The following is a 70,404-nucleotide window of genomic DNA, read 5'->3' on the forward strand; positions in this document are numbered from 1 at the left end:
GCTTCAACTTGCCCTTGCGTGCAACTCTGAACTTACCTTAAATTGCATCTGTAGCAACCAGTCTGACCAATTTTGAGTTATGCTCTAGAAATGAGTCTGCACTGTAGTTCAGTTTAACTTCTGTCTCCTGTGGTTAGCATTTATCAACACAAGTGTATCACTGTGAAAAAGTATTTAAGAGATAAGAATGTGTTCAGAGCTCTGACCAAAAAAAGCTTGTTGTACTGAGTGAAATTGTTTATTGTTTATTTATTTATTTATTTATTTATTTATTTATTTATTTATTTATTTATTTTATCAAAACTGTGATGGAGAATTGGATGATATGAGAATAGCTGTAATTTATTATTCTAGAGTCAATAAAAAGGGGCAAAGCAAGCTTACATGGTTTGTTGACTATTTAAAGTTCTTTGATCCTTTAAGCCAAATAGAGGAATCGGCCCCCACATAGAGTATACATTGTGTAATACATGTTATGTAGGGTTGGTTCCAGCTACATACCAGTCCTTGAGTAAATACACCATTCAGAGAAAACTAATAAAGAATTTACAAGGAGGAGTTTTATATGCTAAGCCATGCTGCATACAACTCTGATCAGTGTCAGTTTAATCAAAGCTATCCGGTAGCTTCACGTGTAGCTTCCTGCACCTGCAAGCCAATAATCTAATGCTAGAAAATCATTTAAGATTCTCACGCTAATGTTATGTGTATTCTGTGAGCTCTAGGCTATGTTCTGAGAATGGCTATGTAGAAGGTCGAACTGATCCACTTCCCCACTTAATTGAAGTCCAGAGTGTTCCCTTGGAAACCATCTGATGGGGTAAAATGTACTGTAAAAAGACATGATTCAGAGAAAAATATGAGGGAAAACATAAAAATAAAATCAATCACAAGCAATAAATTTGTGCATCAGAACCTCAGATGTTATAAGGAAAAAAAGTGAGATTGTTCCTGTGTGGCTGTACTTATGTGGCTTTATATTAAAGTACTAGGGATAATAGGGGATAACACAGGGGTAATAAGTGTTTGCAAATGAAATTGTCTGTTTATCTACAGTTTGCGGTGTTTTAAATGCGCTAAAAGATTTAGAATCAAAAGATTTAGAATCATCTTAACCTTTTTCGTGGTCTATCTGTTTTGCTAGTGTTACCCTTTTCTCTCTTTTCTGTCATCATTATTTCAGTTACTGACCCTCAATCACAGATGGAAAAATAAAAAACAAGGATAAATCACTGGGCAAGTGTGAAGATGAAGGTGCTCTGCTTGTCTTTCTGCTCTTCGCTGTGGTAAACTCTTGCAATACAACTCTTACAATAACGATTTAGAAAGACTCACCCATCGGAGCTGATGCACTCAAAAATACCCCTCATCAGAGACAATTTGGATGACAAAGGAGAAACTGAGAATTTTTGAGGATGATTTTGGAGTCCCTAACCAACCTTAATGAGAAGTGTGAGTTTGAAAACGGGTTTGTGTTTGTACAACAAGCATGCCCCTATATCTCCAGTTGGTACCCCAGCCTTAGTCAATGCCACAAGTCTTGCAGAGCTTGAAACTGAGAATCAACCCAGACAGTGTGATGCAATAAAAAAAAAGTTGTGACTAAAGATAAGAGAGAAAGAGCTGAACTCGAAGAGCCTGGATAAGAACTCACTGCTGGTGAGTGAAAGGCATGAATTCATCTTAGCAACAGTAGCAGAGTTATGCATTGCACGTAGCGGCAATGCTGATACAAAGCCATGAATATTTCACAGTATCTGTTTAGGAGTCTTCAGTGTTCCTATTTCTGTGGATGGACAGCTGCAGAGCAGTCAAAGCAGTCAGAGCAGTGGGTGGTAGTAGCTTTAAAGCTTCAGCAGAGTGTGACTAGAATGTTATTAGGCAAACTGAAGGAAATTGAAGTGATTAGAAGTGATAAATGCAGCAGTAGTTTTGTTCTGCCTACTGATGCTGTCTGCTGTGTACTTTTACATTATGCATTGTTGGCTGTCAATTTCACGTAATGATGTGTAAATGCAATGTAGCTGTGAAAAAGTCCAGAGGAACAAAAGCATCAAACTAAATATATCCACTCACAACAGCACTGGACACACAAATGCATTTCATTTCAGTGTTTACACTGTATTTCTTTAACCCTCTCAAGGCAGGCGTTGCCGATTTGCAACAGTTAAAAACTAACAACCTGATTACCCCACATACATATTGTATGAGTTTTTTTTACTCAGAAGTACCACTGCAGGACTTGGTTGTGCATTAGCAACAAAAAGTTTAATTTGAGCCTGAGAGGGTTAAATAGATTTTATTTTTAATCATGGATTAGAATATTTTAGCTTTACTAGTTTATTTTATGTTTAAAATGCTGAACCTTAAACCATACAGCACTCCTACCTACAGCATCTTCTGTCATGAGTCACATACCTAGTGAACAGGGTCATTTACATGTCTCAGAGGACTGCAGGCGTTTTAGGGGAGATCAAGTGTAACGTTCAAAGCAAGACCTTTTACCTTTAAACACTATCTTTAACTACAGGTTAATTGTAGTCATTACTGAATAGCTCATCATTAAACCAATCAATATACAAATCTGACCTCAGGATACCAATCTGATTGGTCTCTGAATACCAGCTGTTATTATATTAATATTATATTAATAGGCTATAGTTTTGGTAAAAATCCAACCACATCAGTAAAACTGTCACTGCAATTATAGCGAGGACTGCTATAATTGCTCTGGCTTTCTCCCACAGTCCGAAGACCTACATTTAGTGGGGTTAGGTTAACTGGTGATTCTAAATTGCCCTTATGTTGAATGTGAAGGTGAATAGTTGTCTGTCTCTCTGTGTTATTAATCCTGGCAACCTATAATGGTGTTCCCTGCATCTCACTCTAATGGCAGCTGGTATAGGCTCCATACGCTCCTCAGTCAGTCAGTTAGTCAGACAGACAGACAGACAGACGGACAGTGGTACAATGAGTGTTCACACTATCAAACTAACTGACAGGTCCTTAAACGATTGCACTGCAAGCAACCACTGGACACACTTCCTTTGATCAAAGCCCTTCAGATGTTCCATGTGAAAACACCACAGCATAATATCTTCCATTGTTGCTGAAGGAGAACAAAGCAAGCTTTGAGAAACTGTCTGAAATATGTATTATTGATCCACAGATGAATACAAGACGAAAAGAAAAGAACGGTGGACATTAAGCTTTGATGTGTCTTTTTCACTGAACACGGCTTTTAAAAACCTTGGTACTGATTTATGTTATGGTTTAAGGTTCATCACAAATGACGACCCGATTGCAAACACAATAGAGGCAGACAAGCAGCTATAGCAAAAACAAAGGTGAGTTTTAATAGAAAGCTGTTTAAAACTCTCGAGTTACCATGAAAACATTCAACTCTGCGGTTATGAAGAGTAAAGTCTAAAAAAATAACACAGTGGTGAAGAACTCGGGCAGCCAAACAGGCAGATGAAGGACTGAGGAAAGAGGTAAAAAAAAATTAGACTGAAACAGACAATCAGAGGGGTGGGAGAAATAATTGAAACAACACAACCAAAAACAGACATCAAGATTTTGTTTCTTTTTTGTAGTTTTTCAGTTCAGAGCATTTCCCTCATTCAGTGTAAAACAAATCTATAAAAATGCAAATTACTCCTTAACACCTCCACCATTTGCCTGCAGACTCAGGGCCCACCCTCTGTAACTGGAGGCATCAGTCACTCTGTAGGATCTCTTGGTATGTGCTGGGGGAAAACAATGGCACGTTAATACTTGGGAAGTGTGTCTTTGTTAATCAGGACACTAAAACCCAGTGTACAGTCTGTAAATGAGCAAACTATGCACTCAGTTTTGAACCAAACAAAACTGAATGTTTCTTCTTTACTTACCTGTTTTGCACCTGTTTTGTCCCTATTACATTAAATCATTAGTAAATGAATTAAACTCTGGTCCTCTCCCATGTGTGTCTTGTCTTATCTGCTCTGCTCCCTTAAGTTTCCCCTCACTGTCTCTCATGGCAGATGGCTGCCCCTCCCTGAGCCTGGTTCTGCAAGATGTTTCTTCCCATTAAAAGGGATTTTTTTCCCTTCCCACTGTCGCCAAGTACATGCTCATAGTGTGTCCTCTGATTGTTGGGGTTTCTCTCTAATATTATAGGGTCTTAACCCTACAATATAAAATGGTTTGAGGTGACTGTTGTTGTTATTTAGTGCTATATAAATAGAAGTGAATTTAACTTTGAAATGAATTGAAAGTGCTGGGTTGTTGGAAATGAGAAAATACTTCAAACCCTGGGCCTGCACTGGCATAAAATTTTCAACAGAGTAAAGCAGACTGAGAACACTAATGGCACCAAGGTTTTAATATATATGCATTTGTGATCATTCTGGTGATTGTAATTTTCATAATGTGAACAATTCATTTTGGTGGACCACGAGGGCACGAAAGCTTACATAAACTGGTTGAAGTGCATCTGCTTAAGAGGTACTTCATAAATTAAAGTAATGTGGGACTAATGAAGAAGGTTGCCTGATTTATTTAAAGATGAAAAGAAGGATTTACATGAGGTTGCGTTTCGGGGTTTTAATAAACATTTTTTAACTCACTAAGTAACATCCTAACATTTTGAAATTTTCTTTGGTACAATTAGGTTCTGAATCATTAATCACGGTGGCTCTGTTCACAGTCTTTCAGCAGTTCAACAACCCTTAATTAAACTAAAATGGATGCAAGTCGGATCGTGTATCCCATCAGTAGTCCCAGTGGGTGGGAGATTAATAAACTTGGCTAACATTTTTCATAAAACTTATCTTGGACTTTATCAATAATGGGTCAAAACAGATGAGAGCCATTTCTGAGTACTAAGACATGATGTTGAAGTACAGCAAAGATACTGGCTGATCAAATTACACTGGTGCATATATATATATATATATATATATATATATATATATATATATATATATATATATATATATATATATATATATATCTGTTATCTGTTATATAATTTGTCCACCGTTACCTTCACCCTCCACATCCTCTCGAGCTCTTCTCTGAGCCCTTGGTATTTCTCCAGCTTCTCGTGTTCCTTCTTCCTGATATTGCTGTCATTCGGAACCGCTACATCGATCACTACGGCCGTCTTCTTCTGTTTGTCTACCACCACTATGTCCGGTTGGTTAGCCACCACCATTTTGTCCGTCTGTATCTGGAAGTCCCACAGGATCTTAGCTCGGTCATTCTCCACCACCCTTGGGGGCATCTCCCATTTTGACCTCGGGACTTCCAGGTTATACTCGGCACAGATGTTCCTGTACACTATGCCGGCCACTTGGTTATGGCGTTCCATGTATGCCTTGCCTGCTAGCATCTTGCACCCTGCTGTTATGTGCTGGATTGTCTCTGGGGCATCTTTACACAGCCTGCACCTGGGGTCTTGCCTGGTGTGATAGACCCCAGCCTCTATGGATCTTGTGCTCAGAGCTTGTTCTTGTGCTGCCATGATTAGTGCCTCTGTGCTGTCTTTCAGTCCAGCTTTGTCCAGCCACTGGTAGGATTTCTGGATATCAGCCACCTCCTCTATCTGCCGGTGGTACATACCGTACAGGCCCCTGCACGGTATGTACCACCGGTACATACCGTGCATATATATATATATATAGATATAGATATAGATATAGATATAGATAGATATAGATGCAGCATATTTTATCTGTTCTGCCTGTTTTAAACTTTGAAATTGGCATCACAGTTTGATTTGGACTATTTCCAATGAACGCCTTTAATGATTTTCTTTTGAGAAAAATCAATCAATTCAATTCTTGAATAACTTTTAAAACACTGTACTGCAATGTGGGCATGCCAAAGTACATAATTGTGAAGCATATTGAAAATTGGCACTTTGGTATAATTACTGAGCGAAAAGACAAGAACAAATCAGGGAACTGAATAAAATTAATATCTAGCCAGCATAATTAAATTCTACATTGTAATAACAGCTTATTTTAGTTCCTCGTGTTTGTGAGCCCACACACTGACCCCTAATGAATCATTCCAGATGAGCATTAACATGTAATTACCTTTTGTCTCATTAGACAAATTTTGTCCTATTCCAAAATGTTATGATGGATCATTATAGTATTACCAGGCTATTTAGCTGCGTTGGGCTTACATTGTAAATCTACTTCGTACTTTATTCAATTCATAACACCGTAAATTATTATTCTCCTCCAAACCATCAATTATACTTTATATAATGACTCTGGTTTGTCACGTTTAGGCTAAGGGAAATGTGCACCCGTTTTGCAGTATCTATCTAAATACACAACTTTGGTTTAAAATAAATACATAAATTAATTTATCCAAACGGTCAATCCTACTGGATCGACGTACACAGAAGAATTTCAGTCGGCAGTGTTGTACGTGTCTTCAGTACATTTAGTCAACCTACTGCAAATGCCTTGGCATGGGTTCGAGGACACGAGCATCTTGCAGCGTAATCTCTTTATCTCCGGGAGTAAGTGAGACACTAGTACAGAGACTGTTGGGTAAGGGTGATGCGCACTGAGAAGCTCCCCAAAAGGCTGTTGCTTCGCTTACTGGACTCACACGAGGATGGATAGTTTTTGCGTAACGGTAACGCGGTGAATTTTTGTACTCTTTTTCCAAATTTTGGTCGCTTTGTAATTACGTTATTAACGGAAATAACGTTCAAGGAGTTGTTCGGGGGATTCCCCAAATGTCCAGCCTTTGAATTTATTTTCAACAACAGTAGAAAGATCTAACATTCCTGGAGATTGCCTGTTTGCAAACGTTTTGGATACTATAGCGTCTCACTCATATGGCGTTCTGACTGGATTGATTTGATTTGTCTTCTACTGTTATATCACGAAAAAAAAAATTAGGTTGAAATGTCCGACTTCCACAACCGGAGCCAAACAAGCGCACGTCGCAGTGACTACGTGTGGCAGTATGAATATTATGAGGACGAAGAGCCCGTGTCGTTCGAGGGACTCAAAGCGCACAGATGTAAGCCAAACACATTACTAAGACGTTTCCCATTGTTTCTGATCTCCTTCTAAATTGTGCAGTGTTTATGTCTATGGCTGTGTTATGTGTAGCCTATGTGTATGCCTTCCAGCGCACTTTTAATTAAATGATTCATCACCCTTTGGTCCCCCTTACTCCTTGCATTATTGCTTTAGCTGAACGCTGTCTGTTTCTCAGCAACATTGTGTAGCAGATTTAGTTCGTGGAGCACCTGTAGTGCCGTTTTATACTCCAGTGGAAGCCTAATAGTCAAGCCAATTAATGAGACCAAATTGTAATGCCAAACAATTCGGTTACTTTAATCAAATGTTAGACGAACGAAATTTCACTCTTTACAACACAATTAAGAATTCTGTCCTCAGAGTGAGGCTTCCAGTTGAGAATAAAAGTCACACACAGAAAATGAGAAGAGCAGAGATTAATGTAGTCATTAATTGTACTAATAAGATTCTTCCTTCTCTGACCTTTCAGACTCCATCGTCATCGGCTTTTGGGTTGGACTTGCTGTGTTCGTGATTTTCATGTTCTTTGTTCTCACTCTGCTCACAAAGACAGGAGCGCCACATCAAGAGTGGGTATAATAGCAGGCTGGAGCCCATGTTTATTTCCACTTTCACATTTCCCCCTACAAGGACATTTAAAGCACCGTGGAGAGCTCAAGGAAATAAGCACTTAGCACTTCTCATCTAGGTGGCTGTTTAAGAGTGAGCTGATGAGTTTCAGGGATGCTGTTCTGACAGTAGACTGTGCAAAAGTCTTGAGCTACCCCCACATTATTTATTAGTTTTCTAGAAAAACTGGAAATAGTGTAAACATTTTTGAAACATGTGCGAAATAAATACAGTTTGTAATGCAGAAACAGTGTCTGTACAATTCTAATGAGCTTGAAAGTCATTTTGTTGGTATGTCCACCTTAATTCTTCACCACAGCCTGAACTCTCTTAAGCAAGCTTTGTGGTCATTTATTTAAGCAGTCTGCAGGAATAGCTCTCTGGGCTCCTTGAAGGGCATCCCAAAGCCTTTCTTTGGATGCTTGGTGCCTTTTGCACCATTCTTTCTCAAGATGATCCTACACTGTTTTAATAACATTGAAGTCCAGCAGTCCATAAGACTTGTTGCCATTTATTTTCAGCCCAGTTCATGTGTAATTTGGAATACTTTAGCATTTCCTCCTTGTTTCCCAATGAAAGGGTGGCTTCTCGACAGCCACCCTTCCACAGAGACCATGTCAAATGAGGCTTCAATTAATAGTAAATGGATCAGGTTAGATGTATCACTCGGCCCCTGTCTCAGTTCTTTGCCAGATTTCTTTCCTATTTTTTAAGACTATGACCATCAGATAGTGTTCATCTGCTGTAAATTGTTTTTTAGGCTTCCCACTTCTTCTTTTGTCCTCCACTTGTCCAGTTTCTTCTCCATGTTTTAGGGTCACACTGCAAACCATGCTAAGACATGCCTAGTTTTCTGCTAACAGCTCATTTGGATTGACCTTATTGGTGAAAAAGCCTTTATCTTTGGCATTTTTGAAAATGTAACTAAAGAAATGGGAACACATGTTGTGTGTTTGTGACAGGCTGCTAATAACAATTTGCCTAAAGGTACAATTTAAAATAGATTCTTTGCTAAACTGTATGTCAACACTGGCACATGTCTTGATTTAGGTCCTTCTAATGCTTCAATGAATCATAGGTCAGTTTTAAGTAGCTGAACAAAAAAACAGAAATCCTCAGGTACAAGGACCGGCCTGAAAATGACTGGAAAAACAGCTAATATCCAAAGAAATTAAAAAGTGCTCTTGAGCTATAGCGCTCCAGGCTTTCTGAATCAAAGACCTTCAGAAAGCCCAGAGAGCTATAGCTCAAGAGCACTTTAGAAAAATTACAAGAAGGTCTGTCTCTTTCAAAGCAAAATATAAAGAAATGAGAGATTACTGGGCATTTTGCACATTACTGTATGTTGTAAGACATTGTAATATAATTATGTCATGTTGAATACATATATAGATGAGTGACAAATAAAAAAAGGCCAATGTAAATTAACTTAAAGCGATTGGTCACCATCAATTCATCGCTCATTGACAATGATTCCTCTAGTTTTGAGAATGCTGCTGCAGGGATGGCCCACAGCAGATCATCCATCCGTGATGGTGGTGGAGTGTTTTGTTATACACTTTGTTCCAAAATCTCCAAAACGTGTTTAACTACTTTACAATGTGATGACTGGAAAAACCGTAGCATATTATTCACATCACTTTCATACTCATCCGTCACCTCTTGTGTCGTTTGGATGGGAACAGTTAGCCTTAAGAAAAATACAGAATGAATACAAACCATTATGTGAATAAGTCTAGGGTTCATGTTTTGCCTGTAATTTTTCAACTGCCTCTTTACTGATTTTATATTGTGCTTTTTACAAAAGATATTTGAACTGGCGCTGAGCTTCGTATTGTCAAAGGCACATTTTCCATTTCAAAATAATAACCAGAACTGGAAATTGGTGAGAAGTCACTTATATAATGTCAGACTGAATACAGCTCTGTGGTTAAACCAAGGCGGAGTAAGTAGTTACCCCTGCTCAACCCTGTTCCTTTTTCAGCATGGGTGATTTTAAGAATCCATTTCCAGACACAGAAGCAAAAAAGCAATGGAGAACAAAAAAATCCTTAATTTTTTCTATTGAACTAATGTTACATTCAGGACAAAAATGACCAAAAAAAGCGCCTCATATTGTTAAAGCCTTCTCCTGCTGTAATCTCACTCTCATCTTTCTTTGTTTCATAACAGTAACCCAGACTCGGCTGAAAAGCGTCATCGACCGGGAAGCTGTCTGGTAGACATTGATGGTCACCAGGATGAAAACGACAAAGCCTTCTCACGTCCGTTGCTAGCAGGATCCCGTTCATATTTTAATTTCTACATCAATGAGGAAGACAAGGGTCACGGGAAGCAAAAAGTAGAAGAAAAGAGAGCTGGAAAGCACACCGGGGCCCGAGCCGAGCAGGGAACCTTCAACCGGAACAGAGGTGTCAGCTCCTCTGGGATGGACGAGATGGAAGAAGACATTGAGGAGGCTGGGGTCCACCAACAGCTTACTGGACTAATAGAACAGAGCAAGACAGACAGAGAGTGCACCTTTCTTTCTCACTTCAACATCCCTAACTTTGTCAACTTGGATCACAGTTCAACTCTTGGAGAGGATGATCTGCTATATGAGCCCTCAGTCATACTAGAGCGTCAGTCTAAATGTCACGATGCTCACTTTGACATCCACTAAGGCTCGTCCTGCAGATAAGCATGGTTATAGTGATACCGTAACACCATTTGCTTTTTCAAAGGGTCATTTATGAACTGACAATGAGAAATATACTCATCACTAAGCTTCTGTGTATGAAGTTTTGTTGTGTTTTTTTTACAGCCAACAACCAAGAGGGCACAAAACCTAGCTGACAGATCAATATTCAGTGCAACTCAAAGTTATAAGATGATAATTCTTCCTGAAGTTGAAATTGCCTCAGGCGAGATACCTGTTATTTTGAGTATAGGCTCTGGAAATGGACGCAGCTGTGCTGTACCTGGATGAGATGACATTTTCACACAGGAACAGATAAAAATGGAAGAGTGCCAGGTTCACAAGGGAGATTTTTTTTTTGTAGTTCTGTAGAATTCATCATGTTGTTATTGCTGTGTCGTTTTCCTTGTAGAATTTTGAACGCTGGGCATTATCTTTTAAAAACGAAATAAATGCCAGCTGGTCTACCAACAAATTTAAAAACTGTGAATTAATCAAGTTTTGTCCTAAGATTAAGTGTTTAGAAAAGGTGAAGTGTAATTCTGTGTAGCAAAAGGTATAATTAGTAGTACAAAATCAAATATATCAGAATAGGGACTCGCAGGAGAAAATACACTGCGCTTTTGTAGTCGGAAAATCTATTAAACTTACTGAAGGTGAATGTTAACTGTTCTAATAAAACTTAAATGTTTTTGAAATTAACTCGCGTTTGGAGTGGTGCAGTATTTTTCTGAATGTTGTGTTTGGACTGACTCTCGCCTTCATATCTTTCAGGGACTCAAATGTCTACGAGTACAAGAGATGTGACTGCTTTCACCTGCGGTGACAAAGCAAAAGAGGATTATGGCTCTGCGGTTCATCGCATTAACATTTACGTAACGAATACAGAGGATAACTACAGAGCAGTTGGCAGAAACCAGAATCGCCCTAAAAAGTAAAGTTTGATCCGGATCACAGCTGTGAAAAGAAAATCTATACCGTCATTATCCTTGTGTTTGGGGACATTTTAACAGAAGAGCTCATGCATAAAAGCCTAAATGCTGCACCCCTCCTTGTCTTTATTCATGTAGAAATATCTCCCCCAGCTAAATCAAATTAAAATTGTTTTGAACAATATCAGGTGATAATTATGCAAAGGAACATTGCTAGTTATCATTATTACTTAACGGGGACTGCATGAGTTACATACATTTGTCTGATGGAAGGATGTGCTGAGAATGCTCGAGAGTTCATCAGCATTAATGGGACACTGACTTCACTGAAGCAGCCTCTTAGGTTTTGACAAACAGCCCATTAATTCTTACCAGTGAAAATTAATGTAAAAATAAAGACCTCTGACCTCGACTGACATTTCTCATATTTCTTGAAAGGCAGGCGGTCGAGACCAGGCTCACAAAATGTGGTTTGTTTGCCCGGAGCTTGTTGCAAGTAAGGCGTGTAACATTTATCCAATATTATTTTTCTCTGGGCTAAAATCACCAGAGGGAACACTATATTATTTATTTAATTTAAGTGCATTATCACTCTATTTCATAAGAAATCATTAATTATTTTTCCAAATAATAAAACATCAGGGTAGCTTTTATGGGCAATGAATAGTGTTAGTAAGTTAGAAACGTCACGTGGCTTCAAGCAAGCTTTGACAGATTTTTTTTCATATTCCTCTTTTTTTAAAATTACTAAGTGCAAAATATCACATGTACCAAAAATATTCCTGCATCTTTTCCCCTTTCATTGCACTGACAGCAGTGCATGCCAGGTTTGTTAAGCATTAAAATCAGTAAGCCAAAGTGCTGTTCTGTAGATATTAAGAACTCTTTTAGGGAGTTTGTAGCTCAATCAGGAGGCAGTAAACTCTGTAATTAGGAGCAGCTGAGGTCAGACAGTCAAGAACTGTGTAGGTAGAAAGCATGTTCATATTGGTTATGTAATGCAAACTTCAAACTAAGTTAACCTTAACAGGACCTTTTCCTTGCTTTTCCTTAATTTATTTCATCCCTATACAATGGTGGACATTCTTATCCAGCAGAGTTGCACGTATTCTCTGTGAACCAGAAGCTCAGGCTTCACACTGGTTTTGCAACACCCTTTTTTATTCCTAGTGGCTTTTCCTACTCATGGATCCTCATCACAGAAAGCAAATATCCCTGACACTGCGATCTCAGGCACACAGTTCCGTTGGAGTGCAGGGACAGCAAATCAGAAGAAACTTGGCTCCAAGGACGTGGGAACGAGGGGGTTAATATTTCAGAGAGTGAAGAATGAACTCAATATATGCTTTATAAAAACACTATATTGTATTGTGAAAACATCTGTGGCACTTCAGAAATTATATATTCATTGTTTTCATCTCAGTAAACATTTTTGAATGGCAAGACTTCAAGCTTAAAATCACATAGATATCATTGCTGATACGAGAGAATGGCTTGGCAGTAACAGACAGAGCAGCAGTGAATCAGCGTGTTTTTTATCTTATAACTGAGGGGGTGTTCAGTCAGCTGAGCATCCACTAGGCACTCTCAAACACAAGAAGGCCAGCAAACTATCTGCCAGCAAAATCAATCAGATAGAAAAGCAATATGTTCATTTTAACTAATTGCATATATACTTAAAGAGTATGCATGTGAAACCCCTCTAGCTAATTAGTAATTTCATATGATCTGCTACAACCTAAATTATCAAACTTATGTGACTTTAGAATAATGCGTGCAGGATCCACAAGCCTCAGCAGTTAGCCTAGGGCGTGTGTGCAAACTGTATAGACTGTATATCTTTCCTGCAGTCTCTGGGGCTCACCCTGCATGGGTGCAGCTCGCATCAACAACCAGTGGATGGAGCAATGGAGTTACATCAAGTCTGAAATCTGTTATTTTTCCTAAGTACCCCCAAGGCGGTCTCTGTAGGCATGCTGGTTGAAAGTTGGCGGTTTGCAATGTCTGCCCAGCAATGAGTAGCAACGGAGGAATGGCAGGGAGGGACAGGCATGGCTGAAGAAAAGCAAACATTGCTGTGTTTTATTGACACAGAAATTTCTCTGGATTTGGTGGGTGTTGAAAAGAAGTGCCAGTCAAATGCTAATTATACATTTGCGTACGCAAAAACAAGACGTGCAACATATCTCGTGTTTCAATGAGCCAATGAGTAAGGGCAAAGTTTTACAGTCTCTCTTTCACTCTCTGCAATGCAAGGAATGGTTGAGCAGCATTTAGAAAATTCTGGTTAAACCCCATAATTACTATTCCTAAGAAGACCCATCAGAATTAATCGTGTTTCTTTAGCCTACTGTGTGCTTTTAAATAAGCCTCTTATTGTTTGCCAAACATACATTAGAGTTGAGGTGTGTGTCATCTTGACCCCTGAAGTCACTCTAAACAGTTATTCTACATTTAGAGGCCACAAAAAGAAACCAACAAATTGAGACATAAGACATGGGAATGAGTGTAAGAACTGAGTCTTCCATGGTTACATTGAATCTAATACTGTCTTTTTCCTAAACGAAGACTGTCAGCTTGGCTCCAGAAGCTTGACAATTCAAATTCTTTTCCAAAGGAAATGTGGGTGGATACAAAGAATGAGTAACTCTTTCTTTTCCCTCAACAAAGCAGCTTTATGCACGTGCCTGCAGTGGAGCTGCTCACTCCAACAAAAGGAGGCTGTTTGTAGCAAGCGGCTGCTAGGTAAACATGTCTGCAACTGTATGACACAAAGGGCAGGACTGAAACAATTCTTGGCGCACACTGTAAATCTGCTCATTGCTGTTCCTCTGTCTGAAAATGCATAGAATGTCTTGTTAGACCACATAACACTTCTAGCCAAATTGCCAAGTAAAACAGAATGTGTGACTCACCAGGAAAATTCAATCATCCCACCAAGCATTTGTATTGTCACTTTATAACAAGCTCTTAAACTAATCCTCACAATATGGGTCAATTAGAGGAGTCAGCACTACTAAAGAGACATGGAACGGTGGTTTTCTTTTTCTCTTTTTTATGTCATGGCTTCTAAAAGGTTTTCTATTTTTTCCATGTGTTATTTGTTTAATCAGCTCCAGACTGGAAAAACTGGACCTGCACTCCCTTTAGCGTGAATTTTGCTGAGTGGACTTTTTTTCATATTTTGATGCTGAATTGCATAGACAAATGTAGTTTAGTTACCCATCGTCATCCCAATCCTAGTTTGATAAGAAGAGATCACTTGTAAGAATTTGAACACGATTTATTGAGACAGAGAAATTGATGTATTTGTTGATTAGACCCACCATGGCAGAAAGAAATCCCAGCGGTGATGGGAATTAGGATAGGACCCCCTGGAGTCTAGATACTGGTGTTGGTAAAGGTGAAGACTAAGGCTCGAGTGAAGGTCTGACTAAGGTGTCCGTGAGGTGGAGATGGGGAGGAGGTGGGTTGCACATATGAGAGAGAATGACAGATGGCACAGATTTAAACTACACAAAGTGGAGGATGATTGGCCCAAAGGAGGTGAGCAAGAAAATGATTGGATGAGAATAATAATGACAGTATTGAGATCGACAGGGTGGGAAAGCAGTAGTGATGTAGAGAACAGAAAGGCAGACTAGCACCCGGGAAAGCAGGCAGATGAGTGATTCCTCATTGAATTTATGCTTAAGCTTCATATAAAGTACAATTTATATTTAAAGATTCAAAGAGTATACACATATTTCAAATAATCTTAGAATTTTGCACAAATGATAATCAGAAAATACTGATTTAAACATTTTTTAGAACATATAGAATGTTAAAACTTATGCTAATGTTTAATTAGATACAAGTTCAAACTTGCAAAAACATTGGAACAGGGGCAGCAACTGACTGGAAAGGATCCATAATTTTAAAGACACACATACACACAGAGAAACTGCAAATTTCTTCATCTACCGTAATTTCAAAATATTTAATAGGCCACAGAATTCCTGGGACTCTGCCAAAAACCTTATTTGGATGGTCATCTGCCAGTCCTCAAGCAGCACTCCCAGCACTGTTAATCACTGCATGGATTCAGGATCACTGCATTCAGAAATGTGACTTTAAACATTTAAAATGGAAAGAACAAAACAAACATAAACAAGATTCAGATATGCTGCCACATTTATTGGTTCCAAGCTTATTTGAGGGGGACTGAGGCAAAGTGGGAAACAGGTTTCTAGTCTAACAAATCAAAATTTTAAATTCTCTGTAGAACAGATGGATGTCTTCTAGGCTAAAAAGGAGAGAGACTATCCAGCTTGTTATCAGAGGAGTGAGTACAAAAAAACAGCATCTGTAGAGAGTACGGGGGTTCATTAGTACACTGCACACTGTTCACTGACTTGCACATCTGTGAAGGAGTAGCATAAAGCTGCCAGCCACACAGCATTTTCTCAGGGTAGGCCTTCATTATTTGTGCAAGGCAATGCCAAACCACATTCTGCATGTATTACAACATGCAGAATGTCGCTCCATAGTAAGAGGGTTCAGAGACTACGGTGATGTGCCCAGACCTGCTACACATCGAGAGCTTTTTTGTATATTAACAAACTGGAATTTGCAAATTCCAAAACTGTTAAGCAGGTTTCAGCTAAGCATGTGAAAGACCACAGTTTGTCTCACTGCATTCTATTACATTTAAAGTTTCAACTTTTTATTCTTTCTTTTTTCTCTAGATATTGAATTATAATGCACTGGTAAATCATTTACATTGGGCAAGTTCCCCTATTTGTTTTGTTATTGGTAAAAGGAACAAGTAACAAGGTGAGGCTAGGTGTAAATTTTTTATAGGCTGTAGAATGAGGCAGGTTTCAGTTTCTGTGGCCCATGAATAAGTCATGGGAAACAGACAACCCAAGAGGAGGAATGCATTTGCATGTATTTATTAATGCCATGCATGCCTTTTGATGTGTTGTGTGTACACAGAGCTTGTTATGTGTAGATAAAAGGGTCCGGCATGCAAGGACTAGCACTGGTTTTAAAGCTAGGGTCTACAGTAACACAAAGGTTCTGCAAAAGAAAGGGAAAGAATAAGGTAGTGCAAACCACCTAGTGGATGTGAACATGCTGGTATTTCCTAAAGCAGATAAAACCCCACAGACTGGGTCTTTTAGGGGAGCCTATCTCACAGCATGCAGCCTAATACACAGCCGTTACACAACGCAGTGATATAGCTGTTGTGGCATGGTGCTCAAAGCCTCGGGGTGTTACCTAGCTGGGGCAGATTCCAGCTGCGTCCTTCCCCTTCTTACCATGGGAAAAAAATAACACTTCAAAAGTTGCAGACTCAATTGCATCTGGCGTACTGCAAAAGTTAGCCTTGAAATTCTTTTCTGTTAAGCTTGCACTGAATATTTATTAGTTAGTCCGCTGCAGAGTGGCATGTCTGAGGAGGTTAGAGTTACCTGAGAGAAGCGGCACAGCACGCTGAAAGACTTCATTTATGAGGGCTATTCCAGGGGGCTACCTTTGACCGGTTTGTTCCCCATAGAGCCACGAGAAGCACTGTAATCATGGTAAGATCTCGCTCTGTCTGTGGCGGCGTGCTTGTAAAGAAATTAAGTTGCGGTTTGTGGGCTTTTCAGTAGAGACGGTTTGAAAGTTTAAGTAACACTCTAAAGCCTCTAGGCCACATTTGCTTTAATCTTATGAACTGTAGTTCTGGTAGACTTCGTTATGGTAATTAAAAGTAGTGAAAACAACGTTTAAGGTGGTTTAATGATAGCGTGGTGACGGTTGATGCTTTACTTTTCGTGTTTGTCTGACCACCATTGTAAGGGGTATACCCGTTATGATAATACTATAGTAAAAACAAAATGGGACATTAAATGTGAACGCATAAATTAATCCCATGTGCAGTGTTTAAACCAGTGATTCGCGGCCAGTCCCCCCGGGCAGGGTGGATTATGTATTAGAAGTAGAGAAAATCGAGCTTTCTTTAAAATTCATCATGCTACAACGTGGCTTCTAGTTGCTCTGCTTCATTATTATTATTATTTTTAAAAAATCAAAACAATCCTGAGTTACCCAGACAGGAGTGGTTTAATGGTTAAGTTCCCCGACTGAGCAGCATGGAAAGAATGACTTGAACTTCTCGCCAAATAAAAGAAGAGAAATTTGGGAAAAAAAGAAAAAACGACTTTCAGCAGACTCTGAAACCCACATGAGCGGTGCGTCATTTCCGCTGAAAAACTTTGTTTGGGCAAGGCCTCGTGCTGCATTCAGGTGTTAAGAAAAATGTCGGAATGTTGAACTGCACACACATCAGCTAATTAATGATTACAGAACAGCTGTCACTTCCTCAAAACAGAATCTAATTTCAGTCTGAAATGCTCATATCTGTCAAATATAACCTATTTGAAATATAACAGATCTAATTTTGGTCTAGGTGTAAGAGTTTGGAAAGGAAACACTCATCCAGATTATCAATTTACTGCTTTTGCTCTTTGAAATATGACATTTTAACCTCACTAAAATTTTGTAAATTTTGTAAAATCACAAAGCAATCTACACTCATTTATCAACAAGCCTCTCTTATATTACATAATGAGATTTCTTTCTTTCTTGTGCATTGTCACCATTTAGGTATCCTATACATACTTGCTACTTAGTGCTTATATGTTATGGTGTTTTGTAATTTTATTTCAGTGTTCTTCATGTTGAGTTCTTTCAGTGGAAATAAGCTCATTCAGTGAATGGAATGAGTGCGTATACTTATTTTTCATTCTCCTGCGGCAGTGCAGCAAACTTGTGGATGTACTGCATTGTTTCTTTAGAACAGCAACAAATAGCCCACAGTAAAATGTATACTGAGACACTGATACACTGCATCAATAGATGAGACAATTGCTCTTTTTTTTCTTCTGCTTCTTTAGATCAGTACATGTTAAACAATGAGACACGTGGCTACTGCGTATTTCCAATCCTATCCTGAACTTGGACAGCAAAGGAGTGCCTGAATAAACAAATGAGTGAATGGGTTTTTTTTATCAGCTGATGAGTTGTTACAGTGTAACAACTGTTCCTGAAAGTGCAAAAAGTCAAGAAGAAATTAGAAAAATATAAACTTATGACCATCACAGGACAAAAAAAAGCATAAAAAAACAGAGAGTAGTCAACTAGGAAATGATTTTAAAAAAGTATTTTCAAAAACTCCAAGTATTATAAGTAATGTCATTTTATTCCTGTGCAACAATATACATAATGGAATTAAAAGCAACATTCATTGAATAACTACTTAAAATATTGCTTTTTAAGTTTTACCCTTAGAAATATTCAGCACATTTATGCCACAAGTTCCAAAATTTGTTTTGCTTAACGTTTGGGTGAAAGTATGTCGAGTTCAAGGATGAGATAAGTCAAGTTAAGAGATGGCTCTGGGATAAAAACTGTTCACTATGCTGCGATTTTTTCCTAAGCATTTACGGTGATATTACAAATATGTGAAATATGAGTCATGACATGGTCGATAACAGGCAAACAGTCAAACTTATGCGAAGGCCGTCAACAGAAGACGTGACTGCTTTATATATACACTGGGGAAATCATGTAAATAATACATCATTTTTTGTTCCAGTGATCATTATGAAATAAAAAAGATAGGCTAATTAAATCTGGCAGCACAGTGGCACAGTGGTTAGCACTATTACCTCACAGCAATAAGGTCCTGAGTTCAATTTCGCCAGCAGGTCAGGGTCTTTCTGTGTGGAGTTTGCATTCCTCCCACAGTCCAAAGACATGCAGTAAGTGGGCATAGGTTATTTGGAAACTCTGTGAATGTGAGTGCGAATGGTTGTCTGTATCTATGTGTAAGCCCTACGACAGACTGGCGACCTGTCCAGGGTATACCCTGCCTCTTGCCCTAAGACAGCTGGGATAGGCTCCAGTCCCCCGCGACCCTAAAAAAGGATAAGGGGAAGTGAATGGCTAATTATATCTATCTTTAGCATTTCTTGCCCCCACAAACCGCTTCTCTTAACTTAACAAGTTGAAAAAATAACACGTTTAATTTAAAACAAACAAACTGATTTTGTTTGACTTGGAGGGAGTTACTAAGCCTATTATAACTAAAGGTATTCCAGTAAGTGTTAGTTAAAGCTTTAAACTGCTAATAGCAGCCAGTCATATAGCCAATCATTTCAACGTATATCTGATGCTATAAGTTGGCCTTAAGCCAAACTAAATACCAGCAAAATGAAACTGTGGTTGAGCTGCTGACGTGGGAAAAAAACAGCTGTTGACAAACCGGCTTCATCGGGCCGCTCATGTTTGCATGTTGGAAGATGTGTACGAGCAGCACTTGAAAGCATCGCTTTTAGCTCTGGGCTGCGCGCGTTCTGATGGAGGGGCTGGAACTTCAAAATATCACGCACATCTCCAAAGCCACACTCTGCCGCGCTCTTATTACAGTTGTGGATGCTTTACTGCAAGCAACGGGGACTAAACGCAGCTTCTCCATCAGCTAGACAAACATCTTAGAGAAGATTTTTAAGCAGCGGTTTACATTTTGAAGTCGAGATCAAAGTTTTTCTTCCATGTGAAGTTCAGGGTAAGTCGATTTTGAAATGACGGCCAAGAGTGTCTGGTTCAAATGAGAGAGTTATGTATGGATCTGTCAAAGTGATTGATCCATGTGATGTTTTTTCTGCTCTTTCACACTGCTATTGTTTGTCCTGGTGGAATGATTTTGTTTGTGTTTTATGCTCTGTAGGAGTTTTTGTTCTAAACCAAAATCATGTTCACAGCCTACATAAAGGGTCTGAATGATATGGTATTTTCTACGGTAAGCTTACAGGTTATAAGCACCCTTGCATGTCTTTGCTATGCTGAGAGATGCATGGCTGTACTAAAAAATAAATAAATCTCAATGAACAGGAAACCCTCACTTATATTTTCTTCGGATCTCCAGCTTGCACTCCTTTGCTTTGTCCATTTAGACAGTTTGTATTACTGTCATGTTATCTAAATTCTGCGCATATTCACCGGAAATATGCATGTTTGCAAATTGCAGCTACGTTTTGAAGCTGACATTTATTTGAGTTATTTCTGTGCTTTGCTTTAGTCTGAGAGCCCCGAAGACCAGCCAAGTACTGGAGTCTTGGGTCGTATTGGCACTTGGCTCTCTCCGTGGAGGGGAAAGGCTCCGAAGACTCCTACTGAAAATGCCCCCTCAACTGGCGATCACACTCTTAAGTCAGAGGGAGAAGTGGAAAGTGAGGAGACTGTGAGACCCTGGGCTGGAGAACAGCAGCAAGAGGAGGAGAATCCCCATCTTCAGGATTTCTTCAGAGGCGTTTTCCCTTGTGACGAGGAGAACGCCACGCAGTCTGCCCACAGAGACGGCCCTGTTGTGTGCAGCACTGAGACGGGAGTAGGAGGTCCAAAAAAGGAGGAGCTTTGGGAGTGCAGTAGGCAGACAACAGGACAGGACAGGGAGGAGAGCAACAAACGTACTTCAGCAAGTGGGAATCCTGAAAGGAATGACAGCCATCTGACACATCTCTATTCATCTACTAAACAGGGAGTGGCATGGTACTCTGACCAGGCCCACACCCAGCCTCAGGCCCAGAGAAAAGCACAGGCCCAGACAGGCAAGAAGCTCCATGTGTACCTGGAGGAAACGAGTGTGATTCAGTGTGGTGAGAACAGTTGTGCTGGGCAGGAAGTTGTCCGCACCAAACTCACAAAAAGCCTTCAAGTCCTCCCTAAGGCAAAGTCATCACCAAGTTTTCATTTAGCAATTAGCTCAAGTGCAGAGAACAAAGAAACACATGCGAGGCCTGCTGCTGGGGCACAGGATTATTACGGCACACTAGTAGGAGTGCCACTAAAATCCCACAAAGACTCACAGTTAGAGCCTGAACCAGATCAAGAACAAATAGAAGAAGACATCATGGGGCGTAAAAACTCAGCCAGAAGAAGAAGGAAAAACTCTCAGAGCGATGGAGGGAAAGCTCCTGCGGAAACAATCCCTCCAACTGCACAACCTGCCTCAGAGGGATTCCCTAAGTCAGATAACTTAGTGAGTAGTCTAAAGAGCAAAAGTGAGGCACCTAAAGACTCCTCCTCCTCCGAGCAAAACCCCACCTCACAGGCCTCACCTGAAGGAGGGGAAAGAAAGACTTCCTGCCCCGCCACGGTCAAGCAGTTGGACAACCTCCAAGACTTGAACTGTGTGGCGGATGAAGGTGCAGACATGGAGGGCGATGACGATTTTTATAGAGTAGAAAGGAAGACAGAGACACCAGAGTCCAAACGCAGGAGCATTAAGGTTTCTCAGAGTGAGGTGAAGCTTTTTACAAAACATGTTCGTCTGAATCCAAAGAAAAGTCCAGCTGAAGATAACAAGGATTGGAATGCAGCATTAAAGAATACCAAAGGTGACGAAAAGGATACACCCAAAACAGAGAATGACGGCAGGTAAGTTGAATTTAGGAGTGAAAGTGTTTGATTTACATAGATAGAACACTGGCTAATCACCACATGCATCTATCAGTCTTTCAGTAACGCTCACTAAAATAAGTAAAGTAAGTGTAACTAAATAAGTAAACCTCACTTAAAATGCTATCTTTTGTTTGTTTGTTTTTGAGGGTCAAGGCTGAATATTTAACTCATCGATATCCCCTTATTAGCAGATACTTATGCTAGCTCCAGCTTTGGTAAAAGAGCAGGCTACAGCTTTAGATGAAAAGCAGCATTGCTTCACTGTATCCACAGTGAAACAACGCCATGATTCATAATGCAAAGATCAGTGCTGTGCTCTAAGGACTGATTTCATAACATATAGAGGACGTGAAAAATGGATCAGGTTATTCTTATCTCTTAAGTGATTAACAAATAGAAATCTCTATGGCAGGTGTGGTGGGTCATAAATGGATTATGACTTTAAATTCAGAAGTTCTTTGATATATTTACCTCTTGTTTGCACAGAGTACACACCCCAAAGAAGGCTGATGAAGAGCGTAAGCCAACGACTGCCAGGATTGCGGATAAAATCAGCCTTTTTGAGAAGCAGCAGCAACAACCTACGGGTGGCCACAAGCAGCCCTTCAGAATCCCGAGGAGTGCTGATGTGTCTCCAAATAGACAACCCACCGAGCGGTTGAAAGTGGATTTTCTTGCGTCTGATCAGAGGTCAAGATCAGCTGAACGCTACAGCACGGAACAGCCACCTGTCATGGAAAAGCTGATGACCATCAGGGAGCGAGTGCAGAAATTAACAGACGCGTCTGTGTCGGTGGATAAACCTGTGCAGCCTCAAACACCGGCCGTGAAAGGAATGTCTCACAAATCCACCTCGTCTGTGGCAGACATTACGTCAAAGTCTCCAGAACTGGACAGTCAAGGTAAACTGGATACAAAAGAGCTGATACAGACAAAAGCAGTGTCAAAGATAGCACTAAAACCAGAAGGACGAGATACGACTCCTTTAGGGGAGCACACGTCCATTCCCACAGTACAACAAACAGACTGGAAAACAAAGGAAACGGTGGTCTCAGAAGCAATAGATCAAGGTACGAAACCCAACAGCGCTGAAACAGATCCTCCAGCTGAAGAACTAGGCGATTCCAAAGAAGTGACCAATAACAGTAGCCCATCTCCCAAAGGCCCTAGCAGAACAGGCTCCCGCTCTAAAAGACGGAAAAATAGAGACCCAACCAGTCCCATCAGTCCAAGCATTCAAAACAAACCAGAGTGCTCTGCAAGTAAGTCAAAGGTCACCGCTACAAAGCCAGATAAGAGTGATGAAATAAATGAGACTGCCTCTTCTCCCAAAAAGCTTTCAGGAAAAGAGCCATCTCAAGTTCAAAGAAGAAAATCTGACGAACAGCCACTGAGCGATAGCCAGCAGAAGGAATTTAAAAAGGAAGTGGAGGTATCCGATAAACAGGAGAAGCAGTTAGATGCTTCATTTAAAAAGGTGAATATTCACCAGTCAGTAAACACACCAGCAGGATTACCTCAACCATCTGTCAGCAAAGATGAACCTGATACTGCTGCTTGTAGCAGCACAACAAAGGTGCCCGCTAACAAGGACTCCATTGATTTACCCCAAAAAGAGGAAGAAGCAGAGAGACAAAGTCTGACATTTAAAATGGAAAGAAAAAAGGCTTCTGTGGAAGTCACAGAACCTTTCGTTTCCCCCCAATCACCTTTGGTTGAACCAACTATTGAGAAGCCTTCTGCAGCGGAGGAGGAGTCACCTGTTAAACTTCCCAAATTAGATAAAGAATTTTCAGTGCAACTTGAGTCAAAAGATAAAGAAAAAAGGAAGAAGCCTAGTAAAAAAGAAACACAGCAACCTCAAAACAAGGACACAGAACTAATAACTCAAGCTGAACCTGCAGATGTGGTGAGATTAGAGAAGGTGGTGAGTGAGAAAACAAATCAGACTGAGGAGAAAGTTAAAGAAAAACCACAGCAGCGCCTGCCTCTAGATGAAAGTGCCGCAAAGCCCAAGGTTTCACACAGTGTGCAGGCGATCACAGGGAAAGAGGAAAGTGTTGCAAGGGATGATGAAAGAAAAAATCCTGAAAAAAATGAGGAGACACAACTGGTTAAAGACATAATAAGACCAGAAACTAAAGAACCAGAACCAGCTTTTCAGTCAGAAAAGAGCAGCGGCTCATCAGATCTCCCTGCTCAAACACAACATCTCAGTCAGTCGGTGACTGCACCTTCAGAAAAAGCTGCTGTTTGTACCATCACCCACGCTAATGAGGCTGTGAGTGGCGCCAAGAGTGATAAAGAGCTTGGGAAGGTAGAGACGCTTATAAATGGGCCTTCTGAGTTGCAGACTCATTCTGCAGAAAGCCCCAGAACAGAAGGAGAGCCAGTGGTGATTGCACAGCCTAATTCTGCATCTGTGGAAAAAGCAGAGAATTCACGGGATGACTCATGTACACATGGAGCTAATGATTCAGAGTTCTCCAGCACAAATCCTATTACCAAAGCAGCTACGGCCAGTGAGGAAGTGAAGGCAAAAGTCTCTAATGACACTCTATTTTCACTCACTGACATGACACATGGGCAAAACAAAGAATCATATGTGGAAGAGCCTTCTTCTACTTCTGTTTGCAAATCTGCAAACACAGAGAGAGGTGGGCAGGAAGATCAGGAAAAAAGCTCAACTGTCAAATCAGTGACCTCAGAAGTCAGTACCTCTGGAGATATGACAAAACCAGCCTCCAGCCACACACTGTCTGATGAATCAAAAAATATAGAGAATGGCAGCGATATTACACCACTCAGGGATGCTGAATACATAACAAAGAGCCGCCCTGATAGCACTGCTGCAAGCCACGCAGTGAATGTGACTGAGAATTCAGCTGTGATGGGATTGCATTTGCCAGTGAATGAAGTTTCATCTCATATCAATCGTGACATTTCCACACATTTAGAAGTCAAGCCAGTTAAAAAGGAGCCTGTTGATAACAATCTGAGACGGTCTTCAAAAGCACCCACTTCCCCAGAGTCTAACAGGCTGATCCCAGGCTCAATACAGCATTCATCCATGAAGAAGTTCCAATTGCCACAGGGTCTAGGCACAGATGACTCCTCGAAACAGCAAGATGCCCCCTCTAGCTGGCTGGATGTGGACTTCCCCAAATGGAAACATAAAGTCCAGGAGCAAAAGCTGACTTCTTCTGGAAGTGAGAGCAATCTTCTGGACACTCCTGGCGAGCTAGATGATCATGATTTTGTTGAGAAAATCAAGAAACTTTGTGCCCCATTTTCCCTCCCACCACGGAAGCACAACCACCTCCGACCACCTCAGCCCCCATTTGCAATGCCAGCCATTAAGGAGGACCGCTTTGAGAAGACTTTTGACCCAGAGGAGTTTACATTTGGCTTGAGAAAAAAGCCTGAGTTTTCCATAAACACATCACTGACCCTTTTTTCCAAGAACTCAAACACAAATACAAAATCTGTCCTGAAGCCTGCCAGGGTTAGCTTTGCAGACAAGAGCATGCTGCTTAATAGCCTAGACACACACTCTCGCCTCAGGGACAAAACCCCTGTCAAGGAAGAGGAGGACGTGAAGGAACAGAAAGATGATCAAATCAAGGTGAAGTCTCGCTTGGCGGGGAGCTGCGTTCTGAGTAGTCTCACCTCCCTTTACAGAGGAAAGAGAAATGGAGTTCAAGCCGAGTCAGAGGGCACTGGCTCAGGAAACGTATCGCCTACTGCAGCCTCCGAGCTGAGCCCTCCACCTTCGTCCCAGCCACCCACACCAAGCCCGTCAGCCACAGCTTCAATCAAAGACACTCTAGCCAAGCAGAGTGAAGAGGAAACCCGTGCTGCAGAGGCTGTGGTTAGTGACTCAGGTCCTCCACTTCCTTCTTTTAACGACATCAAACTGCCTGACTATTTAGAGAAGTACCTCCCAAGAGATCAAGTAAAGCCAGTACAGAGCATACAAGGACAGGATCAAGTCAAACCAGAGGTTAGTTTTTCTGCATGTAACTAAAAGTTGTGAGTGTCAGTGTAGTTGTCCTTTTAGCACAGAGACACAATGTAACTAGCAAGCTCAGCAGAGTTGAAGCATAGCAAAGCTATTTAGCTAAAGCACAGAACTCTGCTTTCCTGTCGACTGACAGGAGAGACATGGAAATGGCACTTTAGTAAATAAACCACAGTAGACGTTGCCACGGCATATTTCATAAGCAAACACATTAAAAACATTTATCCTTACTCCATCGTTTTCTTTTTACACACCAGTTAATTAAGAAAATGGCCACTCCTGTTGCTGGAGATGAAGCAGACAGCGTTGCAAAGCCAGGTCCGGTGCTTCCTGACACTGCTGCTCCATGCTTTCCTGTTGTTCCTCCAACAAAACAACCAACCCTCCCCGAACGAAAGCAGCCTCCGGCTCAGCCGCAGGGAGTACTTAGAAGTAATGTAAGTGTTCTGCATTCATTACAAACATTTTATTGAAGGATGAATAAAAGGTTTATTGTCATAAATTAAAGTTGTGGATTGCTTTGAAGCACATAAGTATCAGCTCTTACTTTCTGACAAGCCAGATACAAGAAAGCTTGCTGTGCTGGTAAGAGAGTTGGATGCTATTTCTATTTTCGGAGCTACACCACATATGGTTTTCATGGAAAAAATTACATTTTCTTTTCTTTTTTTTGGTCATCACAAGTAGGGAAGCTTTCTTATTCTCAGTAACACTGTGTCTGGAATTTGCTCCAGTGGAGTCCATGTAAAAGTTAATCTGCTCAGAAGTAACCGGCCACTTTATTAGGTACACATTGTTAGTACCTGGTTAAACACCATGTTGCCTTCAGAATTGATGTAAATCTCACATTTAGGAAGGTGCTAGAAACATTCTGAGATTTCGGTCCATGTTGACATGATAGCATCACACAGTTGCTGCAGATTTGTCAACTGTACATGTACTCTACTGGATGTACACTTTGGTCATAAAGGGATAGACATGGTCAGCAGCAATACACAGCAATACATTGGCATTTAAATGAAGCTCGTTTGGTGCTGATGGGGCCAAAGTGTGTCAAGAAAATATCTCCCTCACCATTACAGCACCAGCAGCCTGAAGTGTTGATACAAGGCAGGATGGATCAATGCTTTCATTTTGTTTACACTGAATTCAAACCCTTCCATCTGAATGTTGCAGCAGAAATTGAGACTCATCAGACCTGGTGTCGTCTTTCCATGCCACATTTATAGTCACCTAAATCATCTTTCTTCTCCATTCTAATGCTCGGTTTGAACTTTATTGGTTTGTCTTCACCATGTCTACATGTATACATGCAATTAGTTGCTGTCATGTGACTGACTATATATTTCCAGTTGAATAGGTGTATCTAACAAAGTGGCCAATGGCTGCATAAATAAAGCTGAATTGAGCTGAAGGGAATTTGTATGACGATTTCTGTTCTCTGTAAATGGTAAAAGCTTGTTTTTACAAAGCCCAAGCTGGTATATTACAGTATTTAAAGTGTTTATTAGATTCAATTGACAGTTCTCAATACTGAGTATATAAGAGAAGGCTCAGATATTTAATGATACATAGATATAACACGTTTCCGAGCATGAACCTCGAGAGGGAGTGCGACAAAACAGCGTGAAATATGTAAATTATAAATCAGTTATAATCAAAAGTCTGGACTTGATGTTTCTAGTTGCTGTTGATTTTTTGTTTTTTAGTTTAATTTTACTGCCGTTTTGTGCAATCAACATCACGAGCTTACGCTGATTGCACTCTGGTTTTGGCTGGTCTCTGGTTTTGGGTGCTTAGATATGAAATGAGAGGAATGTCTTCTCCACATGCCCACTATGTCCCTGGGAGTAAAACTGAAAGGTCATAGGCACAGCTTCTTCACAAACTAATTCATATCAATTTCTTTTGTATTGTCGAGATGTTTACTTTGATCTTAACTATGTGTTTCTGCATTCCAGATAAGAACTGTGAAGGGATTTCACAAACGCCCTGGAAAGGTACAGTAGGCACAACTTTACCATCATGAAATAGAAACAAGATGGGAGAGAGGAATCTGAACAGACAAGTCTCTGTTCTGTGAAAACATCTGCTTTTCATATGGTGTTCTCGTGGGTAAACAGAGTAAAAAAAAAGTCTTGTGCAATTGCTCAGCTGGGTGCAATCACAGAATTCAGTTCTGCCAACGTAGTGCAGATCCTGTGGTTTTTCATTACTGCAGAACTTCATTAGTAGTTGTTACAAGGAACGAGGAATTCCCGGGGCACTCAACATTTGTAGTTGCTTTCCTACATATTAGGTGTTCATTAATTCGGTTTACCTCCTGTGTTGCCTTTGGAGGGGCTTGAACTATGACGACTGGGATTAACCAAAACAAACAGAAGAGAATATATGTAAAGATTTAGAATTTTAAGCAGGCTTATTAACAAACAAAACATAACAAAGAGGTTTCTAGAGAAGCTGCTTTTTCCACAACTGTGGTTTACTCCTTCATTATTCATAACTATCAAGCTTCTGTTTGGCTTTAAAAACAAAAACGTTCAAATTCATGTTTTTTATTAAAATTATGGTGTCCTGGTAGTTGAAGTAATTATATACCTGTAAGTTTTTTTTTGCTTCTACTGTAGCATGAAAAGGAGAGAGTAAAATGGGATGTCCTTGCACTCACTGAATCCTGCTTAATGTAATAGATTTAGCAAGTAATGCATTATAATATTAAGCCATTATTTCTCTTCATGGTTGATGTGTTGATGTTTTTTACTTTTTTATTTTTTTGACACTGTCCTTCTTTTCTCTATGCAGGTGGTGCTGTTTGAAAAACCTCAGTTCAGTGGCCAGGCATATGAGATTTACAGGGATATGCCAGATGCTACATCTCTGCAGCTCTCGCCTTTCATATCTGTGAAGGTTGTTAGAGGGTGGTAAGTAACAAATATTCAGCCAAAATGTCAGATGATGGAAAGAAAATGCCCCGTATAGCTTTAATTGGTGTCATGTGGTTTTGAGATGCCAAAATCTCTTGTTGAGGCTCTACACCAAGCTAATTTAATGAAGCATGAGCACTGAGAGAGTCTTACTTGATAATCGAACTTATTTATTATTTATTTAGAACCCTGCATGCTTTACATTCATATTTTCTTTGCTATCAGTCCCTTTTTTACCCTTACCATTCCTGCTTTTCTTGACGTGGTCCAGGCACCTGTGGATTACTGGAAGTGTGTAATACCATTTGCAGGAATGTGCCAAACACCAGCCATGTGCTTGTGTGTGTGCAGGTGCATCCTCTGGCTTGCACTTCTTAGCTTTGTAGTTCTTTATACTTCTTTGCAGTGGTCAGATACTGTTTTTGATATTCAAGGTAGATGTTTGGAATGATGCTGTCTAAAAAAAAAGAATGACATTTAAATGCACTTTCTGAAAATGCTGACACTTACATACGTTGAAAAAAAAAAATCAAATTTTTTGTGCTGGGGAAGAAAAGCACAGCTTGATTCTGGTGCTAAAATGATAAAGGAAAAATTCAAATTAGAAATGTGTTCAGATCTGACCTTCAGCGGCTACATCAAGATACACTAAATTAGCATTTTATCATATTCAACAAATAGCAAGACTTAAAAAGTACAGCGCCCTCTGTTCCAGCAGCAAGGACTACTGTAACAAGCTCTTGCCTTGTCCTTTTAAAAACACAGATTTCATCTCATTCACAGCGTGGCTGCCAGACTTTCTGCAAAGATGTGTTGTTCTTCCACTTTGCAATGAAATCGGGGAAGAAGCAATGTGTTAATTAGTGAGCTAAAGAGGAGCTGTTAGAGCCAGCTGTGCTAACCAACTGCCAGGTGTATTCTTAAAATAGCAGGAGAACGATATTGATTCACTCATGTAGCTTTCAACGAGCAACCAAATAGGTGTATTTCCAAAATTGTCGAATTAGTGATGTAATCCACAGTTGTTAACCTTGATCATTAGCTATCTGATTGTGATTATGATGATTATGTTTTCATAACTAGCTGGATGCTGTATGAGAAGCCTGACTTTCAGGGCCGCACCATCGCCTTGGAGGAGGCGAACATGGAATTGGCAAACGATTGGGCAGAACCTCAAGTGGGGACAGAACCGCACAACAGCCCGCCAATGGTGATCGGCTCTATTCGACTTGCTGTCAGGGTGCGTACACTAACTCCGCCTTGCATGGTCTTCAGTACCGACATTATCTTCACCTCACATTGGATCTGAAATGTAGCTAACAGACTGCATTGTTTTATTGATATTCAATCCAGACTCCAGAGCAGAAAAGAATAAAAGTCAGCTAGTTAAGATCTTCCTTGGATTTATTGGGAGGAATTATTGAAGATCTTGTGTGGACCACTGCTGATAATGGCTTTTCTTCCTCCCCACCCCCTCTGTAGGATTACAGCATCCCCCATATTGATCTGTTTACTGAACCCGAAGGCCACGGCAGAGTAACACCATACCACGACGACACAATAGAAACTGGCTCATTCGGCATCCCACTGAGTACAGCTTCCATTCAAGTGCACTCTGGGGTGTAAGTATTGTTGTTTTATGCATGTAGTCCATAAAGATACAAGAAATGCACCTTTTAGAAAATGAGACAATCTCAGTCCTTCTCAGTGATGTTGTTTTTTTTCCTTTTGATGAGCTCTTACCTGCTGCGCTCAAATCAGAGCTGTCTCTTTAATAAGATCTTCTCTGTGTTTTGCTCTGAGAAATAACTGTGATAATAATCATTACTACATTCCGCTGTGCCTATATTGGGCTTCGGTTTAACTCTCATTCATTTGCCCGCCGAGGAATGTCTGTCCTGCTGTTGCATGTTAGAAATGAGGGAGAGTGGGAGTTGGGACACATGGGAAGCAGAGGAGTAGAGGAGGAGCAATTGACAGAAAGTGAGAAACAGACAAAAGTGTGGAGAGAATTCGGCAAATGGCACAAGAATGTTTTTCTTGGTTATAGGTGTAGCTATTCAGTACATTTTGTGCCCTACAGCAGAAGGGAATGAATGCTGTTAGTTAGAGCTTTTCCTGTAAAGCGAGTATTGTTGACTTACCTACAATACTTAATGCACAGGATTTTTTTCAGCATTTGTCAGCAGCAAAAACAAAACTAATTGCTGTCAGATGCCAGCTCATCTCGACACATAATTGCAAATTCTGCCACTGTAGCTTCTCCTGTCTGTCTGTGACAAGTGAAGGCAGCTGATCAGCAGATGTAGCGTTGTGTTTTGCGTGCAGTAATCCCGGTTGACTTCACTGAACAGATAGACTCTGTGGATTTAGCAAGTTAAGGTTGACATAAATTCTTGGTAATCACTTTTTTTTTAGTCCTGACTGAATGAGCTGGGTGTATTTTTCCTGACAGAGACTCACATCTGGTTGTTGGTATGAGGCATTGTGCTGTGCCACACCATGGTTTAAAATACCAAAGTTGGGGGCATTGTTCTCACAAAGGCTGCCCGGGCTATAAATATGAATAGTGAAGAAAAGTGATTTGAATTGAAGCATGCCATTCCCCAGATATTTTGCTCTTAAACAAATAGCCTTTGTTCCTAGCTCTAGTTCTTTGGCTCATAGCAGAGGTAGATGTAGAATTAAACCCAAATAAAGCGCCGCCTTGAACTGACAATGCTTAATGTACTGAGGAAAAAGCATAAGTCACTTCTGCCGATACCACAGCTGAAAAAGCTGCTGCTTATTTATGTGTTGAGGAAAAAAAAGGAACAGAAAGTTTGTTATTTTTATGACAATGATTTTTTTACAGCTCTTTTATGGAAGTATTTAAGGTCCTCACTTACATTAGTTTTAAAACAACCAACAGTTTTGTTGTTATGCATAATATGAATAAAGGTTTTTGATGATGAAATAACATGAATTCCTCCTTTCTTCAGGTGGCTGCTTTTCAGTGATCCAGGGTTTGAGGGCATGGTGTCTGTCCTGGAAACAGGAGTGTACCCTTTTCCTGAGACCTGGGGTTTCCCGTCACCCTTCGTGGGATCTCTTAGACCACTTAAAATGGTTTGTATTACTGTAATGTATAACATCTAATGCATTTTAAAATGACAAATGATCTCTTTTGATCATTCCCTCAATGTGTCCCAGGCATAAAATAACTACTGGATACACAACCAAAAGCTTTGGAACAGTCATTTGTGATCCCTAAAGGATGAAGCATACAGATTTTGTTTTTTAGTAAAATCTCTGCATCCATGAGGCCAATTGCTATAAAATTTGTTACACATATTTAAGGATCCTAGAGTCTATAATGTTAGCAGTGCTGCTGATCTCCAGAGTTTGTTATGGTGTCCTTCCTGCAGATAAAATTTACATCAGAGCTTTTGTAAATGGACTTAAAATGTGATATAGACTGGCTCTGTGGTGCACGCATTAACACATTTGACCCTTGACGATTCTGGGAGGAGACACAAAGGCAATCTTAAGGAGGTCACGTGCTGGTCCCAGTGCAGATAAATGGGATTGTGTCAGGAAGGACAGCTCACATAAAACCTGTCTCAAATCAAAATACATATCCTTCTACTGTGGAAAGTACCTGCTGAGAACATGGCATAGACATTTATAGTTCCTAGAGGACGAGTCATGAGTGTAGCATATGTTTTTGCAGATACGCTACAGTCAGGATGTTAAGTTTTGCCCATGTAAGAATAGTGAAGCTAATTAATTATCTAGAGAATTGACAGCGAGCTACTGTGTGTGACGTGTCCTGCCTCCTGCAAGTTCTATTATGCAGCACCCTCACCTGCACAACACCAAACAGCATTTCCAATAGTGGCAAAGCTTCTAAAGAAGACTCTCTCTTTCTATTTCTGTTCTGTTCGGGGTTTTTTCTAAGACTATGTGAGACAGGGTGACTGCCAGCAATGTTCTGACTTGATTCTCCTGACACTGTTCCTCTGGTAATTCACTGAGAATTCACTGAGATTTATGCTTTATGGGAGATACAGACACATATTGGACTGATGTGCCATTTGTTACAAACATCCCACCCCTCAGATAAATTAATGAGCCCGATTTTTCACCAAGTGCAATCATAAGGTCAAATTCTTAAGTAGTTCAGAAGTTTTACTTTAAATTAAATGTAACTGAAATTATGCAAAATTGCTGACATCCCCTTAAGCCACAGCTTCATGTTGTGTTCAGTAATAATTTCCAAAAGCTGGCATTCCGATTTCTGCCTTTTCCGCATTGTGAAGGGTCACTCTATGTCCAAAGGCAGTGTTTACTGTTATTACCCACAGAGACAATAGCTCAGCTCAACCTTCCATCTTGGGACCCCTTCTGTTTAACATCTACATGCTCCCACTGGCACAGATTATAAACAACAACAAAATAAACTATCACAGCTATGCAGATGACACACAAATATATATCACAATGTCACCAGGAGACCGAGGCCCTGTACAGGCTCTTGGTAAATGCATTGAGGAAATCAATGACTGGTTGTGCCACAATTTTCTCCAGCTAAACAAAAACAAAACTGAGGTAATAGTCTTTGGCGCCAAAGAAAAACGATTACAGGTCACCAGAGAACTTCAATCTATACATCTAAAAACCACAAACCAGGCGAGAAATTTGGGTGTAGTGATGGATGCAGACCTAAACTTAGAAAAACACATTAAGACAATAACAAAGTCAGCTTACTATCACCTCAAGAATATATCAAGGATAAAAGATCTGATGTCTCAACAGGACCTGGAAAAACTAGTCCATGCATTCATCTTTAGTAGGCTTGATTACTGTAACAGCATCTTTACAGGTCTACCTAAAAAATCAGTCAGACAACTACAGCTCATTCAGAACTCTGCTGCTCGAGTCCTCACTAAGACCAAAAAAGTGGACCACATCAGTCCAGCTCTGAGGTCCTTACACTGGCTGCCTGTCCGTCAGAGGATAGACTTTAAAGTTCTGATGCTGGCCTATAAAGCTCTGAATGGTTTAGGACCAAAATACATCAATGACCTCCTGACCCAGTATGAACCATCCAGATCCCTCAGGTCATCTGGATCCGGTCTTTTATCAGTTCCCAGAGTCAGAACCAGACACGGAGAAGCTGCATTCAGCTTTTATGCTCCTTATATCTGGAACAAACTCCCAGAAAGCCTCAGATCAGCTGAAACACTCAGTTTATTTAAATCCAGGTTGAAGACTCACCTGTTCTCAGCTGCATTTGAATAAAGCACCAAATCCACACTTTAAGCTTAAATTTCAAAACTTACATTTAACTACTGATTTTATCTACTGTTCTGATTTTATCTGTTTTGATTTTATATACTGTTGTTTGTTTGTTTGTTAATTAGTTAGTTAGTTTATTTGCTTGTTTTATTCAATTTTAAATCATGCTTTTTATTTGTTCTTGTTTCTAATGTCTCTGTAAAGCACTTTGAATCACCTTGTTGTTGAATTGTGCTATACAAATAAACTTGCCTTGCCTTGCCTTGCCTTACCAGGCCAAGGGAATTATGAACATTTTTGAGAAAATTAGTTGAACTATGAATGTGTGTAATTGCTGGCAGGTGTTCTATTGTGTGCATATAATTAGAGAAGAGCATTGTTAATGATGATGACTTCTCTGTTCCAGGGTGGTTTCAAAGTGGAGAATTCCAGTGAAGTCAAGGTATGCGCAGTTCTGTTTTGTTTGATCTCAAAAAGAAGAAAAAGAAAGGAAAAAGCTATTTAATGTTAAATTCTGGAAATTATAAAATAATCTAACCGCAAACTGTAATATCTGTGTTGAGTATATAGGAAAAGCATGTTTATGAAAGGCCTTCAGGCATTGCCCAAGTACCCAAATGTTTTTGACTTGTAGGCTTATTTCATTTAAGACCACAAAAAGTAACGGAAGTTCCAGTACACTAACCACAGTTTATTTTAAGAGCAAGAATTTCCACAGCTAACAATGTGAGAATCAGATAAACAGATTATTTTTAGGGTGAACGCGTCATTCAGCAATTGGACAACGTAAAAACCACTGAGATGCACACAGTCTTAATACTGTGCCATTCAAATAGGACTTTTAATATGTAGTTTGTAGTTCCTTGGAAATACAATGAAGTGAAATAAAATATAACCTGTGTGTTCATGTAAGCTGTCTGTTCTTTGATGCAGGCTGTTCTATATGAGAAGCCCGGCTTTGAAGGCTCCTGTATGGAAGTTGATGGTGAAATTTTCAGCTTTTGCGAGAGTGAAGGAGATGTTCCTGCAGACCTGGACACAATGAAACTGAAGTCCGTGAGCTCTTTGAAAATCATTGGAGGATTGTGAGTCTTCTTCTGCATGTCCCTTTGCTTGTACAGGATGGAGTTAAATGGCACTCTTACTCTGGAGCAAAGTTTATTCTAGACTAAGATAGTGATTTTGATGTAATATGATTATAATATAATAATTTGATCAGGAGCTACCAGTTTAGCTCTAATCAGGGACTTTGCTGCATTTTGGTTCTTGCATCAGCTGGGTGGGCTACAGTGAGTCTGGGTTCGAGGGTCAGCAGCACATCCTGGAGGAAGGAGAGTACCTGGAGTGCAGTGACTGGGGCGGCTCAGAACTTCTGTCATTGCGACCGATACTGTCTGTGAGTACTGCAAACACTAAAAAACTAGCAAGGAGTTTAGCATATACCAGTGTGTGATTAATAGCAACCGCCAACTGATGCTTGAATTTTGCATAACCACTCTGAGTTGATGAAGGTTACAATTCAGATTGCAGCTGATTGTCGAAAAATAAAAATAGCACGCTTTTGTAGGCTTTAAGACCATTCAAGGTGCTTCACACTATAACCTGCATTCACCCATTCTGACAAAGCTTAGCTCTGTCATGCACACATCAGTGGATTCGTCGGGGTCGATTCAGGGCTCAGTACCTTGTTCTTCTTCTTTAGACTGCAAGCTAATGTAAAAATATAATATAATAAAAACTATTGAGACCAAAAACTTCCACATAAACACTGACTATGAAGAGTCTGGAGCATTAGCAAGCAGGGAGACATATTTATTAAATGGTAGACAAAATGCCAATTTTCCAAGTCTTTGTTGGGGAATTGTTTTAAACAGAAAGAAAGCAAAAACAACTTTTTGTTTTAAGAAGCTGTTGCAAAGAAATACATTCCACTGTATCCCCAGTGGGCATGGCTGACTTTTGGATGTACAAAAAAACCGTATAAAGTCTGCAGAAAATTGTTATATACAAATTGTTAATAGCAACTCGAAGGCATAAACAGTTTTTGGAAGCCCCAGATTCTATAAACAAATCAACATCTTGCATATAATATATTAATCTTACCCCAAAGCAGTTTTTGCTCAAGGGCGCTTTCATTATGGTGCTTTTTGTCTAGAAACAGCTTTTCAGTCAGGACCACTTTAATCGAAGGATAATTGTGTTTTCTGTCGTCAGTAATGTATTTTTTTGGTCTTTCTCTGTTCTGAGACCTCCCCTCCCCTCCCTGTATATAAGTGGGAAGATAGAGGCAGTGAGACCTCCCATAAAGAACAGAGCAGACATCAGTCATAACAGATAAGATACTATTTAAATCAGATAGAAGCATGAAAAAGGAGTGGTAGAGGTGGGTTGCAAAGCAGCTGTGCAATTGTGCATGCAAGTTAAATAGAGAACCCTATATGAGATTTACTATTTGGATGTATATCAGGATATCACCTGAGACGTCAGCTGATGTAAGATGGTATGCTGATATGCCAGGATTGCAGCTGAGCTACATTTCGTGTCGTGCCTAAGCTGATACTGTCTTCATTTTTTGGACAGGGTGTGCAAGTACATCAGAAACCTATAAGCTGTTGTGTAATCATATTCTTTGCAATTGGTGTGACTGGAAAAATGTATAACAGTTTAAAAATAACTCCCTAGAGTAAATTGACTTTATTCCTAACATACATATTTATTGTTTTGATCTTCAACCCAAGATTTTGTGTTTGTCTGCAGCTTTTCCTAAAATGATTTTATTCTTGTCACAGGATTTCATGTCTCCACACCTCAAGATGTTCAGCGACAGAGATTTTGGCGAGCTGGGGATGAACATTGACCTCTCAGTGCCTGTTATTAACATGGATGAGACGGGCTATGGCATGAAGACGCAGTCTATTGATGTCGGCGGTGGTGTGTAAGTAGCATGCTTATTATGGTTTATTGTTTTGTGATCGTTATGGGTAAATAAAAGCTTGGGGTATTTTAGAAAAAACGTATTTTCGGCTGTTAGAAATGGGATAAACACTTTCCTTTGCAAGTCATCTTCAATCTGCAAGACTTGTGGTGAAATGCTTGGGTATGGTTCTAACAAATATTGCTTGATTACCTACCTTGATGGAGAACGACTTAGACTACTCTACATGTTTTTAGATGCTTTTCTTCCCGCCAGCTTGATGATTAGTTGAGGCTACAGTTCCTGTGAAGTCTTGTGTGGTTTATTACCCTTCGTTGCTTCTCAGGAGCGTGGCTGCATGACTGCCACACCTTTGCTGACAGGTCGAGACAGATTACCTCGTTCACTAATGGTTAGTCTGCCGTGCATATGTTCCTGACCTTAGGACTATCTCAGACTTTTTGCAGTGGGAAACAACTCTGTGACTTCTTGGAGAGTGTGGAGGAGGCAGACTCAGATCTTTAAACTTAGTTAACAAGGAATTCTGTTTATATTTGGAAATTCTTTATTCCCTTGAGGTATTTTTATCACCATCTTTTTTTTTTTTTAACCACATGCTGTAGGAATGAGCAGTGGCAGTGTTCCATCACTGCTTGCCTTTCAACCTCTCTTTATGGTATGATCAGCTAGAAAAAAAATGCAGAAGTAAACAAACAGGAAGCAAACGAGAATAATGAAGCGCAGGGCATGCTTTCCTGATTGCTTCTACCCAAGGGAGAGGAAGAAAATGGTTAATAATGTGGAGTGGAACATAACGTCCTTCTTTATGAGAAAAGACTCTCATGACATTGAAAGGTTATTCTTGCTGCGCTGCTAGTCTGTTATTAGACTGCGCGGCCTCGCCCATGTTCTTCTGCTGTTTGATTGGCTCATTTGCGTTCCGTTTGTTTTGCTGGGAGACAACTGTCAGTTTTTCAGTCTTGCACGTTAGGACACACACAGTTCTGCAAATGCAACACCCACTCCCACAGCCACTCGTGACATGCCACATTTTTCAACAGAGTAGCTGCTGAGATGCTATCATGCGGGACGGTATTGGATTTTGACCGCAAGTTGTTGCTGAACGAGCACAACTGTGCCTGAATTCTTGTGGGTTTCAGCCATGGCCCATCAAACACTCTGTTTCTTTACCAATTAAAATGAAATGAAAATGAAAAAAGAATGTCATGTCAAAAGTAAAGGGTGCTCCTCTTTTGTTTTTGTTCTCAGCTGGGTTGTGTTTGAAGAGCCAGGCTTTTGTGGCGAGCCTTATGTCCTGGAAAAAGGCCTGTATGGAAGCCCAGAGGACTGGGGGGCACTGCAGCACAGAGTTGGCTCAACAATGCCTGTCATGCTGGTAAGAGTGGTGACTCACAGGGTGGAAACATTGTCTGGTTATTAGACAGATGGTCTGGCGACTGTGATATTTTACATTTAATCAATGCAGCAGCCAGTGTGTTTGCTTGACCTGCACGATTAGCTCCATCAGCTTTGCACGATGAATAGTTGCACAACTGCTGGTGAATTTTCACTTCCTCTTGAGGTACTAGTGTGACTCACCATGTGGTTTCGCTGCTTGTAACCAGCAACTTTTACAATCAAAATTTAAGGTGGAATCCTTAAAATAGGAAAATGAATGTCAGGGATAACACGCGACAGATACCAGGCTTTACAGTGGATTAGCTCTGGGAGCATGAAGCAGAGCAGAAATGTGAATAAAATTACTTATCCAGCATGAGAGAGGAAAATTCTTGTCACTAGATTGAAAGCAAAAATATCTTAGATCACAAAAGTGACTCATCGTGAAGTTGCTTTGGTTACAAACTGGATGATGACAAAGAGGCATATACAAGACAAGACTCGGTAAAATGCTGTAATGATCGGTCCCAATTAGAGTAGGCGAGTCATTAAAAATTAATTATTTGGCTTTAAAGTTAAGATGGTCTGTCTCAGATATTTGTGTAAACAATTTCTGTGGAGTTTAAATGTAAAAAGGATGGAGTCTTTGATGTGAGTATCAATCCTTCAAAGGCTTTTGAGATGACAGAGGTTAGATCAACTGACTAGTGGTTGTACAAACGAGTTACAGTAAATTTTTCTGGGAATAGGCCCGATGGTGGTTTTAAGGGAGGTTCAAAATGTGTGTCAATACCTCTGACAGGACAGCCCTGCACATCATTGGACCCAGCTTTTTTTTTTAATGCAGAAGAGTTGAAGAGTGTCTGCTGCACCTTGTGAATGCCTTTCAGTCTGCTATCGGTTTGTGACCGGCTGGAGTTTGATTTGATTATTATTTGTCAAACTGTGCAAAGAATCGGTCGAGTTTCTCTGTTAGATGGATTTGTTGGCTGCTGCGTGCTGCCTGTTATGAGAGCAGGACAAGCAAGCCAGGCTGCTGGAGGCAATGTGAGCAAGAGCCAGGCTGGCTGATGAGGATGCACACGGAAACAAAGAGTTGCTTCAAAGGGTCACATAACATGAGTAACAAACTAAATCAGAAGTGGGAGTAGTGTTAGACTCACATAAGGGAATGAACGATCCAAAGCGAGCCACAGAATGCTACAGGAGCTTGATTAGTGGATGAGGTGAGTTGATTAAAGGGGCAGGAATGGAGTGCAATGCCCAGGCAGACACACACACAGACTACACAGAGATTAAAGAAAAACAAAAAACACAGACAATGAGACATGAGGAAAGGTAAAACCAGGAAAACGGAGTGGAGGGAGGGCATATCACACACACACACACACACACAAGTTAAAGCAATACCACCCACAATGTTGCATCTCTCCTTTCCTATCAGCGCCACTCTCTTTTGTGGTTCAGTGTGAATCAGTCTCAATAATCTTTTTTTTTTTTTCATTTTCATTTCAGGATGATTTTGAGAACACATCCAAATTTAAGGTAGGCATTTAAAAAGGAAGAAAGAAAGCACATCTAATCTTGAAGCGTTATTGCAATTATTATGTGACGAGGAGGTGAGGAGCTCAGAGTGGATGACTCAGTCTTGTTTTCTTGCTGTGTGTGCCTCAGGTGCAGCTTTTCTCTGATCCAGGTTTTAAGGGCTCTGTCCTCACTCTGGAGGACAATGTGACCTCCCTGCAGGATGGTTTCTCTGTGGCCTCCTGCAAGGTTCTAGCTGGCAGGTGAGTAATACTGTACATTGTGAAGAAACTGTCACACTGCGGGGCTGTAAGGTGAATCTCTGGCACTAAAAACACTTTGCAACAGCCTTTCAATAGCAGATTTTAGAGATAGATGTGCCAAGGTGATCTGCTACAATTGTAACTGCATATTGGTCACATTAAAAAGCAATTTCTGTGATTTAGAGTCTGCTTCAGGCTGTCACTGTTACACTTTCTAAACAGAAAAAAATCCCATATGGCAGTAGCTAGTGATACACTGCCTGCATTACATATTATAAAATGCATCATTAATATTAATATGCTATTTTGCTTTGGCCCATTAATAAGTAAGAATTCAGTAGCTCAGTAAAAAGCTCTTGTTCACCTTCAAGCTTGAATAGTATTAAAATTGAAAATCTTTTTAGTGCAGGTAGGTTTACACAATGATCATCTATCGTATTCAGTGCAGAACACGGGCACATTTTTTGTGCTTTTGTTCTTCTTGTGTGTGTGTCAGTATATTTGTGTAATTGCATTTATGTATTCTTGCAGCTGGATGGCTTTTGAGGGCCAAGACTTCACTTGCAGGATGTATGTGTTAGAAGTGGGAAACTACCCAGACCTGAGATCAATGGGCTGTGTCAGTACAAGCTCCTCCATCCTGTCACTACAGACTATTGGCTTTGTAAGTCTATAATTTAATTCTTCTAACAAATTAACACTCACTCCCCTTTTACAGATTGCCAGCCTAAAACTGAAACATGTTATTTTTGGTCATTAAACCCTGGGAGTAGACATTAAGTTTTCTAGAATTAAATATATTTTTGAACTGAAACACTCTTTAAGGAGGAGATTAAGCATTAAATTAGCTCTCATCAGTATTTAGGTCTTGCAAAGCTACAAAAACTAATTTGTAATTGACAGCTGAAGGCATCACAGACAAATATCCATTGCTATTGTAGTTTTTCAAGCTAGTTGAGAGTCTGTCTGAAGGGTGCATGAATAGTGCCTGTAATCTGCACAGTTGCACTAAAGTTGGACACCACTTGGACATCCTTTTGGAGTTTTGGCTTCACCCTTTAATGATAAATGACTCGGACCTGAGCAGATGTGGGAAGTACACATGTCTGTCATGTGGCATATGGTTTGTTTGTTTTTTTTATCCCAAATGCTGTTCAATTCTTTGATTTTTTCCAAATTTATAAAACTAATACTTTTTTGACATCTTGTCAAAAAACAATGGATGAATCATCCCAAAACTGTTAAGTGTTAAAATAAAAAAATATATAACTGTCAATAATGGTGATTTTGTATCAGAAGGTAAAAATTCACACATTTCTGCTTATTTCTTTCCTTATCATCTACATCATCACCATCCAGTATTAAATGCGTTGACCCATGACATTAGTGTCCATTTAGAAGGCAGTCTGTCTTTTACAGTAAACAGGGAGTGAAAATGCCAGGGAGCACAAAGGTGTGAGTGTGGCCTGTTTCCAGGGTAACTTCAAAATAACCTTAATGTCAACCTGTATGACCTGGAGCTTTCAGCGCTTGTTAATGCACTTGTCCTTTCTCTCACTCTTGGCAGGAATTCTCACTTCCATCCATCACTCTTTTTGAGCGATGTGGTCTGCATGGGAAGAGGGTGGTCCTAAAGGACGGATCAGTCAACCTGCAGCTGGCCGGAGGATGTGGCAGAGTCCAGTCTGTGCTGGTGGAAGGAGGCGTGTGAGTGCTTTTCAGACCTGTTTGGTTATCCAGCCGTTACTAAGGATACCCTGTGGTTTGTGTTTAACAGGTTCATTCTGCTCTACTCCCAAATGTTTCTTTAACGCTAAGCGACACGTGACACTAAATAAAATTCTTTACTTTTCACTCACACAACAGTGGCCTGTTGTTACTCAGCAGTGCCACCTCTTAATCCCTTTTGGTTTCATTTCAAATTCAGTTGCTATTATCTCTTTAGTCAACATGTCAAAACATTTCCAGAACTTTCTGGTGCCATTTCCATAGTTATTTGTGCAACCTGTACTTATTTGATGTCTGTTGGTATAACTAAGATGATTTTTTAAAGATTCCTCTGTAGTTAAAGAATTCGTTTGGGCGTACCATATAGACTATAACATGGCATTTTGCAGATTCAGAAATATTGAATGCAGTGCAGGGTCAGCACATCTAATATTGCAGAATGGCAGTACTGACAGATGGATCGATGGTGGAAACCTGCTGCTGATGTGCAAGATTTAGACTGTAGGTGTGAGCCAACACTGAGGAAATAAAGGGCTCGCAGTAAGGCAGAGCTGCCTCTGGACTGGCACATTCTTGCTGCAGAAGAGATGAGCCATAAAGCAACGAGTGAAAAGCAACATCTAACCTCAAAGCAAAATTGGACTGTTATAAAACTCAGCAGGGTTATTATCTTTTGCTAGGCATTGAATGGAAGCCAGGATTCAGAATTCAGCTATTTCTTAAGATAAAACAATGACCTACCAGCATCGAAGGCTTGGTTTCTAGTTTGTGCTATTAAAAGAAAAGAAAAAGAAAACAGGTATAGAAAAATCATGTTTGTTTATGTCTGCCTGTCTCTGTGCTCTCTTGAGCATCCTGTAATATCCTATCACACGAGGAAGGAGGATATTGAAATATATTAAAACAAGGATTGGCATTTTCAAGCCAAATTTTCACTCATGGTGACTGACTGTCAGTCCCCAGACAGCGATAAAAGCTGATAAGGAAGTGTTGTTTTCATTTCTGCTGTTGAATATCTGAGACTTGATTATGTTTTTGTCTCGTCTTAAAAAATCAGGTGGGTGCTATACGAGGGAATCAACTATCGGGGTGCTCAGATTTTGCTAAAGCCTGGAGAGGTGCTCGACTGGCGGAAACACAGCAACTGGCAGAAAATTGGATCGCTCCGCCCTCTTTTACAGGTATACAATGAAGCTATGCAAAGTATTAGATTACTGCACCACAATGGTGGTAATGCTCATAGCTGCACTTTTAGATACCACACATGTGCATTGATTGATTGACTGTTAGTTGTGATAGTTAAGAGCATGGTCGAGTTGATTTGAAATTCCCTTGCTGTGAATCCTGTTTTGAGAAGAAGCGCCAACTATTTGTATGTGTTTTCCGAGCAGAAGCAAGTGCACTTCCGTTTAAGGAACAGACAGACGGGGCTAATGATGTCAGTGACCGGGGATTTAGATGATGTCAAACTGCTACGGATACAAGAAACAGAAGAAGCGGATGGTTTGGAGCAGATTTGGTTCTACCAGAATGGACGCCTACACTGCAAGGTAACAGTACCTTCATTACGCAACGAAACGATAAAGAAAGGTCAGGGAAAGCTTGATGAATAGCAGCCCTTAGACCAAGATCAAGATCTTAGATCCTAAGGTCAAATCTCAGATGAGAATCAAAACAATGTTAAAGAGTTAAAGAAAAGTGACCACAGGTCAAACAGAGGTGTTTTCTGCACTATATCTGATCATATATTATATGATCTATGAATCTTTCACCATTCTACCTGTTAGCAGCTGGTAATTTGAATATCTCTAACTGACTCCTCTCTCTGTTTCCAGCTCTTGGAGGAGTGCTGCCTAAGTCCCAGTGGTAGTGTGACAATTGCAGGAAGCCGTGTGGGTCTCACTCCAGACCCAGATGACCAAATCCACCTCTGGAGCATCACTCCTGAGGGCTTCATTCGCTATGTTCTCAACCCTGATCTAGTCCTGGAAGTCAAAGGTAAGCCTCACCAGTGTTACAACACCAACAGTAAAATTGTTCCGATAGATGATTTGTATATAAAGACTTGTTTGTACTACAAGCACCATCTGTGACAAGCTTCCCACAGAGAATTCAAATGTCAGAGTTACATAATACTTAAGTTTCAGTTTGATTTCTATGCATTAAATATTCAGGTTTCATGGCTAGTCTTATGAAAGTTGTCAAATCCAACAAGCTGCCTGTATATGGACTACGGAGCAAATGCTACAATTATTATTAAATGGCAAATGAACTTACATTGTGCCTTCCTACTTAATTTGAGCACTTAAAGCTCTTAAACTGAGTATTCTATGTTCCCATACACATTTAAGAGATAGTAAAGATGCAACTTCTGTGCATAAGGCAATAAAAAGGATCTTGAAACCTGTGGTTAGATATTCCCAGTATAAAACTGGGGATTTATGTCTAGTCACTTTGTTTGCATCATTGTCAATTAGTGACCCCTTGTGGACTGAATTTTTCCCTGCAATAGGCGTACTGAACACTATTGTAGGAGTTATCATTATTGTATGTGAAATTAAATATATCCAAAACATTTTTAATTCTACTTTTAATCCATCTTAAATAAACAATATTACGCAACACAATCTCTTTCCAGGCACCAGAATGATGCTAAAATATGTATACAAAATCCACTTAATAAAAACATTGTTTCTTTCAGGTGGTCATCTTTATGACAAAAACCAAGTGATTCTGAACACACCTGATGCAAGTAAACTACAACAAAGGTGGGATGTGGAGATTATATGAAAACAAAGTCTGCTGAACTGGATCCCTGACACACTAATGCAGTGACACACAGTGCTCACAAACGAGGTACGCCGCTGGAGGTTCTCAACATTTTGCTGCAGGGGAACCATGAGAAGGCAGATGAAGAGGTCAACTTGGAGAGAAATTAAGGATTTTGGTAGAATGTATTGCTACGTAACAAACGTACAAACAGTTCATTCAGGAATTGAAATATTTAACATGTTATTCTTACATCGTTTGTCAGTTTGGGGTCAATTTGAAAAGTCCTGCTTTTGAAAGAAAAAAATATTTAAATGATTGCAAATGTTTTAAGATGCAATTAAGGATTCCTTTCTGCTGAAAGAAAAGGAAAGTTTGACTTGTTTAGTGTACGGTGATTTTTGGCCATCTTGAGACAAAAACTGGCCTTTTAGCCTGACTGTACATTAGCCTACACATATGCAGATATTCCATAAAAAATCCTTTGTTTGATTTATGATTCCACGTTCCATTGTTATTTACAAGGTATCTGATCAAGTAAATGTTTTACCAGAACAAAACAAATTAATATTGTTGTACATTCAAAAACAAGACATTTTCTAGGTGACCCCAAACTTTTTGAGCTGTATCTCCATTGAACAAATCTGTTTTTGCCTTATTTTTATTAACTTAAAACAGTGTTAAAACTTTTTTTTGGATTTTTTTTTAATGAAATGTGCTGTTATTTAGTACATATTGCTTTTTTCCAGCTGCATGCAACACAAGGAAACAAATATCATGTATTTTATTTTTGTTTAATCAAAACTATTCAACATAGAACTTTTTTCTTTTCAATATAATAAAACTATTTTTGTCAATGAACTTCTCAAACAGTGCACAGTTGAGTGGAATGGACATGCAAAAAACAAAACATTTCAGATGTTTGTTGTTCCCCGAAAGTTACACTGATATATTCCTTTCAGATTATGTAGCTTTACAGGATGTCCACATAATTTCACATACAAGTAACTAAACCAAAAAAAGAAAAAACAAATAGTTTCTTCCACATTTGTAACAGAAAAGCTTTTTTATACAATGTTGTACCAGCCAGCTAATTACCAAAAGTCTGGTAACCATAACCAGCTGCATGGTTGACATGAGGAGCATTTAGCTGGTAACATTAGTAATTTCAACATGATGAACACAGCACAACTTGAGAACTTTGAAAACTTTGAGTACATCGCAGAAGGCTCGTTAACAAGAGATACAACTTCTGGTATCTTCTAATTACAAGCGCAGGTCACGACTGCAGTCTGCTACAAAACAGACTACCTCTCACTCTGCTGATGGTGAAGGGGAGGTGAGAAGGATCATAACAGAAACTCTCTAGGCACCTGCTTTCCTCTACTTAGCTTTGCTTGGCTGTTTCTTGCACTGACTCTACAGTCTCCGTGCTGCTGTCCTGCACCAGCTCTTCAGTCTGTCTATCGTCCTCTTCAGCCACCCTGACTACCGTCTTCCCTCTGGCATGGCCCTTCTCGAGCTTCTGAAAAGCCTGAGGCACCTGAGTAAATGAGAACTGGGCCTCCACAACAGGCAGGATCTGTGACAGAGCAGCAGAAATGGGAAATAATTAAAAGATCAGATTTACACATTTAGGCAGGAGTTCAATTGATTATGAAAATTAGTTTTGGCTTTTGTTTTAATGGCGCTTAAAAAAAAAACCCCATCAGAATAAGTATTGACAGTCTGTCATGAATGTGGCAGCTTGTGCAAATCCGACTCGTGAGGTAAGCACCATGCATTAAGAGCAGCAAACCAGACAAAATGAGTAACTGTCCAAACTTAACAGCACTGGAACCATTTCCACTTTCACATCTTAGTGAAGAGGCTTTTTTGCAAGTCACAAAGCACTGCAAATTACAGTGATCCCATAATCAAACCCATTATCAAAAAAGTTTAGTCTAGCAAATAACCACAAACTCCTAATGCTACAACATCGCTGCTTTCATAGTTGCAAGAGTGAAAACGTGAGGGAGGGGTTTAGAATGTGATGAGGCTGGACAATCCTGTGCTAGTCCCAGAACACAAGCAGCCAGGCTTGTTATTGTGGTCACCATCTTTTGTCTTTAACAATGAATGGGGAGGGCAGTCGCGTCACTGGAAACCATCCACACTTCTGACTGCAAATAGGACAGAGAGAGCAGAGAGATCGTGCGTGTATGTTTTGTGAGGAGGGGTGGTGGGGCACCGGAGGTCATAGATTCCCGCCACTGGCCTGAGTTTGCTGCTTGCTGTAAGCCCCAGCACAAAAGGACAGAGGTCCCACACGCTTTTGCGAATGGCTGCTCAGCACTGTTTAAAAATCCATTCACCGTCTGATGGCGCCTGACTCAATCGCCCAGCAGCCAACCGTGCACAACACCAACCAACCAGCCAACCAGAATAGCAGGAATGTGATTCTGACTCCCTCACAAAGCCACATGGGAGCCTCGGATACAAACTCATAGGGAATCCATGGTATGTTCAGTATTCAGTGAGTTGCATGATCTCCATCTCTGCATAAATTCAACTCTCTGCCTGTGACGGATTTGCAAATTAGACATCACTCTAATTCTGTCAGTACAAATGGTCCTAAAAGGCAGGTGTGCATGATATGAATAATAAAGCCATATAGTACCTTCCCTGCATCTACCAGCTTGCTGACTTCATCCAGGGCAGGTCCATCTGGTGCATAAAATCCCCACCTATAGAAGACTCCGCTTGATAATAAATTCTAAGAAGAAAGCAAACGGGAGGCAGTAATTAGAAGTCAGGCTTGTCTGCATCTCATACACATGAGTAACCACACAGAGTTATCGGTTAGGAAAAAAGAGAAGGAAAATGTAAAAAAATGTACTTTAAAAAATTAAGACCTGGATCAGAACACCAAAAAAGACAACTAAGCTGACTAAAACACACATGGCAGTTACCCTGACTTACAGTAATTAGCACCATAAGGATTTAGGAGGAAGAAACCGCATTTTGTATGAAAGGACTAATTAGCACTAATTTCCTGATAAGTTTTCAATAAACTACTGAAGGTTACTAAAAATGTTAAAGCACCTAATTTAAACATTTATGTTTAGATTAATGATTTGGTTTTGTGAATTTTCAGACGCACTGTCATGAATAACTGATGATGAGATGAGCAGAAACAGGAATATTGGATTATATTAGCAGTGTTATTGTTCACATCTAGTAATACAATTATCATTTATTAAATTGTTGTTCTTAAAAAATAATACATAACTTGAAAGCTAGTATTTAGTTTTACACACACGGACACAAACTGGACCTCTGACCATCACATATCGCATGAATCTGAGCTACGTTTCTTTGAGTGATGCAGGATTCTGAGCACAAATACTTTGGTTGATGGCATACTAGTTTATTAGGGCATCTAAATTAAACAGAGAAACCACTAATGGTTTGTTTCACTAAGATTTTTCCTGCTATATGTGAAAAAGACCAGGACTGCCAGCTATGAAAAAAGGTCTGTAAAAGGTGCTCCAAATGTCTAAATAAAATTAGTGGTGTAATAATTCATTTAAAACAACAAAACCAAACATAACCTTGCTTTATACTTGATAATATTGTGTTATTATGTAAAACTGCTCTGGTAAAACCACCCTGATTTGCTTTTTAAAAACCAGACAGTTCATGATTGTTCAGTGCAGCTCTAGTTTGACACTAGAGGGCTCAGTTGCACAGATAAAAATGGCAGGCTGTCCAGCGTTGGGCACCGAGGGTGTGACTGATGCAGCGGAGCCTCGCCAAAGTGACCAGCTGGCTGCTCCCATGGACAAAAGGCCTCGGAGGCTTGGCAAGAAACACACAAACAGTGGTATTTGCCGGGAGGGGGGGGAAATGGTTGGCCACAATCTGAACAAACACCAAATACTGCTGGTTCAGCAGCAAACACATGCACGCACGCACACACACACACTGTCTCATCCATTCTAACGCTGCCAGCTGTGCTGTCACCAGTGCCTACCCTGCCCAGGACAAGTTCACTCAGTCCCTAGAGCACCCTGTCCACCCTGTCCTCGTCTGTTCGGTCATGATCTTCATGACATGAACACCAGCTATTAGGGAAACGCAACACCACAAACCTAACACGCATGCAGGGACTCAAAGTGTTAATGCTATTCCATCTTCACCTGCACACAGCACATACAAACAGAAGAAAAAATACAGGCAGTGCAAAAATTTACTGTGACGCTCAGTCAAGTCATCACTTGACTTTTCCCCCCTCCCTGTGTCACCTCAGCTCCAATCCATATAATCAACTGAATGGAAAAGAAATATCCATGTCTTCTTTCCATGCCACTGAGGATCAAGTATGACATTTCAATTTGGAAGCACTGGCAGGCCACACCCAGAATAATGCCTTAGTGAGAAAAACAAACCTCAGTCCGTGTTACAAAAATAAACAACCTCAGTGGAAGCTTTTTTTTTGTGTACATCCACTTTTGTTTGAATCAAAAGTCAGTTTTACTGGTGTTTACCTGAATGGCCTTGCTCTGCAGAGAGAAACCAGCATTCAATGTACCATCCAATAGGCCCATAGAGTCGGTGTTGAGAAGTAAAGGTGTTACCAGTGTGACGTATTTTGCACCAGACCAGGGCTTTAGCAGGCCCATCGCCCACTCCTCTGTGTCCCCACCCACGCCGTCAAAAACAACGTCAAACCTTGAGGTGGAAAAAAGAGGCAGACAATCTTGTAAACATCTTGCTGGAAATGTGGTAAAAAAACAAAACAAAATTTACTTTTTCAAAACAAATTATCCTATGTCAGTACACTATGCACTGTGCTGGTTTAGCCCCTTGCTGGAATTCTAAGAAACCAAACCAAGCACTACCAATTTTGTTTTAGGGGCAGGAAAATAAATGAACCATCATCCACTCAGACCTTAAACCGTGGTTTCCATGGAAACTAGAAAGCGAGTCAGCGAACAGGTGTGCCAAGCTGATAGGAATATGTTTACCACATTTGGGTGTTTAAAGGGCGAAACACGCCAAATTTAGCAAATCTAGATGAGTCCTTTTTAATTAACACGTTCACTGGATTGGCACAGACTCTAATGATACTTCAGTAGACACCAGCATTGGGACCAGTGAGCAACATTTTGCTCCAGCGTTTCTTTAAACACAGTACAATCTAACCACACAAGTTTCAATGTATACACTGCAGCTCTTACTTCTCCATCATTTCTAGTTGTTCAACCACATCTCCTGCTGTGTAGTCCAGCACTTCATCAGCTCCCAGCCCTCTAACAAGACCCACAGCGTTCTGAGAGCAGGTGACCGTTACGTGGGCGCCCCAAGCCTTCAACAGCTGGTGAAACATAAAGGATAAAAAACAGGGAGTATGCACACAGCAAGAGATCTTACTTTGTCAGGGTTTAAAAGGCATAAATATAGATACAGGCATAGCCAAACGAAGACACTCTGTCTTACCTGAATAGCAAATGTTCCAACACCTCCTGATCCTCCAGTGATTAAAACTCTAGGAGGAGAAACCCCAGCAACAAGAGGGTCATTCAATTACTGTGTGACTCATTTATGCAAAGCTACGAAAAGAAGTGGAAGCCTCAGGGGGTACAAAGGGATTTGCAGGATTGGAAGCTATTACGTTAGCGGGTTAGGTTAAATGTTTTGACGTTTGCAGGTTAAATGCGTTATTTTAAAACTCTTGTTGCCAATTAAAATGAAATGAAAGTGTTGAAACGGGTTTCGTTACATTCTGAGTCGACATGACTGGACTGATTTCTCAACAAGGAAAGAGCATATTCAATTCTCCAAGTCACAAACGAAAGACATTATTAAATCTTTTATAGCATTCAGGGGCTTAACACTTTTTTAATGTTTTTTTTTTTAATAAGTATACATGGCAACAGGGTGAAATGAGCTCAACATAAAATTATTTTGGATCAGGCTGATTCTTGCCTTTTATTTGAAGAACTGTCTCTGCAAAGACCACCTCCATTGACAAGTGCAGACAGAGAAGTGTTGGCTACATAAGGAATGGATGCCGCCTCTATGTGGCTCAGTACTTTTGGCTTATGGGAAACCTGCAAAAATCAGCCACACAGAGAGTGTTAACAATGTTAGAATTGCATTCACTTGTAAACAATATTTTACATTTATAAACTTTGAGGCTGTGTCTAATCAGCACAGCTACTGTGAGGGCAGACAGCCAGAGTCGGAGAATAAATGAAGTTCAATGCAGCAAGAAAACACAGGGCAATTTGTATGTCCCTTTAATTGGTGCCACCGCAGCTACAGCTAACAAACAAACTTAATCCTAATTACATTTTACAGTGAAGGATTACTAAACAGGGTTCGCTTCTTCCGAACTTTTGTTTAATGTATTTTACAGTTTAAATAAGGGTTCTCAATGAACTTTTTCCATTAGTTTAAAAACAAACTGACAATAAAATTACTTTAATCTCAGTCTTTGTGTAGACACTAGTTAAATTATTCACAGTTAATTCTGAAAATGCACCGCCATCCAACTGCTGCACAGACTCTGCTCACCTCGTACTCTGTTAGAGTCACATATTCAGCCAGGCTGCCTTGTTTCCAAGGGGGAACAGCAGCCCACACCTGAAGACAAATATGACATTTAACATGCAGAACACAACTTAAATTAACCACCTACTCTCACTCTCTGAATCTGGTTAATCAGCTATTAGGGTCTCACACAACTGCTCCTGTCCTTTCTCATCATTAGACGTTTCCAAAGATATTTTTATACTGGTGAAATACAATTACTAGAATAGTGCATGTGGAAAATGTTACTGCTGTATTGTTCAGTGATTTAATTACATTCACTTTAAGCCAGATTTGCATAATTGCATTTCTCTCTGCAGGAAGACAGTAATGTAGATATGTGGGAGACAGCAGGGTCTCAAATTATTATGAGTCACACTGACTGGGAGACCAAGCAGAAAGCACTTGATCTTTTCAACAAGAAAATGTCTCTGAATGACTTAACTATGGAGGTGCATGTAAGTGGGCTAAGCAATATAACCATATTTAACTTTAGAAAAATTGTGTAACATCAGCAAATTTGCCTTCGCATTTTTAATATGGTATTTATCACTTCACATAAAATCAAGGGTGCCCAGTCTTTATGACTTTGACCCTCAGTCCATATGTCTATGAATATCGTGACTATATTATTATGCAAATAATATATTATAAATGTACAAGAACAAACAAAGCATTTTGCTTGCTTTGTGCACTTTCTTTTACAGTCATCTACTCAATTTCAAATTGCATTTGAATCTGACAAAATATTAAAAAGATCATCCTGTCTAGTTATTTTTCAGGTTGTCAGTTGATCACTAATAGACACTTATTGGCTACTTTGCATGGTACACCAGATCAATTGCTTGTTAAAGCATATAGCTAATCAGGCAGACATATGGTCCATGGGAGCAGCATATCAGTGCATTTATGGTCAAGACAACCTGATGAAGTTCCCCATCAGAACGAGGAGGAAAGGATAATTTAATGGACTTTGGATATGACCTGGTTGTTGATGCCAGATGAACTGGTCTAAGCATTTCAGACACAAATTATCTATTGGGATTTTCCCCACTCAACCATCTCTTGGGTATACAAAGAATTGACTGAAAAAGAGACATTTTTCAGTGAGCATCAGTTCTCTGGTCAAAACGTCCCTATTGATGTCAAAGAATGGCCAGACTGGTTAAAACTGATAGGAAGGCAAAAGTAACTCAAATCACCACTTGTTACAACCAAGGAATCCAGAGGAGCATCTCTGAATGTGCAATATAATGAACCTTGATGCAAGTCAGCTACAGCAGCAGTGGAAGACCACACCAGTTGCCATTAGATTAGAAAAAGGTTGCCTAAAACTGCAACAACTGTCCAAGTCAATATGGACCAAAATCTTCAAGAAATGTTTCCATCACCTTTTTGAATTTATGCCACAAAGAATGAAGGTAGTGAAGGTAGAATGAAGCAACAAAATAGCAACTAATAAAGTATCTGATATTACGAAGTCACTTTTTAAGTGCACATGTACAACTTAATGCATTCCAAATGAATAGAAGAGGCACTAGAGTACAATATGAGAATATGGTAAATTTTCACTAACAATCTGAGAAAGCTTGTAGCTGCTGCTGATGTTGTAATAGAATGTGTTTAGATGTGTTTCTAATATTCCTTAAGAGGATGTCAATAAAGAGCACTAAACACTAACTTTAACATCAATGCAATGAATGCAGCTATAATATTATTGTCACTAATTTCCAGTACATCTTTTAAAAGACGATTGTGCAATGCAGAACCTACCTCATCTCCCAGGGCAAAATGGGTAACCCCAGATCCACAGTCCACTACTACACCAGACAAATCACGACCAAGAATGAGAGGAAACTCAGTGTCATTGTCCATCACAGATAATGGATCTCTTCTTAACTTCAGCAGTTTAGCCCCATAGCCACCTGAAATTGAGAATTTTCTTGGCTTATTGATGTAAGTTATTCGTTTCTTTGTTAATTATTAATTTGAGTTAGCAGCACTTACCCCTCATAGCTACATCAAGGGGGTTGAGACTAACTGCATGGACCTTAATCATCACCTCAGTGGCAGAACTAATCGTGGGAACGGTGGTCTCTTCTGTGTACTTCAGAACACCATTACTGCCATACTGATCAATGATCCATGCTGACATGCAGCCCTGCAGCCTTGGAGATGAACTGCTCATATTTCTTGTGAGACACACTCTGCACCCTGTCCTGGCTAATGTTTTAATGGATCCTGCTGCTGTCGCATTGAATAAACACAGAAGCCTGGTTGATGTCATAGCTCTGGCAGAAGCCATTCTAGTCGCCTTCCAGCTCACTGCTACTACAAGGTCAGGTTTCGATACAACATGACATTTAGGAGACTTCTCACCAAGCTACGTAGCTACACAGCTAGCATTAGCATGTCGAAGTTATCGCCGATCAAAACAAATGTGTAAAAGTGCAAAACGAATCAAATAATCAAGCGATAGCACATTCGTGCACTATTTTTATGTAACAGAAGTCTCAAAGAGCAACAGCTGTTACAATAATGAACAGATAACACACATCTCAGCAGCTGGGTACATAACAACATTACCAAATAAGCTAACCTCTGAACTCACAACGGCAGCCAATCAGTTTCCAGAACATCATGGCCACGTGACTGTCGCGCATTGCATGCCGGAAACTCGTGGCAAAACAATCCAAGTACTGCATCAAATGCAAGCATTTGCAGCACCGCAAAACGTTCTTTCTCCGGTTCCAATACCTTCTTGCTTTTTCTTTGCCCCCCAAAAAAGGTATGAAAGCACTGAATAGACGCTGACGTAATTTTTAACTTATTCAGTTAAATGTTTTCATAAACGTTTTCTTACTAATATAAAACAAGCATTTAATTAATTAATTAATTAATTAATTGAATACTAATTAATTAATTAATTAATTAGTATTCATTAAAGTTTGAACTGCAGCTTGATATTAGTACCATTTGTTTATCTCTTCATCATAGTTCCTAGAAAAAACAGCAGTAAACTAAAGGCTACTGGGCTTTTCAGTGTACTAGACTCCTATTATGTAATTTAACAATTCATCTTTTTATGATGTATCGGGCACATTTAATTGTCTTTTGATTGTTTCTAAGCTACCTCTTGGCATGTTTTGGGTAGATTGATAGATTACCAGTTATCTATGTACGAAAAACACCCTTGTGCACAATGCACAATAATTATGTAATACTTATTTTGCTAATTTGAACAGGTAAACGGGGAAACTAATAAAATGCTCAAGACATAAACCACAAAGATCAGAGCCACCAATATATAAGTGGGTTACACTTTTGTCTAAAAAGCAAAAGGAAGAGGCACAAATCCCTCTTAGTTTGCATCTGTGAGTTTGGCGTAAACATTCCACCATGCGGAGCTACCTACTGTGGACACCTCTGGTAAATAAAGGAACAACTGAATGTGGCTTTATTAGTCAAAAGATCAGAACTTGAACTAAAAACGTTCCAGCACCTGTGACAGAACTAAACACTGAACCAGAGTATAGTCACTTTGCAAGAAATTATTTAAATATCAAATTAACTGCTACAGCACTGTTGCTGTTGTTTAGAAAAGTAGGCTGTAAGGTCCTTACCAGTTATATCCCTTTCTCTGTAATAAGAGTTGTCAACAAAGAATGAAGTCACAGTTTTGTGCTTTGCTTAATTGTGTGCAACAGTTGATGCTACACTGTGCATTATGATAATAATAATAAACTCAGAAAAAAGACTACAAACACTTACTTGTTTTCTCAAGCTTGGATTACATTTCTTCCTGATGAGTCTCATTAATAGCTCATTAATAACAGGCAGGAGGTTAGTGCAAACCACAGCGAGATGGGAGAGTGGGAATTACCTATTATTTTAAGCAGTTATGGATGTATTGACTACAATAGTCTAATGATGACATGGCCTGGTTGTTAAATCATATTAAATATATATATATATACTGGCTACGGATACCGACTACGGAACGGAGCAGTTGTCAGCCACCTCCTGTACATGGATGACATCAAGCTGTATGCCAAGAGTGAACGAGACATCGATTCACTGATCCACACTACCAGGCTATACAGCAATGACATTGGAATGTCGTTCGGACTGGAGAAGTGTAGTCGGATGGTAACAAAGAGAGGGAAGGTAGTCAGAACTGAGGGGATTGAACTACCAGAAGGCAACATTGCAGACATAGAGGACAGTTACAAGTATTTGGGGATCCCGCAGGCGAATGGGAACCATGAAGAGGCCGCTAGAAAAGCTGCAACCACCAAGTACCTGCAGAGGGTCAGGCAAGTCCTGAGGAGTCAGCTGAATGGTAAGAACAAGATCCGGGCCATCAACACGTACGCCCTGCCCGTGATCAGGTACCCTGCTGGGGTAATAGGCTGGCCAAAGGAGGAGATAGAAGCCACTGACATAAAGACAAGAAAGCTCCTTACCATGCATGGAGGGTTTCACCCCAAGTCCAGCACCCTGAGGCTGTACGCTAAGCGGAAGGAAGGGGGCCGGGGACTGGTGAGTGTCAGCACCACAGTCCAGGATGAGACAGCGAACATCCAAGAATACATTGGGAAGATGGCCCCAACTGACCGAGTGCTCAGTGAATACCTCAGGCAGCAGAAACCCAAGAAAGAGGAGGGAGACGAGGAACCATCATGGAAGGACAGGCCCCTGCACGGTATGTACCACCGGCAGATAGAGGAGGTGGCTGATATCCAGAAATCCTACCAGTGGCTGGACAAAGCTGGACTGAAAGACAGCACAGAGGCACTAATCATGGCAGCACAAGAACAAGCTCTCAGCACAAGATCCATAGAGGCTGGGGTCTATCACACCAGGCAAGACCCCAGGTGCAGGCTGTGTAAAGATGCCCCAGAGACAATCCAGCACATAACAGCAGGGTGCAAGATGCTAGCAGGCAAGGCATACATGGAACGCCATAACCAAGTGGCCGGCATAGTGTACAGGAACATCTGTGCCGAGTATAACCTGGAAGTCCCGAGGTCAAAATGGGAGATGCCCCCAAGGGTGGTGGAGAATGACCGAGCTAAGATCCTGTGGGACTTCCAGATACAGACGGACAAAATGGTGGTGGCTAACCAACCGGACATAGTGGTGGTAGACAAACAGAAGAAGACGGCCGTAGTGATCGATGTAGCGGTTCCGAATGACAGCAATATCAGGAAGAAGGAACACGAGAAGCTGGAGAAATACCAAGGGCTCAGAGAAGAGCTCGAGAGGATGTGGAGGGTGAAGGTAACGGTGGTCCCCGTGGTAATCGGAGCACTAGGTGCGGTGACTCCCAAGCTAGGCGAGTGGCTCCAGCAGATCCCGGGAACAACATCGGAGATCTCTGTCCAGAAGAGCGCAGTCCTGGGAACAGCTAAGATACTGCGCAGGACCCTCAAGCTCCCAGGCCTCTGGTAGAGGACCCGAGCTTGAAGGATAAACCGCCCGCAGGGGCGTGCTGGGTGTTTTATATATATATATATATATATATATATATATATATATATATATATATATATATATATATATATATATATATATATATATACATTATTAAGTATTATCAACCAGTTTTGATGGCACTTACAGCATTTATTGTCCTATACACAGCAGAAATGGCAGCAAAAATGGGAAGAAAGAGCTAAAATGCATTAGCTACAAAACCAAAAACCCATCAAATAGCAATAATAGCCTCTTATCATAAAAATGCAAGTGTACATGAAAAAATTATAACCTAATATACTTGAGAGGCCCACTCGACACTGAAGTGATTGTTGAGTGCTCCATCAGCTTGAGCCAAATGGGTGGAATACATGCCAGTGTAGAGGCCTAATGGAGAGCACACGCATCGATGTTGGAAACATAAAGCAAATGGGTAGAAGAGATTATCTGTTTATTCTTCAACGGCACACATGGGGGTATACTCTGGTTTGTTATGATGTTCAACAATCAGTTAGATTGATTACTTTCTTGTTCTGTAATTGCCTCTTTGGAGACCAACTATTATTTTTTCCGTTACATATTCTGATAGCACACTGGTTAGGTTTAGGGTTAGGGTCTAACAGGGTTACAGCAAATAGGCTGCCTTGCTTTTTACCATCAAGCTTCACTGTTTCTGCATCTGGGTTTCAAACTAAGTCCCCTCATAAGGCACTGAAAAATAAAACAACAAAGTAGCTTCGTCAACTCGTGCTGTCTTCGTAACAGGCTGATGAAATGAATAGATAAAACAGATCACACTGCTCATGCAAGTGACACAAGCTGCAAAAATAATCAATGTTCCAGAAAGCGATGGGAGAGAGGTGAGAAAAGAAAGAACGAGGGCCTGTGGCTGTGCGATCATGATTCAGCATGAAACCAGGCAACAAACAGCACTGTCATTATGATCACAGCTCCCAGGGGAAAGAGGACACAGTGGAAATTGGGTGCTTTGTCTATGTTGGCTCATTATAGAGGGTCTGTCTAATGAATTATACTTTTGGCTGCTGCTCAAAAAAAAACTTCAAATCTGTGTTAGCGCAAGTAGAGGGTGCAATCTTTCATCTTCACAGAAACAATCACTGCTTAATTTTTGTTTCTTATGGGATGAACTACCTAAGACAAGTGTTTGCTCAGGCTTTGAGAAGGATCTGCTTTAAATTTGCATTTTCAGGAGGGTCATTCTTTCACAGAACCTCTGAGTGTAGCTTTTCTAGGCCTCCTTTCTATATTGGGACATGTGGCCTAAATCACATGGTTGCTCTAAAAATTATTGCTTTGCTCTAATTTAATATAGTGATAGTTTAATTTTTAAACTAACAACACATCAACCCTATCTTTAGGTCATCTGTCTACCCGAGAAGTAGCTGTATAAGGTATGTATCTGTTTTTCTCTTTTTAAACTGCATCCCAGAGTCAGATAAATTAGCCTGCAGACAGACTTCCCGATGCTTGGCAAAACACAACTAAACAGTGAGCCCGTGGTTAGTTTGGGCATTAACGGCCCCTCGTTACTTGGATAGCGATCACACAAGCCTTATTCATTACCTGACAAACCAGCTCCGTCTGAGACACAACAGAGAAGGAAAAGAGGCCTGTGCACTTGCTGAGGTCTGAGATTATTTATAGAATGAACGACTGGATTCTCTCCTTGGTATCTGCTGCTTTTTTTTCTCAATAGGCCAGACATTAACGTTGTTGTAGAGGAAGCTAAATGTTATGCATACATTAAGCTTCTTTATCGTCCGTCCTAAATCTAGATCTAAGATCATCTTAATTGTACCAAATTAAATGAATTTTTATTTTCTGCCAGGTATAGAGTAACTTTTGTTGCAATGTTTACAGAAGTATTTGTGCTGTGTTTGATGAGCTTGACCACATGTTCACTCAAGGGATCTCCCTTTTTTATGACCACTCTAGAGGCCAAATTATGTGCAAGTTGACTGGGTTTTCCAGTTCATGTATCCATCTGAGTCACATCAGTGATGTGATGTATTCACCAAGGGGCCTGGACAACACACAGGGCAAACACACCTAAAGCCTGAAAGCTTGTTATCCTGTTTTAGGAATCCTGTACTCACATGAGTCTCACTGAAAGAAATGGAGTTAAGTGTAATCAGGAGACATGCTTTGAAAAAAAACCCAAAAAAACAGAATGAAAATCTCATGCAAGGCTCCAAAATCAACCCTCTAATGCTAAGTGTATCAAATTCATTACATGAGGTTTTGAGACCATTTAAACCTAACCCATGCAAATGTTTTTGTTTAAGCTAAACTGGCTGTGAGCAATAAATTGCACAAAAATGCAGAATGTTGCAAGAATTATACAAATTGTTGTTTATATATGCAAATGATATTTGCCTTCTTTATTTTAATTGGTTATAAGGTTCAATAAACACACATAAATTCTAGTTTCAAGAAATCGGAATTTTCTGACAATTATTTCATGGTTCCAGCGTTTCAGCCTAAGATTTGCACACTGTATTTTCACACATACAAATTAAGCATATATACATATACATATTGCACACAGTAATCCAAGGGTTTATGTTTTTACTACTATTAATTAACGAAAAATGACAATGAGGGCTCTAATGTCTATCTCACAGTAATCATGACACAGAGGATATGAGATGCATATCAACATATGCATATTCAAGTGCTGTTCACTGATATAGAACCCCCAAAGTACTTTTATTCTGACCTTGGATGATAACTCCGTATCAAAGTGAAGAGATGGTATTAACAAGCTCCTGTTAGCTGTAACAACCAAAGATGAAGGCTGTCTCCCTCTTGACAGAGTTATGTGTCGGGGGCTAATCATATCTGTATATAACTACATAACTACATCTGCCAACTTGACAGTTTTTTGTTTCCTTTTTTGAAACATCTAGCATTCTCTGTGCCTGCAAAGTAACAGTGTAACTGTTAAAGGCACAAAGGTTTTAGAGGTTTGTATCAACTGCAGTATTTGGTGTCAGTTTGACAGTTTGCTTGTAGACATATTTTGTTTATGAATAATTTACAGAGGAGAGTGGATGCTCTAAAATCATAGCTCACAGCCTATTTTTCCCCAGGCAGATAGCATGTGGAGTGTTATTGATTTACAATTACTGCTATTGTTGTTTCCTATATAACTAACAGTATTTAAATGCAATAGTTTATCCTCGAGCAATTAACATTGAAAGATTGATTCCAGAGAGCCAAAGAAGATTGGTTGATATGCATCAGAGCATAAACATTTACTAATATATATTTTCTGTTGTTGCTTTTTAGGCTCTTACACATGAACCAAATCAGTGGCATAGGAAACGTAATGTGTTCTGTTGTCCATCTTATAGATAACATCTTATCTTCAGTCTTCCTCTATGCTCCAAGGACAGTGTTGAGAAAGTAATACAATGTTTATTCTGTTTATCCGGTGCATTAGGAAGAACTATGCCCTATGTTGATGTCAGAGTAAATTGCTGTTAATTTAAATCACCAGTGGATACAGCAAAACAACAAAGCAAATACACTTTTAGATACCTGCATGTGGACACGCACACACAGTGTTAGACATCCAGCTTAAACCCACATGATGTCCTGCCCATTTCACTAAAGCTAAACCCAAATTTCATTCTGATTATTAGATCTAAAACCACATTTAACCAGTTTACTTCATTTCAGAACTAATGGCCATCCAACCAACTTAATTCAGACTGTGCACAGTCTGAAATGGAGAGGTCATAAAAGTGAGCAGAGCACACACACTTTTTTTTGTACTTTTATTTATATTTGCATAATTAATAACCACTAGAACATAAACAACCACTTATACAACATTCTACTGTAAGCTGTGTGATCTGTTATATTTCTGCTTTTGTTCTCTCTAAGGATACAAAAAGAAGCCCATCCAATAAATTTAGTAAATGCCAATGGCTTCTTCTTGGCAGAGACTTTCTTATTACATCCATGTCATCTCTACACCCTCAGCCTCTATTTAAGGACATTACCCAGACTCTAAAGGTAAACACAAGTCTTTCTCCATTCACAAGCACGAACAGCATTTCTTTGGTTTATAACTAACTGGAAGGCTCCCTTCTCAGAATACTCAATAGCATAACCAAGTTTACTTATGTGACTGGAAAAAACATTCACACATAACACACACAATATAAAAATATGAAGCCACACTTAATGAATTCATATAGTTTAACACATACACCTGAATCGGGGTGGAGAGGGTAAAAGATGGGGCGATCGTGGCTCAAGAGTTGGCAGCTCCGACAGTCTCGGTCGTTGTGTCCTTGGGCAAAACACTTCACCTGTTGCCTACTGGTGGTGGTCAGAGGGCCCGGTGGCGCCAGTGTCCGGCAGCCTCGCCTCTGTCAGTGCGCCCCAGGGCAGCTGTGGCTACAATGTAGCTTGGCATCACCAGTGTATGAATGGGTAGATGACTGAATGTAGTGTAAAGCACTTTGGGGTCCATAGGGACTAAGTAAAGTGCAACAAAATACAGGCCATTTTACCAAAGATGCTAACTAAGAGCACCCCGAAGAAATTATATCTTGGTTATTTAAAACTTACAACAATGAAAATGTAAAAACAACATTTTGCTAAGTTACATGTTATCTTGAGAAAACTAACATCACAGTTACCAGTTAATGGTGCTAAGCAAAGCTAACATAAAAGTGGCTTCATTTTTATATTCATATTTATTTATATCTTGTCATCGCTCTCTGAGAAATTAAAAGTAGGAGTAAGATGTTTCTAAAAAGACTTTTTCGAAAGAGATCCTATGTTTGTTTGTTTTTTTGTTTGTTTATTCTTTATTTTTTGTTCTAATTTGCAGTAAATATGTAAGTCAATGAAAAAAAAATACACAATGTTATTTTTTGGTATGAATTTGTAGATAGAATGTCTATGATGTCTATGCATTACAAATATGTCTATTGTGTATTAATATATGCTAATAAACACATCTTCTCCAGTATTAATAACAGTCAAAACTGTAGTAATATAAAATGTAACAATTTAATTTTAATAATATGTACTCGCTAAAAATGTACGATTTTCAAAAACTTGCTATTTAGACAAAAGACTGAAATATACATGTCACACCTGGCCATAAGTAAAAAGCACACTGCTAATATAATTACATAATTTATTTATCTTTGATTTACGCTCATGTTTTTTTTCCACACCATATGTTACACAAAATCACGAGACTCATCATTTTTGTCATCACTGTATTGAATTGTTGTTCTCCACTGTACATGTCACACTTAATACAATGTTCCAGGTTTTAAAACGGCTCTGAAATTATTATATTATATTATCTAAATTTGCGTTTTGCAACCCTGAATTCTGTAACAGATTTGTTAGATCCATACATCACTGGTGACCAATCAGTTCAGTGTATTATAGCTGGATATTTTGATGTTAGTATCAATAACTATTCTTCACATGATGGTAATTTTCAATCCAAGCATCAATCCGGCAGGTCTCACTAAACTTCCCACTAAACTACTGAACTGTCGTTATGTTACAGCTCCAGACCCAAACATCAGCACTTGCTGCTTCAGGCTTCTAACACTTTTCTATCTTATATTACTAAACAGCTTTCTTTCTCACTTTTCTACTTGTGTTTCATTTCAACAAAAGTTATTTTTTTAGTTTATGTCACATCTGTAGACCTTTGTGATGGCCATTCAATATATTGAAGTGCTTCTATAATCCCAGTTCTAAACAAATTAATCTTTAGAATAGATGGACATTATTTTTTTTGTTTCCTAAGTTAATTTCAGCCCTATTAGGTGTTTGTTATTTTTCTTGCAGGTAGTGTGAGCTATTAGGAAATAACCTCAGTTTACAAATTGTTTATGTTTTTATGTTTTCTTGTAGGGATTAAGCGTAATCTGGACAGTTCTATTAGAATGGAACACTGCACTTACACAAATAAAACTAAACTTTTGGCTCAGCCCACAGTGTCTCGCACCTAATTGGGAAGCCATCTGAAAATGAACCACATTCATTATACAAATGTCAGTGCCTGCTGGTGGAGTGTAGGAAGAAGAGAGAGCTGGGAGGAGGTGTGGAGGGGCTGCGAATCAAGCTGACAGTCTGCTAATGAGATATCATCAAGAAAAAAGGTTCCTCGGTCCACTTAAGAGGCACAGTTTTACATAGCAATTGGGTGTATAATACAACACACAAGAAATTAGTGTGTTATCGTGCAGATTTTTGGAATTATAAAACATTTCCATCCCCACATGTTCCCTCACCATGCGTTCCTGTCAAAGATGTTCAGCTTCCTGCCTTTGTTAAAAGAAGTCCACACGAGCACTTGAACAAAATGCTCTTTTGCCATTAAAATCACAAATGTTTAAGGTTTACATGCTGTGGATGAGATATAGTTGTGTTAGCAGAAGGTGAGGGCATTTCTAATGTTTATTTAAGTTTTGAAAAAAAAGAATACATCTATCAGGAAAAATATTTTACTCATTATAGAAACAACAAATTGTGGTATGGCAGGATTGGTTCTTGGCAGATGACTTTCTTAGTCCTGCAAGTCACAGTTAATTAAGCTTTGGAGTGCTGTGGGTAGATTTTGTGACATTTGGTTCTCTCCACTTATTTTTTTTTTTTTAATTTTTTTCTTTTCTAGACTATGCTTAGCTAACCAACGTGATATTTAATATGCAAGCCTGTGATGTCATATGAAATGAACAAGGCAAAACAACACAATGAAAAAGCATTATTAAAAGCCTTAACCCCTCCACCCCCTTTTGTATTAGTTTGCTGCTAAAAGTAGGAAATTTAAAAAAAAAACAAAAAAACCAAGACCTTATTTATCTAAGAAATAAGATCCTGGAAAATTAACGCCATCACTTTCGCCAACAGCAGCATGGTCAGCAGATCTACTGTCAAAATTTCCAGTTGGCCTCACAAATTGTGGCTGTGGAATTGATTTCCTTTGCTTCCTGTGCCAGGGAGGTGACTCACTCCAAATATGACACAGTGTAGACACACAACAATGAAGCTAAACAGAGATCAATACAAAAAAAAAGATGGACAGTATTTGGAACTATTTCTGTCTGTGTGAAACACACCAATCTAAATTTGTGACTGGATCTAAGGATTATCACAAATAGCATGATATTTGTCATGGAATCCTGTGAGCTATTTTGGCAAAAAATAATAACTGATGGTTTTGGTGGCGTTGAAAATTCTGGAAATTTTCATTAAATTTAATTACACGAAAGCTATTACCACTCCTTCAAAATATCCTGTTTGTCAAAGTCTTCTCCAAATCACCAACATCATAATTCTCACTGCCTGAAAAAAAATGAGTGCAGACACAACATATGTGGTTTGTGAACTATGCGCAACTGAAAACAAATAGCCAAATAATTGAAACATGCTTTGATTTTCAGTTTCTATGAAACAGATTCCTTTAGGGTATGCTTGCCATGAAAACCAAAATTATAATGGTGCATTATATTTGTGCTCTGCTTTCAGTTTGTCAGATGTCTCAGACAAGTGAGTGCAGTCTGAATAAAAAGCACGCTGCCTCAAAGAGCAGATGGTACTGAGACACAGTCTCTCTCTCTCATTCTCTCTGTGAGCCATCAGTGTATTTAGCAGTCATTGTATACATGATTAGTTCATGTACATCACAGCTTTCTGGCTGGGGCTTCTTGTGTATCTTTCTTCGACACACGCAGTGGGTGGAAGCTATTCTCAGCAAACAGGTGCCATCATGTGGCATCAGGTGTCCTTCCAAGAGGTTACACGGGGAGGAGAGGGTGGTTTGTCCTAGATATGCAGTTAGTTAGATCAGAGGCGCTCTCGGAGGGCACTCTGAGTTTGGTAGCCAGCAGGGACACCACCACTGTCCCTGACAGCCGGGACAGTGGTGGTGTAAATCTGGGATAACCTGATTTGCTCATGGAATCAGGTTAGTTATGTGGGCTCTCACTCCTATGTTATGTTAAACAGGTCATTCATGGCTCACACATGAATAGGATTTTTGTTGCTTTTGCATTCAGGCTTAGTAAATAAAAGCCATGTCTGTCTAATCACTCGGTGTGACCACCATTGATAAAGCAAGGAGAAATCAACTACAAATTAACACGGGCACATTTACCGTACTGGACTGGTGTCAAAAATCTTTCCATTGTTTGGTTTCTATAGCAACCAAAGCCACTGGACATGAATCACTGAAACTGGAGACAGGAACAGGGGATCACTTTATCTACCTAATTGATGAGCTACATGTGATTACTGAAAATAAGAGAAACCAAGCAGCTTGAAAAGATCTGACTCCCATCTATGCTAACTGATTCACTTCTGCTGTGTTTCACAGCAAGGCAACGCTTCATTGTGTCTAAGAAGAAAAAGCTTCCTTGTAAAAGAAAAACGAGTACAGCTGACCATCTGGCAGGAAGGACCTTTCAGCTGATGCACAGCTTTTTGTCTGCTTTTTCATTTTACCTTCCTCTATTTTAACCTAATAGGGGCATAATGTTACTAAATTGTTCATGTGGCTCTTTGAAATTAGTTTACAATTGATTATATTTAGATAGATCAACAATGTTTTGTACATTTTAGATGCTATTTTTAATTGAGGTGCTGAATAAAGAAAATGATATTTGTGCTCTCCCTACTAGGAAAAACATGAGACTATCCAAGATCCACCATAGATGCATAAGTGCATACACACTATGCCAACACACAGAAGCAGTGTCTAAAAAACGTAGTAAATCCTTGCTGCTTCCAAGTAGCAGCCAGGTGCTGCTAATCAAATGCATTTGATTAACTGATCATCAGCAAGTGTGAGCTCCTCTGTAAAAGTAGACGTTTTGGCAGTTTGCTTGTCTGGAGCGTTCAGCTGCATGTTAGCTCAATGCCAAGCAGGAAAGATGTCAGCACTGATCTGAGAGATGCAGTCAATCTGAGATGGGTTATAAGATTATTTCCACCAAATTTGAAGTAGTGAGTAAAATTATTCATAAGTGGAAAACATTCAAGAGCAAATTTACCCCAAAGTCAGTTTGTATACTGCTCATAGAAACTGTAAAGCACCCAAGACCACAAAACCTCTGGAGTTTGTGGAGATGTTTGGCCATAATCCACATTACCACATTTGGAGAAAAGAAAGAGGTGTATGTTTGGACAAGTAATGAAAACATGTGCAAGTTTTGCATAGTATTGTTGCTCTTTACCACATTTTTAGACCTGGTAAGAACTAGATATTTTTTTTGGTACATCCTGAAATGCAAAACCTTATAACTGACTGAGGGTGTACTTTCTTTTGGCCCTGACTGTATCTGTCATTGTATTCTTAGTCTTACTTGAAATTGGAATACATTTGAATGCTCAAACAAATAGATCACAGTGCAGCAAGAAAATGTCACAGGGTACGTTTCGTCAAATTAATAGCCGTTTGTAGCCCAGTCTAATGATATGAATATGATTGATTCAATTGACAAATGATAACCAGGAAAAATTAGAAAGCAGTTTTTCTCGTTTTCTTTAATTGTCAATGACAGGAAATTAGGGTGTATAAATGTCTGTGGTATCATGAGTGTAAATAGTGTTTGTTGGTCTAGTCACACAAGAGAGATGTACCCAGAGACAAGAATGACAACAGCTTGTTCTGGTCATGAATGTCAAATTGTGACAGGAACAGATAAATTTGCATAAACAGGGTACAAATGAGAAAGGATGAAAATAATCTGATCACTGCATAATATAAAATCCAGAGAGCATTTAGATTGCAAGCATTTAACTTTAATGTAACAGATGGGTGTGAAGTTGTATATCTAGCAAATATAAGTTTTTTTTAAATGCACATATCAGTGTGTTGTTTTACTTCCATTACCACTGATATCACTAGCACTGATAATCATCCTATTTTAAATACTGTTAATCTGAGAGTAAGAATGACATGTAAAATTAACGTGTCGCGATTTAGTTTCACTTCCCCTGTGGCATCACTGTGTTCATTCTAATCAGCTGTTTTCCCATGTGTTTCCACTTCTCCCTGATCATCATGCCTCCGTGTTTCAAGGTTTTTCCATGTTAAAGGATTTGTTTCATTTATTTTTTTCCCAGTTTAGTTCTAGTTAGTTTTGCCTCAGTGTGCATGTGCCTTGTGTCTTGTACCTTTTTCCCAGCCAGAAATAAACGTCTCACCTTTTGTTAAATTATAATTTTGTTCTAAGTGTCTGTGTTTGGGTCCTCTTCCTCCCTCCACACGGTCTGCCAGTGCAAACTGTGACACAGTGATAACAGACCTTGACCTCAAAGTTCATTGCAAATAGGTAAGAAATGGAAAATATACAAATCAGAAAGAGTAGGTTTGCAAAAATGTAAATTTGTGTAAATCATCTTGTCCCAGTACTAAGCACACAAAACCTCAGAGGTCCTTGTTGTGTGATTAATTGATTGGACTCTTTGTTCATGTAAAATTTGGTTCTCTGGCATTGGGATTTAATCTGATTTGTATAAATAGGTGTGGTTATGAGGTTATTTCCTCAGAATATGAAGTCCATCATTCTGTATTGAGTAAAAATATTCACTGGTGGAAAACATTTAAGAGCAAATTAACCAGATTGTTTAATGCTAATAGAAACTGTAAAGCACCCAAGAACTACATTGCAGAGTCTACGGGCCTCAGTTAGCATATTAAATGTTCAGGACAGTAAAATTAGAAAAAGACTAAACAAGCATGACTTGTTTACAACAGTTATGGAGAAAGCCTCTTTTCTCTAAAAAAAGAAAATGGCAGCACAGCTGAGGTTTGTAAGATTACACCTGAACAAACCAAAAACTTCTGGAAAAAGTCCTCTGGACAAGTGAGACGAAGTGGAGATGTTTGTCCAAAATGCATATCGCCACATTTGGCAAAAACAAAATGCATCATATGGTGAATGTTATGGAGCCACAGCCAAGGCTACATACAGCCTTGCAGTCACTCAGCTGACCATGAACTCCTCAGGATACCAAAGTATTCTAAAGTCAAATGTCAGGTCATCTGTCCAACAGAAAAAGTTTAGCCCAAATTGAACCATGCAAGAGGATAATGATCCAAACCACAGGGTTAAAACTACAATACAATGGTTGGGGGAAAAAATCAAAGCATCGACATTCATGACCGTCAAATGCTGACAGGAACAGGTGATTTGCATAAGCAGCGTACAATTGAGAAAGGATGAAAATGATGTAAACAATAAAATAATCACTGCATAACATATTACTGTTACAGCCATAAAATCCAGAAACTATTTGGATTACAAGCATTGAAATAAGATGTAACAGGTGGGTGTGAAGTTATTTCTAATATGCCCAGCAAATATAAGTTTTCCTAAAATACACAAGCTTTGCTTTCATTCATCATCACTGATATCACTAGCACTCATAATCATCCTATTTTAAATACACTGTTAATGTGAGAGTGAGAATGAGAGGTAATATTAACAATGATAACAGACCTTGACTTCATAGCTTAAGAAATGGAAAATTTACAAATCAGAAATTTACATTTGCAAAAAATGTAAATTTGTGTAAATCGTCTTTTCCCAGAAATAAGCATCTGAAACCTCAGAGGTGCTTGTTGTGTGTTTGGTTGGACTCTTTGTTCTTGATAAATTTGGTTCTCTGGCTTTGGGATTTAATCTGATTTGTATAAGTGGGTGTGGGATGTGGAGTGTCTTCCACATCTTTTATTTCTTTGTACTGGGTGTAGGATTTAAGATGGAACCATTCTTCAACAGATTTAAGTTATTTGACATTCCTAAACCATCTACACACATGAAATAAGACTAGCATTATTACTATATTATTATTATTATTGCTTCATTTTCAACCAGGTTTTAATTTCAATGAGATTTGGAAATCATGCTGTAAGATGCCTTGTGGGAAAGAATGTCCTAATTAAGAGAGACAGACAAAGACAAACACACAAGTGCACAAAGGCAATAAGTTTTATCTCAATGAAACTGTGATAAACATATTAGCTGAATTAAAAACAAAACAAAACAAGAAATACATATACACTGCCAAAGAACATTTGTGTAATATACAGGTTTTTCGCACATTTACATGTATACCTATTTTGTAATAGTGTCATATGCTGTAATTGGTTAAATAATGGTTAAATAATTAAATGACTTTTCAGTGGTAAATCATTCACCAGTGATTTATCCGCTCCAGAGAGTGGAACTGAGTGTCAGGTACATTATATGCATAAAAAAGTGTTAGTACTGTGTATATCAACATGTATTATTGGGAGTATGAAAGTGTATGAAACTATAGTGAAAGTGTTTTATTTATCATATTTTTATCTATAATATATTATTAACATTATAATCCCCCCCCCCCCCCCCCCCAAAAAAAAAAAAAAAACCCAAAAAAACTGCTAATAGTATTTTTAACCTGGAAGGTCAAAATTAAATGGCTAATACACTGGTAAGTGTTTATTAACTGTTTCATTTATATACCATAATGTACTATTATGCAGTTTCTTTATGTGTGTTGCCTACATCCTGTACCAGTGCTACAGGTACAGGACAAACCAGGCTTTCACTTCAACACTGTTCTCACTTTTTATCATGCCCAAAAGCTTGTTTTGAAGCTTACTGAATCTGCTACCTGATGGTTTTCTTCTTCATGGTTAAGCCAACTAAAGGCCAGTTAGCCAACCAGGTGTTAGGTGTAACACCTATCTACATGTTAGTCTCAGATTAACAACATCAGGGGTTCAAAACCATTTTCTGATAAGAGCAGAGCCAAAATTTTCACTTAGAAAAAAATACTAAAGTCATATGAATGTTTAATAACTGAAGTTTTATCTGACATAAATACTGAACCTCTGAAAAGATGCTCTTTTGCTCCCTTTGTTACGAGATCTGTTTGAAACCTGACACAAGGCAGCCAGGCTGAGACCATATTAAAAGAAAGGGGATCTAATATCAGTCATTACCTCGTGAAAACACAAAAATGCACACCTTTATCTGTGTTCAGAAGCAGTCGTGACTATTCATTCATAAACTCTTGGATCCGGTGTGGCAGCATAGTGCATAGTGAAAAATGTTCCATGTGATATCAACAGTTGCTTTTACACAACAAAGAAACACATGAAAGAGAAGAGCATGTGTGTGGGTAAGAAGTGGGGCAGAGTGTGGGACATTGTCCCTGCAACAATGGTGAATGTCTGAATAATTCATCACCCTAATCAATGATTAAATGTCTGCTGGGTGTTACGCCTTACACTATGACACAGGTGACTGTATGCTAAAGGAATAAACAGTGAGTCAAACACTTAGAAAATACGGAGTAAAGCTGGGAGGGAATGGATGCTACTGAAGCATCTGGTCTGATCCATAATAATCTTTCCCTGTGCCTTGTTTGTTTTGAAGATTTGCTCCATTTCTCAACTTTTTATTTTACTAATCACTGCTGTGTAGACAAAATTTAATTGTATTTTTATGGTAAAAGCTTACATGATGTTGGTAATACCTTGCGTCTAAAGAGTCTTTTCGAATAACATCAAAGTGATGATCTTGATGTTATCAGAAGCAGCAATCCTGGTTTATTCAGAATAATAAGGAAGGACTAAAAACAATAAAGCAAAACAAATTTGCTTTTTCACCAATGGGAAGGGCTTTATATGAGTGGCTTAGTCACCGCTGATAGGTTGAAAATGAAAAAACAATAAAAAGCCTTTTGTGGGATA

The 70,404-nt window shown here is 39.5% G+C and overlaps 3 protein-coding genes and 1 long non-coding RNA gene across 6 annotated transcripts; 3 read left to right on the forward strand and 1 right to left on the reverse strand.

Moving 5' to 3' along the window:
- The first annotated feature begins 6,373 nt into the window (after positions 1-6,373).
- Positions 6,374-11,178, forward strand: LOC309689918 (melanocortin-2 receptor accessory protein 2A-like). Its single transcript, XM_082506621.1, is given in 5 exon segments — positions 6,374-6,625; positions 6,627-6,642; positions 6,912-7,035; positions 7,528-7,627; positions 9,840-11,178. Coding segments are annotated over 5 exon segments (792 nt in total). The 5' UTR covers positions 6,374-6,563; the 3' UTR covers positions 10,330-11,178.
- A 5,265-nt stretch (positions 11,179-16,443) lies between these two features.
- LOC309689912 (uncharacterized protein) lies at positions 16,444-45,452 on the forward strand. Of its 3 annotated transcripts, none has more exons than XM_082506610.1 (22): positions 16,444-16,843; positions 20,389-21,746; positions 22,257-25,773; positions 26,049-26,228; positions 27,753-27,791; positions 28,594-28,712; positions 29,799-29,955; positions 30,198-30,337; positions 31,697-31,823; positions 34,402-34,437; positions 34,929-35,080; positions 35,271-35,391; positions 36,785-36,930; positions 38,179-38,305; positions 39,823-39,852; positions 39,982-40,094; positions 40,626-40,758; positions 41,662-41,801; positions 42,880-43,003; positions 43,214-43,372; positions 43,658-43,820; positions 44,524-45,452. In XM_082506610.1, exons 1-22 carry the CDS (start codon positions 16,841-16,843, stop codon positions 44,610-44,612), a joined length of 7,173 nt encoding a protein of 2,390 aa, XP_082362736.1. In that variant the 5' UTR covers positions 16,444-16,840; the 3' UTR covers positions 44,613-45,452. The 3 variants fall into 3 exon arrangements, with proteins under 3 accessions (XP_082362736.1, XP_082362737.1, XP_082362735.1); XM_082506611.1 differs by lacking the exon at positions 16,444-16,843 and adding an exon at positions 19,909-20,109 and having other exon boundaries at positions 22,257-25,641; XM_082506609.1 differs by lacking the exon at positions 16,444-16,843 and adding an exon at positions 19,910-20,109.
- Positions 45,361-53,790, reverse strand: LOC309689917 (reticulon-4-interacting protein 1 homolog, mitochondrial-like). Its single transcript, XM_082506620.1, has 9 exons — positions 53,175-53,790; positions 52,941-53,092; positions 51,153-51,221; positions 50,562-50,686; positions 50,073-50,121; positions 49,814-49,950; positions 49,121-49,304; positions 47,251-47,346; positions 45,361-46,173 (listed from the first exon to the last, which is right to left on the reverse strand). The coding sequence occupies exons 1-9, from the start codon at positions 53,470-53,472 to the stop codon at positions 45,979-45,981; spliced, it is 1,305 nt and encodes a 434-aa protein (XP_082362746.1). The 5' UTR covers positions 53,473-53,790; the 3' UTR covers positions 45,361-45,978.
- An 88-nt stretch (positions 53,791-53,878) lies between these two features.
- Positions 53,879-60,683, forward strand: LOC309689921. Its single transcript, XR_014271558.1, has 4 exons — positions 53,879-53,955; positions 58,025-58,057; positions 60,351-60,415; positions 60,558-60,683. It is a non-coding gene; the product is annotated as an uncharacterized lncRNA (long non-coding RNA).
- Positions 60,684-70,404: the final 9,721 nt, after the last annotated feature.

The sequence above is a fragment of the Aulonocara stuartgranti genome (assembly GCF_965226115.1).
Source record: "Aulonocara stuartgranti genome assembly, chromosome: 15".
Lineage (NCBI taxonomy): Eukaryota > Metazoa > Chordata > Actinopteri > Cichliformes > Cichlidae > Aulonocara > Aulonocara stuartgranti.

Excerpts from the sequence above, each read along its gene's own strand:
- LOC309689912 (XM_082506609.1), top strand. The coding sequence starts at position 20,062 with ATGTTCACAGCCTACATAAAGGGTCTGAATGATATGGTATTTTCTACG. Across the intron at positions 20,110-20,388 it reads ATGATATGGTATTTTCTACG|TCTGAGAGCCCCGAAGACCA; the intron begins GTAAGCTTACAG and ends GCTTTGCTTTAG. Across the intron at positions 43,004-43,213 it reads CGCTCCGCCCTCTTTTACAG|AAGCAAGTGCACTTCCGTTT; the intron begins GTATACAATGAA and ends TTTTCCGAGCAG.
- LOC309689917 (XM_082506620.1), bottom strand. The coding sequence starts at position 53,472 with ATGGCTTCTGCCAGAGCTATGACATCAACCAGGCTTCTGTGTTTATTC. Across the intron at positions 51,222-52,940 it reads ATTTTGCCCTGGGAGATGAG|GTGTGGGCTGCTGTTCCCCC; the intron begins GTAGGTTCTGCA and ends ATTTGTCTTCAG. Across the intron at positions 47,347-49,120 it reads TGCAGAGCAAGGCCATTCAG|AATTTATTATCAAGCGGAGT; the intron begins GTAAACACCAGT and ends CTTTCTTCTTAG.